Source organism: Ascaphus truei, chromosome 1, assembly GCF_040206685.1.
Source record: "Ascaphus truei isolate aAscTru1 chromosome 1, aAscTru1.hap1, whole genome shotgun sequence".
In the NCBI taxonomy this organism is placed as follows: domain Eukaryota; kingdom Metazoa; phylum Chordata; class Amphibia; order Anura; family Ascaphidae; genus Ascaphus; species Ascaphus truei.
This window is the reverse complement of record NC_134483.1, coordinates 220,023,188-220,095,276: the sequence shown is the minus strand read 5'-3', so window position 1 is coordinate 220,095,276 and position 72,089 is coordinate 220,023,188. Positions and strand designations below refer to the sequence as shown.

General features: G+C 47.5%; 1 protein-coding gene across 1 annotated transcript; it reads left to right on the top strand.

Annotated features, from left to right (window-relative positions):
• The first annotated feature begins 16,823 nt into the window (after positions 1–16,823).
• On the top strand, positions 16,824–69,623 carry AP3S1 (adaptor related protein complex 3 subunit sigma 1). Its single transcript, XM_075601286.1, has 7 exons — positions 16,824–17,114; positions 21,917–21,930; positions 22,103–22,173; positions 27,256–27,367; positions 37,542–37,613; positions 56,171–56,278; positions 68,805–69,623. The coding sequence occupies exons 1-7, from the start codon at positions 17,039–17,041 to the stop codon at positions 68,931–68,933; spliced, it is 582 nt and encodes a 193-aa protein (XP_075457401.1). The 5' UTR covers positions 16,824–17,038; the 3' UTR covers positions 68,934–69,623.
• The last annotated feature ends 2,466 nt before the right edge of the window (positions 69,624–72,089 follow it).

The following is a 72,089-nucleotide window of genomic DNA, read 5'->3' as shown; positions in this document are numbered from 1 at the left end:
GTTTTTGCAGAAACTGTGGAGCCAGACTTAACTGTGCATTTCAAGCAGGGAGAACAGAGGTTTGTGTATTTACCTCTCTCCACTATGCCTCTAACTAGGGCTTCTCTATCTCTATAGAACCGTAATGAAGACTTATTTTGGTCATCAAGTATACACTACTGTATGATCGTGAGCACTTATACAACACTCTTACAACGATCAAAGTCACTATACGAGTGTTGTCTGATTTTAATACCCAATATTTTATATCCATTTGCTGACATTAAAACTAGTTTAATTATTTCACAAATCATTATCAGTGATTGAGTGATCAGAAACTAGGTTTCCTGTTCTTGTGTATCCATGTAGTATTACCTAGTGAGCACCTCACTCATTACTTTAGCTGTTGTGGGGTTATTCTTGTATTGCTACTTACTTTCATTTTATCAAGCCACCTATGAACTTCTTACTCAGTTAACCAATTGTTTGTTAAGATAGAGGTTGTGGCTTTCTCCTGCAGCACTACTATTGCAATTGATTCTTTCCTGGTAAATAGAGAAGAAAAGAATTTAATACCTCCACTTTTTCCTTATCTCCAATTATGTGCCTGCCCATATCACACTGGAAGGGCCCTATATTTTATTTTCTATTTATTTTTCGTTATAAAAGAGAACTGTTTAGGGTTTCTTACTTTCTATTGCAATCCTCTATTCATTTTTTGCTAATCTGATTGCACTTTTGCAACTTTTGTTACATTCCTTATAATTCTGATATGCTGCCTCTGTCCCTTCTGATTTAAACAATCTAAATACCTGCCTCTTCCTTTTCATTTCCTCCCCTACCTGTTTATTTAGCCACATTGGTAATAAATATTAAAGAAACATGTCTAAACCAAAGGGTATACACTAACAAGTGTGCTTTTATATCAATGTTTTAAAGACTGCCCATTTATCTTCAACATTTGTCGCTGCAAAAACATCACCCCAATTTATTCCTTGTGGATTCCTCAGTTTATTAAAATCTGCCTAAAATATTAAGTTTTTGTTGAACTCATGTAATATGATTTTTGATAATTTATTTCAAATAAGACCATGTTATGATCAGTTTTTCAAATGTTACGGGACTTGAATATTTGTCATTACTTCTACATTGTTTGATATGACCAAATCCAGTACTGCCCCTCTCCTGGTTGGTTCCTCAATAATTTGGGTCATGTAATTGTTTTTAAGCACCCCCAAAAACTTGTTTCCTTTTGTTGTTATGTTAATCTCATTGCCCTAGGCTATTTCTGGATAATTAAAGTCACCCATTATGCAAACATGACCTAGTTTTGATGCCTTCTCAATTTGCAAAAGTATGTTGGCTTCCTCTCACACAGATATTTTGTGGTTTATAGCATATCCCTACAAACATTCTTTCTACCTTTACTTCCACTGCTAATTTATATCTACAAGGTCGCTACATTTTCATCATTCCCTCCATAAACATATAACCCTATAATAGATTTTAGATCCGGTTTAACATATAAACATACTCCACCTCCTCTTCTATTTGTTTAATCCTTCCAAAAAATGGAATAACCTTCTAAACGAACTGCCCAGTCATGAGTTTCATCCCACCATGTTTCAGTAATGCCTGTATCATCATACTGCTTCCTTGTAGCTATTAATTCAAGCTTCCCCATTTTATCTGGCAGGCTTCTTGCATTACAACAAAAGATCCACTTGGGTACCCCTGATCCGTGTGGTGAGGTCCTAGAGTGTCTGCTCTTGGACCCAGATGTCAGAAATGCATTACTGTGACTGTGTGAAAATTTTGTGACATTAAAGATTTTTTCGGTGTTTTTCTTTCCTGGGGTGCTGGGACCAGGAGATTTCTAGGCTGTAAGTTTCAGGGTGGGTTTCCCTGAGAAAGTATTCACAGAATGTGTCTATGTATTGGGGGGTTATGGGATACCCCAAAAGTTGAATCCGGTAGTTGAGTGAGATTCTCGGATACAGCCAAGCACATTGCTCCAGGCAAACTCCGACCCTGAAAACGGTCTTGCGACTCACCGCCAGGATTCCTGCTGCAACATAATCCAGACAAGGTAAACGGGCATGAACGGGTTAATGTATACCTGCAACCTACAGGGGATCCCTAGTATAAAGGGGGGGGTGCCCACAAACAGGCCCAGTTACCCTGAACCTAGTACAGGGGTTCAGGGGATGCTCAGATATATGATAAAGCTGTGAGTTGTTTGTGTGTGTAAAAAGTTTAAAAGTAATTTGTAGAGTGTGGCAAGGATGAGGCTAGTGAGTGTAGACAGTATATCCCCTTACTCCATCCGTGACACCAGAAAAGGGACTTACACATTTTTATCACAAAAGATACAGGACACAGTATATTTTATTAAAGAGTTATATTTAATAGGTATATGTAAAATGAACTGTGGGATTTCCAAGTCATGGATTCCGAGGGACCAGATGGCTACCAAGCTTGGTGCCTATGGGTCTGTTCCGAGTCCGGACTTGAAACCCTCAGGGATGCCAAGGTGTTAGAACAGGAGGGGTACTGAAGTTCTGCTTGAGTACCCACATTCTGGGCTAACCCAGGGCTATCCGGCCACCATTTGCCAGAGCCCAGACAGCGGGTGGGCTCAGTATGCAAAGAGACAGAGGTGCCAGGTTGCAGAATGAAAAAAGGTGCCCACCCGGATTTACTATACCGGCAAATCGGTGATTGGCTGGCAGGAGAATTCCCATGCTCTGATAGGCTGTAGAGGTTTGTGAATGGGACCCTGAAACCCATAAGAAACCTTGCAGCCAATAAGGAGTGCAGATTCCAAGCGCCAAATCATCAGTGTTAAATTCAAAGATGCTCTGTGCTGAATAGACGCGAGACGGCTTCAAAGATTTTGAGTGAGAACATTTTCTAAGTCCCGTTTTTTGAGAAAGTAGCGTTCGATGCTGGAATTGCATGCCGAAATCAGTTCCGGGATTTTGCGAGTACCTCCTGGTAATTGGAAAGTGCTCCTACAGAGGTCATGTTTGTGAATTTTGTTTAAAGGACAAGTTTATTTGTTAGCCCCCATCCCCGTAAGTGTGTTAACCATGCAAATTGTGTTACATTGTGTGTATGTCTTTTCCTAAAATAAATTACAATTTATTTTACCTTCTTGCTTTGCTCAGTCAGATGATCCCGGTATAAAAAGATGTTGATAAACCTGGTCTCCCGTGACAGTAATATTTCAGAAAATACTACCATGAAGGTCCTTGCCTTAAGCTTGCAGCCTAAACACCTGAAATAATTTTTTAGGACTCTCCATCTTTCTCTAACTTTGCCATTGGGCCCCACGTGTCCCATCCCCTCCCAACAATCTGTCTACCTGATCCGCATTGTGCCGAACTCGAGCCCCCGGGAGTCAGCAAACTGTTCAGTTCACGCGGTCATGACAACAGATTGAGCTACCTTCCTAATAATGGCATCCCCTCTAAACACCTTTCTTTGTCTCTGAGTATCCCGAGTCCCCTCTGTGCTGGAGGAAGTATTCGCCTGGCTGAGTTATCAATCTCCCCCAGCCTTGCCATTCCTGCCCCGAAACTCCCAATATCTTCACTGAATATGGCAAATCTATTGGGATGGGTCAGCTCATAACTGGCCTGCCTCTTCCCCCAGCTACCCTAACCATTAGCCAGCTACCAACCTGATCTTCACTCACAGCTCCACTAGTCCCAGCCAGGGCATGCTCAGTGAGCACTAAACTCAATATTTCAAGTTGCCTTTTCAGATCAGCAATCTGAAACTCCAAAGAGATCACCACCTGCTCACACTTCCCACAGCGTTATGCTCCCAGAAACAGCTGCTCTAATTGCACATAGATATGGCATGATGTGCAATGAGTGGCATTCTCAATCCTGCTCGTTGTTGTAACTATGGCGTTTTTAGCCAACAATTTACTGTACTTCTATATATTGCAGCCCCCTTTCCCTATGCCTTGGGGAAACTACTCAGGCGACTATGCGTGCGGCTATACCTGTTGCTCACAGAAGGCCTAAGCCTCTGCCACTGAGAGCCTGGGGTGAGCTCTTTCTCCTTAGTGCAGTGCCTCCACCTGTGAGGGATCCCAGCGTAGCCCTGGTGTCTTTCCCAATGTCAGTCCCACCCAAGTGTGAGGTAGCGCTATCCCTGTGGACCATTGGTGCACTTATAGATACCTCCCTGGGCACTCCTGTACCTAGGTGCAGCTGATGAACTAGAGGCTCAGTCTGGTCCCACGACGTGGGGCCTCCAATAATCTCCTCACTCCTTACGCGTCTGATCCGCCTGGTGAAGTGCGAGCTCCAGCTGGAGGGTCTCACACAATGTCTATGGTGGGCCCTGGGCCTGGTCCCAGACGGCAGGACACAGTGTGGCCGTCCGGTCACCAATGCAGTACAACTACTATGGCACTGTAATGGGGGAAGAGTCCCATGGGCCTTCCCTACAATACTCAAGCTAAAGAGGAACTCAGGGCCTACGGGGCAATACTAGGCCTAGTCCAGGGAAGCACAGCTGCCTGGACACTACCTGCTCCTTGCCTCCTCTGCTCCGACTGGCGTACGCTCTCTTCGCGCCAAACCTCTATCCCCTTCCTCTCCTGCTATCTTTTGCCCTATTGGCTGGGTGGCTGGCTTGCCCACATGGGTTCCCTCTTCTGGAGGATCCTGGGACCTGTAGTCCTGCGCAAAGCCTCCTGTAATGGCTGCCACACCTTCAGTCATCGGCGCATGTAAGACGCATGTAAGACGCATGTAAGACGCAGGCTCCGGTACCAAGCCGCTAGCTCCCCCGCACCTAGCCGGGTCCGTCGCGGAGCTCCGGCAGCTCAAAGCAGCAGCTCCCCCTCACCAAAAGTAAGGAGGGGGGGGGGGGGCTCTGCTACATCATTATATCTTGTTTCAACTCCTGGTTCTAACGCCACACTTAATACAAACAGTAATCAAGTCACATACTGTAGAGCAGGATGCTCAAGATTCATTACAAGCCTTTGTTTTAAAGAGGGAAACACACACCAACCAAGTGTGTTGAGTTAGCAATCAACTAATCACACCCACTGCAGGCTAAAATCAGGCAGGAGAGGTGAAAAAAGTTACACTTTCAATTCCCACAAAATTAAAATTAAATTAACCCACTGTACACTCCCTAAGTACAGCCATCACTGCTAGTACACATAGCACAGCACCTCCCTTCTGGTTCTAACTCCACACTTAATACAACCAGCCCTTGAAATCAAACAGTAATTCAAATCATACACATCAAGATATACAGATAGCTCGTTGGGGCAGGGACCTCCTTCCTATTATCTGTTTGTGTTAACATATACAGTATGTACTCTTTTGTCATGCAATGTTATTGTCCTCCCTCCCACATTGTACTGCACAGCGGAAAATGTTGGCACCGGACAAAGAAAAGATAATACAGACACACAAGTAGTATTACATTTCCATAACCAGCTCATTCATCCATCTCCCAGCTGTTTGGTTAGCTAAAGCTTGGGAGCTTCCACCAGTGGTAGAAAGAGGTACAGCTGGTATTGATAAGGCTGCGGCCCCGCTGGCGCTGACCGCGCTCATGCTCAAGAGCGGTGACGTCACCAGTTCTCCAAGCATGAGCACCGGGTGTCCTGTCTATTTTGCAAGCGCACGGGGATCATGTTCGGCGCGCTTCAAACACTCTTTTTTTTTTGTCTCCCCAAGCACCAAGCATGGGAGAGCGTGCGTGCCCGCGCGAGCGGGGACGGGATAATTTAAATTGCAGGAACTAAACTCGGCTCAGCACTAGCGTGGACGCAGCCTAAAGCCTGGGACATAGTGGCCTTGAAGCTCGCTGAGGCGCGCTCCTGCTCTGCCTCGCCTGCTGAAAATTATGCTTTTCCTGTCCTTGCAGGTGAGGCAGTGAGCGCGCTCAGGGGGCGGGGCAGAAGCGGGGGTGTGCCAGGAGGTGGAGCGGGAGGCGGGGCTAGTCCCCCGCTCCCATTGGATTGGAGCGGTCACGTGACCGCTCCTCCGCTTCCCCGAGCGGCAAATTTCAAAATTGCCTGTCTCGGGAAAGTTTCTCAGCCTCCGCACGCATCAGCGCGCATGCGGAGGGAGAAACTATAGCCGCGCTGATTACAGATGCAGGGGCTTTGTGTATCTGTTCAGCACGGCTCAGCCCGCCTCAGCAACGCTGGGGTTGCCACCTCTCCGGGTTTCACCCGGAGACTTCGGGTTTGGCAACCCCTTCTCCGGGCTACGGGTTTGCCCCTGAAATCTCCGGGTAGGCGGGTTGTTGCAGACAGGGCAGCATAGTAAGTGACCTCATTGCTACATCACTCACAGATCCTTTGCATTTCTCACGGGACTATCTGTGTGCAGAACTCACATCCTCCCTTCGCTGCCTACTACATCCGGGTCACAGCCCTATGCTCTACTACGCATGCTCACACGTAGGGGATCATGGGAGTTGTAGTTTTTATTAGACAAGATCGATTGACACATAAGCAACACAGTAACATTCCTAGAAACCCTGCTAGAGAACACACACCACCCCCATGTATCTTACCTTCTCTTCTCCCTCTCTTCTCCCCCCTCTCTCTCTCCTCCCCCCCTCTCTTCTCCCCCCCTCTCTCTTCTCCCCCCCTCTCTCTTCTCCCCCTCTCTCTCACTCTCTTCTCCCCCTCTCTCTCTTCTCCCCCTCTCTCTCTCTTCTCCCCTTTCTCTCTTCCCCCCTCTCTCTCTCTCCCTCCTCTCTCTCCCCCCCTCTCTCTTCTCCCCCTCTCTCTTCCCCCCTCTCTCTTCCCCCCCTCTCTTCCCCCCACTCTCTCTCTTTTATCCCCCCCTCTCTTTCTTCTCCCCCCCTCTCTCTCTCTTCTCCCCCACTCTCTCTCTTCTCCCCCTCTCTCTCTCTCTCTCTTCTCCCCCCTCTCTCGCTCTCTCTCTCTCTCCTCCCCCCTCTCTTTCTCTCTCTCCTCCCCCCTCTTTCTCTCACTCCTCCCCCCTCTCTCTCTCTCCTCCCCCCTCTCTTCTCCCCCCCTCTCTCTCTTCTCCGCCCTTTCTTTTCCCCCCTCTCTCTCTTCTCCCCCCTCCCCCTTCTCCCCCCTCTCTCTTCTCCCTCCTCTCTTCTCCCCCCTCTCTCTAACTCTCTTCCCCCCCTCACTCTCTTCTCCCCTCTCACTCTCTTCTCCCCTCTCTCTCTCTCTCTTCTCCCCCCTCTCTCTCTCCTCCCCCTCTCTCTCTCCTTCCCCCCTCTCCTTCCCCCCTCTCTCTTCTTCCCCCCTCTCTCTCTCCTTCCCCCCTCTCTTCTCCCCCCTCTCTCTCTTCTCCCCCCTCTCTCTCTCTATTCTCCCCCCCTCTCTCTTCACAGTAAAGCTGCTTCAGTTCATCCCTTTTGATAGCAATGAGATAACCTTGTCTTTATTTATTTATTTTATTTATAAAATATTTTACCAGGAAGTAATACATTGAGAGTTACCTCTTGTTTTCAAGTTTGTCCTGGGCACAGAGTAAAACAAATAATACATGGTTACAAGTACAGTTACATAAATGAACAGGGTATACATTATATACAAGACATTGCGTGCACAGTTAAAGAAAATATATATTCTGAGCGTATGAAACAGTTACAGACCAGGTTAAAATGTGAGACAGCCTTAGATTTGAAAGAACTTAAACTGGTGGTGGATGTGAGAGTCTCTGGTAGGTTGTTCCAGTTTTGGGGTGCACGGAAGGAGAAGGAGGAACGTCCGGATACTTTGTTGAGCCTTGGGACCATGAATAGTCTTTTGAAGTCTGATCTCAGGTGAAAAGTGCTGCAAGTGGTAGGGGTGAGGAGCTTGTTCAGGTAGCTGGGTAGCTTGCCCATAAAGAATTTAAAGGCAAGACAGGAAAGGTGAACTTTGCGCCTAGACTCTAATGTTGACCAATCTAGTTCTTTGAGCATTTCGCAGTGATGTGTGTTGTAGTTGCATTGGAGAACAAAACGACAAATTGAATTGTAGAGGGTGTCAAGTTTGCTAAGGTGGGTTTGAGGAGCCGAGCCATATACTATGTCTCCATAGTCAATAATTGGAATTAGCATCTGCTGTGCGATACGCTTTCTGACCAGGAGACTTAGGGTGGATTTGTTCCTGTAAAGTACCCCTAGTTTGGCATAGGTCTTGGTTGTCAGGGTATCAATGTGCATCCCGAATGTTAAGTGGGAGTCAAACCATAAGCCCAGGTATTTAAAACTAGTGACAGGTGTTAGGGTGGTGTTAACGTTGGTTCTAATCAGGAGCTCAGTCACTGGAAGCTTTACAAATTTAGTCTTGGTCCCAAATACCATTGTTACAGTCTTGTCAGTGTTTAAAAACAGTTTGTTTTGGGAAATCCAGTTTTCGAGTCTCAAAAAGTCAGACTGAAGTATGTGTTGAAGGTCAGAGAGGCTATGGCTGTGTGCATATAGGATTGTGTCATCTGCATACATGTGTATTGAGGCTTCCTTACAAGCTGTGGTAAGATCATTAATGAACACTGAGAAGAGTAGGGGCCCAGAACAGAGCCTTGCGGGACACCACAGGTGATATCCAGGGGGTTTGAGTTAGAGCCTGAGATGGACACATGTTGGGATCTTCCTGATAGGTAGGACTGAAACCAGTTTAAAGCATGTTTCCCTATTCCAGAGCTCTGGAGTTTGTTAAGCAGGTGTAAGGAATCCACTCCTGGCTTTTACTATAGCCTTGCAGACATCTGCAGTTGCAAGCTGCCTCTGGCAATCAATGGCACATGTGCTGTCTCTCATTGCAGCTTCTGCTCTGTGCCCTATCATTGGAGGAATGCTCACACACCCTCCTCCTGTGATTGGATCTCTGCCCTTTATACCCTGGGCGTTGGCACTGAAACAGTGCCGAGCATAATTCCTACCCCGGACGTTACAGTCTCTGCCACAAGCCGCTCTGGCTTGTATCCTGGTGTACTAACTTCTCTAGTTCTTATCCCTAGTTCATAGTTCCTGAGGCCGCCTGCTAGTTCCATGCGGGGGCCCGTTCCTGAGTTCTCTGCTGAAGCGTTGTTTCCTGTGGCCGCCTGCTAGTTCCATGCGGGGGCCCGTTCCTGACTTCTCTGCTGAAGCATTGTTTTCTGAGGCCGCCTGCTAGTCCCATGCGGGGGCCCGTTCCTGACTTCTGTGCTGAAGCGTTGGTTTCCCGACGCTGCCCTGCGGTGTACTTCGGCCAGCCTGCTGTCTCCTCCTGCTGAGACCGGCGTCATGGGCCGAGGCTGCTCCTCACGAAGAGGCCACTCCCGCGCTCACGCTCCTAAGCTGAAGCGGGGAACTCCTGACTACCTGTTGCCGAACTCCTGCTTGAATAACGACGATGCTGCCTTCTCCAATCCTGATCCTGCTACGTACGACTACAAACTGCGCACTCCGGATCAGTCTGCGCGGACTAAGGTCGGTGATTATATAACCCCACCTCAGCCCCGCGGTCCGGTCCCGGTTTGTGGCGAGCACAATCGTGACAGTATGCTCGGCCCCACAAAACCGGACTGCGCCGTGGCGGGGGTTGGTAAATTTTTTACTGTACCTATGTCCCAGGCTGCGGACCAGTCCCTGTTTGGAAGACCATACCTGTTTGAGAGACTGCCTCCGCCTGAGAGTGAGTTCTTATATAAAGGTTTAACCCCTCTGGAAAGACTGATTCGTAAAGAACTCCTTACTAGATCTCAGCAATTTAAAGAGGAAAGAAAGACTCAACAGGCCCTGTCCTCCCAGATGCACCTTGCTATTTCCACCCCAGATCGAAAGACTCTAGATCAGATTCTAGATGCCGCCCGTGTGTTATACCAAGATTTTGACCTAATCTTAAGTGAGCGGGACCCTCTTCTCGCTGCCTACGCACTTTCTAATCACAATTTCAATGCTGCCAGTCCTGTTACTAAACCTGTGGGGTTACCACCCTCTCCTAAGAAAGGCCAAAACATCTCCCTGTCACTCCCCGCTAAGGAAGAGGCTGCCACGGTCCCTAGTCCTGAGTTAACCTCCCTGGGTTCTGTCCCCGAGGTTATTTCTGTCTTAACCCCTGCTAGTCAGGCCTATGAGTCCCCCACTGTAAATCCCTGCATCCCCCAGGTCAGTGTGTCGTCCCTAGCACCAGAAAATGAATCCTGTTTGCCCTCTCGTTCTAAACCAGAATTTCTAAGCTCTGTTCCCGAGGTTATTTCTGTTTTAACCCCTGCTAGTCTGCTATTTGAGGTCCCCATTGTTAACCCTTGTATCCCGCAGACTAAGCTGAGGTCTCTAGGGCAAGAAGCTGAAAACCCTATGTCCCCACTCTCGGAGACTAGCGTATCATCTCCTGATTCTCAGGTACAGCCTAACTTAACCCTTGAGGTTTTTCCTATGTTAACCCCTGCAGGTCAGCCCTGTGAACCTCCCTTGGTAAATCCCTGTAGTCCGCCAGTCAAGGGCACCTCCTTAGTTTCAGAGGATGAACCCCTTATGTCCCCTGACTCAGCTAAAATTCTCGGGGCTATGCCCCCTGAACTTTCGGCAATAATACTGGCTCCAGTTAAAAGTATTCTGAACCGTTTGTTTCCCTAAGCCTGTTAGCAGAATCCCCACTCCTAGGTATGTCGCTTACCCAGTCTGTCACTCAGAGAGCTGAAATCCCTGCTTCTGAGCATAGACCCCTTTCCGTGGAATCTGTAGTCGTTTCTGATGTCCCAGACACTTTTTCCCAAATACCCACTTCAGAGACCAGCACAGTTGTGGTTGACCCCCTTGTACTGTCTGTGTTCTCCTCTTCTCAAATCCTAAGGTTAAAAGCGAACAGTACATATTATGCCCCTTTCCAAGTGACCCCTTCTGAGATCAGCGTATCTGCTGTGACTCCCTTAGTACAATTACAGTTAGGGCCCTCCTTTTTGAAGGATCAGGTTTTCAAATTTCAAACTCCCTTTTCCCCTGATTTTGTGAACCTGCAGTCCCTTCTCACTATAGTTAAAGGTTATCCAGCAGCCGCTGAGTTAAGCTCTGCCGCTGCTAAAACTTCTGTTGTAGAAGCAACCTTCCCTAGTTCATTCCTGTCCTTGACTCTAAGTCTGTCTCCTTGGGACTGGTGACAGCTATTAGCGTCCCTTCTACGGTCCCTCAGGCTATCACTTCAGAGATCAGCTTATCTGCCCCTGATCCCTTACTACGCTCTGAGTCTCCCCTTATGGCTTCTAGGGTCTCCCCAGCACTCCCTGTGTTAACCCTTGGCTTCTCTCTGACTCCTGAGGTAGAGCCTGACTGCCTGCTCTCCACCTCTGCGGTAGTCTGTGAGATGCCTATCACCTTTACTAAGATTCCTGTTTTGCAAGGTATTTCTCCTATTAAGTCTGTGATACCTGCAATTCCTTTAATTGGTTCTAAGACCCCTGTCACTGAGTCTCCTATGGAGTCTGATGCTCTCACTAGGGATTCTCAGATACCCAATTCAGAAACAAGCACAATGTTCTCTGATCTTATTACAGCAGCTAGTTCAATTCCTGCTGGTTTTCAATCACCCACTTCAGTGACAAGCAAGATGTCCCTTGTTTCTATTGGAAAGTCTACCCCAGTTCCTTTCATGGATCATGCCACAGCCTCCGGGATGATTAAAGATGACTTTAAGTCTGGGATACCCACTCCTTTAATAATACTGTTTCACGCTGATTCGCCCACAGTATTCGGGGTATCCACTACTGACTGTATGTCTACTACCACGAACTCAGGGGTATCACATTTGGAACTTTCAGTAATACCCGCTGTGTCTCTTTTTTCAAAAGACCCTGTCTTTAAAATGGACTTATATTTCCCTGTGTCTCCCACAATACTTGGGGTACTTACTATTGACTGTCCTGTTACAAAACTTGGGTTACCTCTCAGGAAGGTGCCTGGAGCCACCGATGTTAAGAACCCTATGTTTAAAACAGTAATATCTCGCATTTCTTCTCCCACAGTATCAGGCGAGACCTGGGTACCTGGGACCTCCACTCCTAAGCCAAGCTCTAGTTCTCTGTTTTCCTTCTCTTTGTTGGAGGTACCCAGTGTTAACCCCAAGACTTCTATTCCTAAGCTGGTTGCACCGCTTACCTGGATTCCTGCTTTCTCGGATAAGATCTGTTTTCTCACCTTTCAAACAGAGTCTTTACGTGCAGGTTTCTGTGTCCTTTCTGGATTGCATGTCTTCATTCTCTAGGACGAAGATACTCATGCTGGACCTGTTTGCTTTGCCTGAAGCGTCCATCCCTGTTCTTGATAGTCCCACTATGAGTTTGGACGTGCTATCCCCTACTGTCTCCATGATGCTTACTATGCCCTTCGCCAAGGCCATAACTTCGGATTTGATTCCCCCAAAATTACAGAGGCCAAAGGAGGCGGATCCTGCAACTGCATGTACCACAACCAACAATTACGTAAACACTACTACCAGCTCTCTCGAATTGCTTGGGATTACAAGCCTGGTTCGTATCAAGACAACTGCTCCAATATCTTGCAGTGAACCCGCTGCCCAATACCCTCGCTAACCACCGCCCTGAATTCCTTGGGAGCTACAGACTCTCGCAACTTCTTACATGCTGATTCCACCAAATTGTGTATAAACTTATCAAAATGTGGCGCTCAGTGTATATGGTTTAAATCAACATCAAATAAACCCACAGTGTTAAAATAGATAAGAAAATAAACAGTGATACTTGTACAACCACGTGTATTCAATGCTGCTGTGACTTGATGCAGGACTGCTCTTTCAATCCTCATAGGCAAGTGAAGGGTGAAAATCACCAAGAAGCGCAAATCATGTGGAAAATAAAGAAAGACAACAAACTTATGGTGCAGTATTGTGTGAACTTTGTGTGATAAATGGCTGTGGTTAGGTGCTCAGAATACTCACAAACGTGAGAAGTACGCAGGCATATAAAGGTATCTTTAACCCATGGGATGAGGCCAATTAGTAGGATAGGAACCGCACTGCTAATCAGGTATGCTAATTGGTGATTCCACCAAAGCCATTGTCTGCACCGAATTCCCCAATGTCATTTTTGTCCGACAATCAGTGTCCTGTGTTCCGTATTCTTGGACTATTACTATGCACCGGACACCTGGCTGCTGCCCTTCTGATGTCCCTACTCCGGAGTTCCCTGGTCCCATTGCCCGTGTACCAAAAACCGCAGTGCCACCACTGTTCTTTGCGGCACTCGCCAATGTACACCTGGATTTTGGACCTAAATCTCGCCTGAGACACTTCAGGAACAACTCAATGTCTCCCAGACCTATGAATGGTCCTGCCCACCCAGGCTTCTCACCCAGTGGTGGGAGCACTGTAAGGAATCCCAACAAACCATGGGCTTTCAACACCACCTCTCGCCTAAGGAGGTTTAGAAACAACTCCATGTCCCCCAAATCTGTGATGGACCTTGTTCGTCCGGAGGTCTCACCTAAAGGGGGGGGGGGGTACTGTAAGGAATCCACTCCTGGCTTTTACTATAGCCTTGCAGACATCTGCAGTTGCAAGCTTCCTCTGGCAATCAATGGCACATGTGCTGTCTCTCATTGCAGCTTCTGCTCTGTGCCCTATCATTGGAGGAATGCTCACACACAATCCTCCTGTGATTGGATCTCCGCCCTTTATACCCTGGGTGTTGGCACTGAAACAGTGCCGAGCATAATTCCTACCCCGGACGTTACAGTCTCTGCCACAAGCCGCTCTGGCTTGTATCCTGGTGTACTAACTTCTCTAGTTCTTATCCCTAGTTCCTGAGGCCGCCTGCTAGTTCCATGCGGAGGCCCGTTCCTGAGTTCTCTGCTGAAGCGTTGTTTCCTGTGGCCGCCTGCTAGTTCCATGCGGGGGCCCGTTCCTGACTTCTCTGCTGAAGCGTTGTTTTCTGAGGCTGCCTGCTAGTCCCATGCGGGGGCCCGTTCCTGACTTCTGTGCTGAAGCGTTGGTTTCCCGACGCTGCCCTGCGGTGTACTTCGGCCAGCCTGCTGTCTCCTCCTGCTGAGACCGGCGTCATGGGCCGAGGCCGCTCCTCACGAAGAGGCCGCTCACGCTCCTAAGCTGAAGCGGGGAACTCCTGACTACCTGTTGCCGAACTTCTGCTTGAATAACGACGATGCTGCCTTCTCCAATCCTGATCCTGCTACGTACGACTACGAACTGCGCACTCCGGATCAGTCTGTGCGGACTAAGGTCGGTGATTATATAACCCCACCTCAGCCTCGCGGTCCGGTCCCGGTTTGTGGTGAGCACAATCGTGACAGCAGGATAGCATGATCAACTGTGTCAAAAGCCTTTGCAAAATCTAGAAATACTGCACCAGTGAGTTGTCCCCGTTCCATTCCACACTGGATTTCATTGCAAACTTTTAGCAGGGTAGTTACGGTGGAGTGTTTGGGACGAAACCCAGATTGGAATTGGCTATGGAAATTTGTCTTGGTATAGAAATCGCTTAATTGGGAGTGGACACATTTTTCCATGACTTTGGATAGAATTGGGAGAAGTGAGATTGGCCTGTAGTTTGAGACAGTGTTTTTGTCCCCACTTTTGAAGATTGGGACAACTCTGGCAGTTTTCCAGGTCTTAGGGATATGGCCTGCAGACAGGATAGAGTTGACTATGGACGCAATTGGTTTGGCAATGGCTGGGGCACCAAGTCGTAGGAACCTAGATTGTAGTAAGTCGTGTCCACATTGGCTGCTTAGTTTTAGTTTGAGGAGCGCTTGTATAATCTCCTCTTCAGGTACTGGGCCAAATTGAAAATTATGGGCAGTGTTGGGAGGGGGTGGGACTGTAGGGGTACTCCCAGGATGAGATTCAGGTTTGTGGTTTGGGCTGTGTTTTGCTAATAAGTTAGTGACACACCCCACAAAGTAATCATTGAATGCATTTGCAATGTCAGTGGGGTTTGTCAGAGTAATATCCCCCTTAGTGATATTACTTGGTTGTTGATAGTTAGGAGGCTGGAATATATTGTTGATAACCTTCCAGAAGTTAGCTGGGTTTGATGTATTCTGGTGGAGATTGTCAGAGTAATATTGTGCTTTTGCATGCCTTGTTTGCCTTGTGCACATGTTCCGCAGGCATCTGTAGTGATTGAGATCCTTGGTAGTGCCAGTTACTTTGTAGCTTTTCCACAAGGCATCCCTGAACTGGTAGAGAGCTATAAGGTGAGGTGTAACCCATGGAAGGTGGCCCCCCCCGTACCCTTATTTTGCGTAGTGGAGCATGGGTATCGCAGAGTTTTAAGAACTCGGATTGGAAATAGTCGAGCGCAGAATCAGGGTCGGGAATTAAATCGATTCTGTGCCATGGGCAGTTGGTAAGGTCATCCAGAAACTCTTGTGGGTTAAAGTTTTTAAATGTTCTAGTGAGGAGAACTTTAGGGCTTGAATGGGGCGGTTTAATTTTCCTTACACAGTACACTATTGCATGGTCACTGAAAATATCAGGAAGGATGCCAGAGGATTGGATTCTGCTGGGGTTTGAGGAGAGAATCCAGTCTAGCAAGGAATGGTTATGCGATTTCAGGTTTATCCGTGTGGGTTGGGAAATGAGTTGTGATAGGTTAAGTGACCTGAGTTGTATCTGGATTTTGTGGTTTTTAGGGTCAAGCCAATTGAAGTTGAAATCCCCAAGAACTAGCAGCTCACTCTTCTCATTCAGAGAGGAAATGGAGCCAAGAAATTGGGTGATATCAGTCAGGGATTGTAGAGGGGCTTTAGGGGGGCGGTAGATGCCAGCAAGCAAGATGGGCTTAGAAAAGGGGAGGCAGATTTTGCCAACTAGAATTTCAAATTAACTCAAGTAAAGTAAACTGAGATAAACCATTGTAATAAATTAATATTGATCAGCGACGACTCCGTTTGCAACAATTGTCATCAGCGGTAGTTATAAATAATAGAAATGATGTAATATATAATTCCATATACCATTAACGCAGCAAGTGCCCGCAACAGCAGTCTCCCGCCATCTCCCCCTGCAACTACTGCCAATATGGCTGCGCTGCGTCAAATGGCGCTGCGTTGCCATGCCAACGGGAGCGTCACGTGACGTAACAGCATCACGTGATGCTCGTTGCCATGACAATGAGACGCCACATGATGTCACGACGTCATGCGGTGCCACGTTGTCATGGCAACTTGATGCCGCGTGACATTACATAGCATCCCTTTTTCATGGCAACAGTGTCATTTTAAAAAAAAAAAAAAATCTCCAGGTTGACCGTCAGTCGAAGGTGGCAACCGTGGGGATTTTACTATGTCCTAGGTCTAAGGCCTCGGCCAGGCAGGGAACGGGCGTGCTGGTGCTCATGCGCTGCGCCCTGCTCGGCCGGGCGATTCATGGCCAGCTAGGCGCGCGCTCGTCTGGTGGCACGGCCACGACGTCACGGAGCTGGTTCACCCTCATTGGGCGAACCGCTCACGTGACGCTTTTGCGAGCAGCAAATTCAAATTTGCTTTCTCGGCAAGCAACTATGCGCCGAGCAGGCGCGCCCGCTCACGTTGGCCACACACATTGTCGCAATGTGTCTAATCGTGGCGAGCGTGAGCGCGCCTGCCCGCTCAGCGCCACCCTGAACGAGGCCTTAGGGACACAGAATAAACAGGTGCAGTTGTACAGTGTGCAATATTAGCCCTGATTACTATTCACTCCTCCACCTAGCATCCTCTCTTCTTTCATAGCTCTCTGCTTGGGATTCTTCCCCATGTATCTTTCACTTTGTGGATTGTCCCTCACGTCGCTCCGTTGGGAGCGATTGAAGCCTGGTCTCGCGCTGGAGTGACGTGAGGCGCTTCCGAGGCCAGCGTCCGCCCGGCTTTGCCAGTAACACGCTCATTGGTCCGGGCGGGTCTCACGTGACCCGAGTGATCGTGGCTCAGGAAACGACAGCTGGGGAGACAGAGAGGCGAAGCATCCCTGCTTGGAACGTGGAATCCTGCAGAGACACCGGTGCGAGGACAAGGGGTTTAAGCCACGCGGGACCCGTGACCAGCATCCCGCGAGCTGCTCAAAATCATAGTTGTTGACACGTCACAATAAGGCAGCCGCGACGTCATCATGATCAAAGCCATCCTGATCTTCAATAACCACGGAAAGCCGCGGCTGTGCAAGTTCTACCAGCACTATGTGAGTGGCGTCACAATCTCCCCCGGCGTCACAGACACGTCACAATCACCCACCGCATCACAGCGTCTACACAGACAAACACTAGTGTTCTATGAGAGTGACGTCATAACCATGCACTACTATTACTATTCTTACATAATAGGTATTGGAAGGCTAGTAGAAGAAAATACGAGCGCTATTGCTAGTGAAACACTTTAATGAGAGAATTGTTAACCCCACAGAAGGGGAGTGGGGGAAGTTAGTCTTCTTCATGTCTGATGGCTTCCAATGTGAAGCAGCATCTTGATGGTGCTGATGCAGACTTTGGTCCATGTAACTAAGCGGTGCTATGCACTTGATTCTGTTGGTCCAGCATTAAGACTGGTAACCCACCACTCTGTAAAAGTGACCTTAAAAATAAAAAAATAAACAGTTGTAGGATATAAATATAGGAAAAGTGTAAATTACATTTGTGTTCGTACTTACTAGCAGTGCTATGCCATAAGACATTTTACAGCCCACTCAGTTGGTGTATTGTGGAATACTGCCCCTTAGTAAGCATGGGCCTTTAACCCTGCTGTATGATGCTTCTTCTAGCACTGTTACACCTGTCTGCCTTTCACTCTCTTTAGTCTCTGTCTCCTCTGGACATGTCGCTGCCCTAACTGGTTTAAGTTGGGACATTACTTTAAAGTCGCAACATTTGGTATCCATCCTTAACACAACTATAATGTCACAAGTGCTTTAGGAAGGATTAGGGTAAAAGGACTACTCGCCCTGCGGGCCTTTCACAGGAGGCAGCAAGTCATGGCTATGCTGTTCACTGTTATGAGTCTGGTATTTATTAGATTTTAAATTCTATTAAATGTAGCGACAAGGATTAGGAATGATACATAAACGTCTAATGTTTGTTCAGAACTGCAATCAAAATATCAGTATACCGTCCTCCACGTGCAATGTATGTAGTAGATATGCTTAAACTCGTCCTAGTGCTTTAAAAGATATAACAGTTCGCAAGATGTTCAAAATGCTTGTCCACATAATGTTGATGTGTCCACATAATATTTGTTCATCTTGTCCTATAATGCCCAGAGTGGTTTAGGAATGGCTTATAGCCTGCTTGCTGCTTTCTCACATGACACATCTCTAAGTTATTTAATGAATGAAGCCCAGTAACAAAGGAAGCATTGCATAATGGGCTGTAAGTGAATTCTTCCCAAACGATGCTATTCAGCACTATCCTAGCAGCGGAGCCTGCAATGTATTCCACAGCAAAGACCACTACACAGAAGAAACATGCTTATCTAGATAAACCGTGGGCTGAAAACAGGCATTGTCTGTAAACATTGTAATTTTAGACGAGCTAAAGTAACTGTCGTAGCTTGGGAATTGTAAGAAACCAACCTCATCCCTCCCCTTAGTCTCTCTCCCCCGCCTTAGTCTCTCTCCCCCGCCTTCGTCTCTCTCCCCCCCCTTCGTCTCTCTCCCCCCCCTTCGTCTCTCTCCCCCCCCTCGTCTCTCTCCCCCCCCTTCGTCTCTCCCCCCCTTCGTCTCTCTCCCCCCCCTTCGTCTCTCTCCCCCCCTTCGTCTCTCTCCCCCCCCTTCGTCTCTCTCCCCCCCCTTCGTCTCTCTCCCCCCCCTTTGTCTCTCTCCCCCCCCTTCGTCTCTCTCCCCCCCTTCGTCTCTCTCCCCCCCTTCGTCTCTCTCCCCCCTCCCCTTCGTCTCTCTCCCCCCTCCCCTTCGTCTCTCTCCCCCCTCCCCTTCGTCTCTCTCCCCCCCTTCGTCTCTCTCCCCCCCTTCGTCTCTCTCCCCCCCTTCGTCTCTCTCCCCCCCTTCGTCTCTCTCCCCCCCTTCGTCTCTCTCCCCCCCTTCGTCTCTCTCCCCCCCTTCGTCTCTCTCCCCCCCCCTTCGTCTCTCTCCCCCCCTTCGTCTCTCTCCCCCCCCTTCGTCTCTCTCCCCCCCCTTCGTCTCTCTCCCCCCCCTTCGTCTCTCTCCCCCCCCTTCGTCTCTCTCCCCCCCTTCGTCTCTCTCCCCCCCTTCGTCTCTCTCCCCCCCTTCGTCTCTCTCCCCCCCTTCGTCTCTCTCCCCCCCTTCGTCTCTCTCCCCCCCCCTTCGTCTCTCTCCCCCCCCTTCGTCTCTCTCCCCCCCTTCGTCTCTCTCCCCCCCTTCGTCTCTCTCCCCCCTCTTCGTCTCTCTCCCCCCTCTTCGTCTCTCTCCCCCTCTTCGTCTCTCTCCCCCCTCTTCGTCTCTCTCCCCCCTCTTCGTCTCTCTCTCCCCCCTCTTCGTCTCTCTCCCCCCTCTTCGTCTCTCTCCCCCCTCTTCGTCTCTCTCCCCCCTCTTCGTCTCTCTCTCCCCCCTCTTCGTCTCTCTCCCCCCTCTTCGTCTCTCTCCCCCCCTCTTCGTCTCTCTCCCCCCTCTTCGTCTCTCCCCCCCCTTCGTCTCTCTCCCCCCCCCTTCGTCTCTTTCCCCCCCCTTCGTCTCTCCCCCCCCCCCTTCGTCTCTCTCCCCCCCCCTTCGTCTCTCTCCCCCCCCCTTCGTCTCTCTCCCCCCCCCTTCGTCTCTCTCCCCCCCCTTCGTCTCTCTCCCCCCCCTTCGTCTCTCTCCCCCCCCTTCGTCTCTCTCCCCCCCCTTCGTCTCTCTCCCCCCCCTTCGTCTCTCTCCCCCCCCTTCGTCTCTCTCCCCCCCCTTCGTCTCTCTCCCCCCCCCTTCGTCTCTCTCCCCCCCCTTCGTCTCTCTCCCCCCCCTTCGTCTCTCCCCCCCCCCTTCGTCTCTCTCCCCCCCTTCGTCTCTCTCCCCCCCTTCGTCTCTCTCCCCCCCCCCCCTTCGTCTCTCTCCCCCCCCCTTCGTCTCTCTCCCCCCCCTTCGTCTCTCTCCCCCCCCCTTCGTCTCTCTCCCCCCCTTCGTCTCTCTCCCCCCCCCTTCGTCTCTCTCCCCCCCCTTCGTCTCTCTCCCCCCCCCTTCGTCTCTCTCCCCCCTTCGTCTCTCTCCCCCCCTTCGTCTCTCTCCCCCCCTTCGTCTCTCTCCCCCCCTTCGTCTCTCTCCCCCCTTCGTCTCTCTCCCCCCCTTCGTCTCTCTCCCTCCCCCCCCTTCGTCTCTCTCCCCCCCCCCTTCGTCTCTCTCCCACCCCCCTTTGTCTCTCTCCCCCCCCCTTCGTCTCTCTCCCCCCCCTTCGTCTCTCTCCCCCCCTTCGTCTCTCTCCCCCCCCTTCGTCTCTCTCCCCCCCCCTTCGTCTCTCCCCCCCCTTCGTCTCTCTCCCTCCCCCCCTTCGTCTCTCCCCCCCCTTCGTCTCTCTCCCTCCCCCCCTTCGTCTCTCTCCCTCCCCACCTTCGTCTCTCTCCCTCCCCCCCTTCGTCTCTCTCCCCTCCCCCCCCTTCGTCTCTCTCCCTCCCCCCCTTCGTCTCTCCCTCCCCCCCCTTCGTCTCTCCCTCCCCCCCTTCGTCTCTCTCCCTCCCCCCCCCTTCGTCTCTCTCCCTCCCCCCCTTCGTCTCTCTCCCTCCCCCCCTTCGTCTCTCTCCCTCCCCCCCATCGTCTCTCTCCCCCCCCCCCATCGTCTCCCTCCCCCCCCTTCGTCTCTCTCCCTCCCCCCCTTCGTCTCTCTCCCTCCCCCCCTTCGTCTCTCCCTCCCCCCCCTTCGTCTCTCCCTCCCCCCCTTCGTCTCTCTCCCTCCCCCCCCTTCGTCTCTCTCTCTCCCCACCCTTCGTCTCTCTCCCTCCCCCCCTTCGTCTCTCTCCCTCCCCCCCTTCGTCTCTCTCCCTCCCCCCCTTCGTCTCTCTCCCTCCCCCCCTTCGTCTCTCTCCCTCCCCCCCTTCGTCTCTCCCTCCCCCCCCCTTCGTCTCTCCCTCCCCCCCTTCGTCTCTCTCCCTCCCCCCCCTTCGTCTCTCTCCCTCCCCCCCCTTCGTCTCTCTCCCTCCCCCCCTTCGTCTCTCTCCCTCCCCCCCTTCGTCTCTCTCCCTCCCCCCCATCGTCTCTCCCCCCCCCCCATCGTCTCTCTCCCCCCTTCGTCTCTCCCCCCCCTTCGTCTCTCTCCCCCCCCCCCTTCGTCTCTCTCCCTCCCCCCCCTTCGTCTCTCTCCCTCCCCCCCTTCGTCTCTCTCCCTCCCCCCCCTTCGTCTCTCTCCCTCCCCCCCTTCGTCTCTTTCCCTCCCCCCTCCTTCGTCTCTCTCCCCCCCCCCCTTCGTCTCTCTCCCTCCCCCCCTTCGTCTCTCTCCCTCCCCCCCTTCGTCTCTCTCCCTCCCCCCCTTTGTCTCTCTCCCCCCCCCTTTGTCTCTCTACCCCCCCTTTGTCTCTCCCTCCTCCCCCCTTCGTCTCTCTCCCCCCCCCTTCGTCTCTCTCCCTCCCCCCCCCTTCGTCTCTCTCCCTCTCCCCCCTTCGTCTCTCTCCCCCCCCTTCGTCTCCCCCCCTCGTCTCTCTCCCTCCCCCCCCTTCGTCTCTCTCCCTCCCCCCTTCGTCTCTCTCCCTCCCCCCCTTCGTCTCCCTCCCCCCCCCTTCGTCTCTCTCTCCTCCCCCCCTTCGTCTCTCTCCCTCCCCCCCCCTTCGTCTCTCTCCCCCCCCCTTTGTCTCTCTCCCTCCCCCCCCTTCGTCTCTCTACCCCCCCTTTGTCTCTCTACCCCCCCTTTGTCTCTCTCCCTCCTCCCCCCTTCGTCTCTCTCCCTCCCCCCCCCTTCGTCTCTCTCCCTCCCCCCCCTTCGTCTCTCTCCCTCCCCCCCTTCGTCTCTCTCCCCCCCCCCTTCGTCTCCCCCCCTTCGTCTCTCTCCCTCCCCCCCCTTCTTCTCTCTCCCTCCCCCCCCCCTTCGTCTCTCTCCCTCTCTCTCTCACGTTACAAGATCACAAGAACAACAACAAAAAGTGAATCGGTTGCTGTTTTTGTTTCTTTTACTTCTTTGCTGAATCAGACTTTCAGTGCAAACCAGCCCTGTTCACAATGAGGACAGTTTCTCTCGCCATCATGTTACAGATCAGCCTTGGTGTTATTAGTGTTCTGTTGTCCTGCTGGCCTCACTGCACATGCTACGTTGAGATCATAAGAGAAACGTTTCACTTAGTGTCCAAAAGAGATGAGAATGTCTGCAATTTCTTAGAGGGAGGCTTGTAAGTATTTAACACGTGGTGTTGGTTGTGTGTGACATCCGGCATACCTGTGAAATGCAGTAAGTACAGATTTAGCAAGTATAAGTAGTGTCTGCGATGCTGCGGTTAAAGAAACAAGACTGCGGTGCCGGGGACAGTGTCTGCCTCCATCGTGCTGGGTGGGGGGGGGGGGAGGAGGAGGGACTCCCCGCAGCGGTAATCCACCGGAGTCACGTGACCCAGAGTGTCAGCGGCACCGAAGACAGTTAGCTTAGCTACATCTGTAAGCGACATTATAATCTAGAAAACAGGCTTGCCAGGTTCAAGTGTAATTATTGTTTCACTACTCGGAGACACAAAATGAGTTCTGGGGAGTACAAAAGTGACAAAAACCCTCCACCGAACAGTGTCACATTGTTACTCGCCATAAGTTATTTTGTGTCTGATATTAGCCACTTCCAGCATCACATTGCAAAGCCAGTAACCTCTGACCTCTCACACTGATGAGAGCCAACAGCTGTCTGTGAGTAGGGTTAGTGGCTATGCACTCCTTTAACTCCGGCTGTGCTGAAAAGCTGTGTAATGCGGCAGGCATACGCTTATAAAGGTCCATGTTAAAATGGACAAGAAGCAAAAGGTGACACTGCATTTGCCTGTCATTTCCCAGAATCCCTGGCTGCAGTGGGAGCACTGTATGCTAGGAGATAATGGAGAAAGGCAGGGTTGCAGACCTGCCTAAGACATGTGAATGTGCTCACAAGGGATATTTTTATGTGCTGTGCACTGCTCAAAAACTAAGGTGCAGTCTAACGCCAAAATGTTCACCTACCACAATTTACATCCGCAGTGGCAGTATACTCTGGTTACCTGCTCTCTGCGCAGTCTGCACTGTGCTGACGCTTCTGCGTTAGGAGATTTTCTAGCTGGTGACTTTTACAAACCCGCTACTTTCCCACTTCAGGGTTTTCCTGTATTTCCGAGGGAAGACGGCAGCTGTCACTATGTGTTTCCCAGCTGTAAGTGAGCAGCCATTGGCAGCAGGAGATCACACAACCTCAGCGCCATACCCCCAGTGATATAGCGATGTGTACAATAACGAATGGGATCCAAAACCGGGGATACCCTATATTAGATTAGAAACACAAATTGATGGCAACAATATAAAACAATATTCACAGGTGTTGTAAACCCCCTCTGTTAGGAAGTCCTGCAGCCTGGAGGTCTCAAGGATTGTCCAACTCCTTGCTGATAGTATTTGTAGGAAGTAGTGGTCCTTGGCGCTGGTCCTCAGTGATAAGTGCAACGTGCAATATGTAAAGAAAAAACAGTGTATGATATCAGACGGTATAGATAATACAATTTATCATCCATACAATATTGGCCGATTTATTATAGAAAGAATCTGTTCTTATAGACACCGTGAATAGCTGTAATAACAATAGTGGTCTAGGACAGGGGTGCAAACTTTAACCCCCGGCGCCCCCCTGCCTGCTTTCCTCCCCTACTAGCTCCCTCCTCCTTACCTTGTCTTCTGCATCAAATGAGACCGCGGGGTCACGTGATGTCACGCGACATCATGTGACATGACGCTGCGTGCCATGGCGATGTGTCGCTGAAGACAAGATAGGAGAAGTTGCAGAGGCCTCAAGCGATGCTCCCGGCATTTAATTTAAATTCCTTGGGGAAGAGCGCGGGGCCTCTGCAACTGGCGGACCCGCCCTGGAAAATCTTGTGCCCGCCCTCGGTCTAGAATATTCTTTCTGTGAAACCCTTGGTGTATGGGGGGGGGGGGGGGGATAGGTGTATATATAATGTTGGACCCCTTAAGTGAAGGCAGTACATAAATTCTGTCAAGGTATCTTGTATTATAATGAGAACTCACATTAACAATTCATCTTGATAGGAGTTAGAACTCCTTGGAGGACAGTAGGATGCATGGGATAGTAACATCATTGCATATAATGAGAGGAAAAAATAACATAGCACAGTACTGTATATAACATTTCATAAAAAACATAAAACACAGACACTAGGAGTGCCACTCACAAATGTTCCATTTTTTTGCGCTTTGTACAAGGTAAGTTTCTGTCTCTAAGGGTTCTGTGACCTGGATCTTTGATTATTTTAGCTCCTTCGGCGTCCGCGTGTCTCCAAGTGCTCTTGCCGGGTTGCTGGCCACGTCTTGGTTCTCGCTCGAGCTCCGCCTCGCGTCATGACGCACCGTGCGCTGGTTCACAGCTGACTGTCCGGGCCCCCTCTGCACTATCACTTAACATGACAAAGACAAAGCTCCTCATACTTCGTCCCAAATCTGGCCCTGCTACCTCCTTCCATATTACTGTCATACACCCAGTAGCCCAAGCACGCTGCCTAGGGGGTCACATTCGACTCCTCTCTCACATTCAAAAGGTATCTAAAAGCTGTCACTTTTTCCTCCGCAATATAACAAAGATACGCCCTTTCCTCTGTTGCTCGACTGCTAAAACTCTGACTCAGGCCCTCATTCTTTCCCTTCTCAATTACTGTAACCTCCTGCTGTCCGGCCTCCCTGCCTCTCACCTGTCTCCCCTACAATCTATCCTAAACGCTGCTGCCAGAATCACTCTACTCTTTCCTAAATCTGTCTCGGCATCTCCCCTCATGAAATCCCTCTCCTGGCTTCTTATCAAATCCCGCATTTCGCACTCAATTCTCCTCCTCACTTTTAAAGCTTTACACTCTTCTGCCCCTCCATACATCTCAGCCCTAATTTCTCGCTATGCACCATCCAGACTCTTGCGTTCTGCTTAAGAATGTCTTCTCTCTACCCCCTTTGTATCTAAAGCCCTCTCCCATCTTAACCTTTTCTCACTGACTGCTCCACACCTCTGGAATGCCCTTCCCCTCAATATCCGACTAGCACCCTCTCTATCCACCTTTAAGACCCACCTTAAGATACCTGCTTAAGGAAGCATATGAGTAGTATCGTGGCTGATTCTATATACATGATACATAAAGCTTGGCCCCCTGCAGACACACTTACCAGAACTCCCTCCTACTGTCTCTGTACGTTCATCCTACCTACCAATTTGATTGTAAACACTTCGGGGCAGGGACTCCTTTTCCTAAATGTTAATTTTTAAGTCTCAAGCACTTATTCCCATGGTCTTTTATTTGTATTATTTGTTATTATATGATTGTCACTTGTATTACTACTGTAAAGTGCTATGTACATTAATGGCGCTATATAAATAAAGACATACATACATACATACACATCACATGCTGCCCCGCAGTTGGCTCTCCCAGCGTTCTCCCTAGTCATTGACTTGGATATTTTGTACCTAAATGCAAAATGGGACATGTCCGAGTTTTTACTTAAAAATAAAATAATAGTACTAATCAAGGGGGGGGGGGGCGTCATCCTGCTGTTTTAACTTTTAACTGCTGGAGGGTTGAGAAGCAGTGATGGTTACATAGTAAGAGTACAGGTCAGTGATGGTTACATAGTAAGAGTACAGGTCAGTGATGGTTACATAGTGAGAGTACAGGCCTGTGATGGTTACATAGTAAGAGTACAGGCCTGTGATGGTTACATAGTGAGAGTACAGGTCAGTGATGGTTACATAGTAAGAGTACAGGCCTATGATGGTTACATAGTGAGAGTACAGGCCTGTGATGGTTACATAGTGAGAGTACAGGTCAGTGATGGTTACATAGTAAGAGTACAGGTCAGTGATGGTTACATAGTGAGAGTACAGGCCTGTGATGGTTACATAGTGAGAGTACAGGCCTGTGATGGTTACATAGTGAGAGTACAGGTCAGTGATGGTTACATAGTAAGAGTACAGGTCAGTGATGGTTACATAGTGAGAGTACAGGCCTGTGATGGTTACATAGTGAGAGTACAGGCCTGTGATGGTTACATAGTAAGAGTACAGGTCAGTGATGGTTACATAGTGAGAGTACAGGCCTGTGATGGTTACATAGTGAGAGTACAGGCCTGTGATGGTTACATAGTGAGAGTACAGGTCAGTGATGGTTACATAGTAAGAGTACAGGTCAGTGATGGTTACATAGTGAGAGTACAGGCCTGTGATGGTTACATAGTGAGAGTACAGGTCAGTGATGGTTACATAGTAAGAGTACAGGTCAGTGATGGTTACATAGTAAGAGTACAGGTCAGTGATGGTTACATAGTGAGAGTACAGGCCTGTGATGGTTACATAGTGAGAGTACAGGCCTGTGATGGTTACACCTTTCCCTGGCAGGTAGGGGGTTCTGGAATTAATTGTATTAAGCATGTTATAGGGAGGAACAAACCCCACAGCTCCATGTAATAGATGTTATTTTGTACAAAGGACCACAAATACTTATAGAGAGTGCTGAGGACTGCGAATTCATATAGATGATGTATGCAATTTGCCATCTAGGAAGCATAGCAAATACATTTTCATGCTTACCTTCCTGTTGCTGCTTTGCATCTCCAATCTGGACCACCTGAAAATACCACACTCCACAATTCCGAAGTCAGATGTTGAGTATAATATATTGCATGCTTGTATGTATGTATATCTTTATATAGCGCCCACAGCTGTACTAGGCGCTTTACAGCAGACAATACAGGGAATTATAATACCATACAGTAAGTGCAACAAATAAGGTCAGACCATAGGATAGGCAGTGTTTGGCCATAGTGCTTTGTAGGAATGATTGGATGTGGGACAGTAACCATGAGTCCGAGCTATTGAAACCATGCATGTGAAGAAAAGTATTTTATAGCCTCGGTCCCACTTAGACTAGGCCTTCTCACATGCTTCACTGTCATTGAATAGGAGTTTTTAATCTTGCACAAGTGTGAGATTATTTGTTGTCTGACTGCTATATACAAATTTGTATACACGTGTGTGTGTGTTTCTGAATTTATAAATAAGCACTATAATTAATATTAAGCGTTTAACTTTGTACTGTTAAAAATGAAGATAAAGACAATGTCATAACTGATTGTTTTTTTCCAAGTCAGTATTTATACATATGAGAAATTCACATGCACTTTTCTGTACTTATTAGAAATTCACATGCACTTTTCTGTACTTGACCTGTACGTATGATATTGTTTTACAGGCTAATAGGCGGATCTGACAACAAACTCATATACCGGCATTATGCAACTTTATACTTTGTCTTTTGCGTGGATTCCTCAGAAAGTGAACTTGGCATTTTAGATCTCATACAAGTAAGTGTCGCCGGTTTTAAATATGCTCTTGGGGTTAAAAAAAGACAAAGGGCCTAGTTAGAGGTTCACAGTGGGGATGATATTACCAAATGCTATGAAATGTCCAGCATGGTATTTGCTGGTGCAGAAGGCTCAGCGTATTTTAGGGCAGCTTTGGCAGAGCCCAGATTCAACACTACACTCTGTTGTCAGAGCCCCTATTCCATATGATGTGAAGCAAACTTTAATCCCCATCTCAAATGCATGGGCCTCAAATCTTCCCAAGCAGAGACAAGACCTCAGCACAGAACATTGAATAGGGGTCATGGGTCTTTCCTCACATACAGTTTATTTAGTGTTCCCAGTCACTGCTATGAGGTATTGAGCCACGTCAGCACGTGGCTTGTTCTTGCACTTTGCCACGCACCCGCTTCCATGACACTGTCTTTTACAGGTTTAGCTCGTTTGTAATACCATTTTTCACCACTTATTGTTTGGTTGTATATATTTTATGGTGCATTTTGCAGGGTAGTCTGTTTATTTTGGGGGAGGCAAATCCTGCATAGTATCTGCCTGGCTGCACGATATTATTTTAGTGGGAAGTAAATGCTTTAATAAAACACCACCCGCATGTCGTTTAATCCTCTAGTTTTCTCTTGGTGGAAGGGCGGCAATGTCTTTCCTTAATGTAATCTCCCTATGTTTAAACTATGCACCTCATGTCCTACTCATACCTGGGGCGGCAAACACCAGTCCTCAAGGGCCACCAACAGGTCCGGTTTTAAGGATTATCCCTGCTTCAGCACAGGTGGCTCAGTCTTCTGAAATCCTGACCTGCTGAGGGCCCTTGAGGACAGGAGTGGGTCACCCCTGGTTTAGAGGCTCTTTACCCCAAATGACATTATTTTTCTTTCTCCTTGCACGGTAAGATTTAGGCTCAATTTTACGTGAATGGAGCTTAAAACTTCCCAAGCAAGGAAAAGACGCCAGTAACCTGCTGTGGAGGAACCATTGGTGTCAGGCAATAGGAGCAAGCACCACACACTTTTGATAGCAGATCTAACACGGTTGTGTTATTTTATCCCTTTAGCAGCCACACGGGCTACTGGCTTGTGTTGCCAGCCCCAATGGCAGCAAAAGGGTTAAGATATACAATGAAGCTTTTATTCTCTTGCAAACATGCAATGCCGACTTAAGGTTAAGTTGGATGCTTTCTGGTTTAATTCAGTTGAAGGCATGGTATTCACTAGGCAGCTATTGATCCTGACTTGTCCTATCGCCTTACTTGATACTGTTGAAATATTTATAGAATAATAGACGGCTCACATGAAATATTCATGCTGGGCTGACCTAGATCTTTATATATTCTGACTGATCATGCACCATGCCAGGGGGGCTCAACTCCAGTCCTCAAGCCCCCCCCAACAGGTCAGGTTTTCAGGATATCTCTGCTTCCGCACAGGTGGCTCAATCAGTCTCTGCTTCAGTACAGGTGGCTCAATCAGATGCTCAGTCTTTGACCATCCTACTGAAGCTGGGATAGCCTGAAAACCTGAGCTGTTATGGGGGCTTGAGGACAGAAGCTGAGCCCCCCTGCAACATGCATCGGGACCTTTAAATAGCATGACGGGTTTGATGGGTTCGATAGGTTTACTTCTTGTGGAAGTTTAAAAAAATAAAAAAAATAATGGTGCCATGTTTAAGCCTTCTTACTAAGGGTGAGTCTAAGGCATTTTAGGGGGGGGCTCAGTTCCCGCTGGCGCTGACTGCGCTATGCGCTTGGTGCGCTTACCTCTATACAAGTGAATCCTCCCGTCCACATTCAGCGCGCGGGCACGCACGCTCTCCCAAGCTTGGGGCTTGGCGAGGCAAAAGAGTTTCTTTGGAGCGGAGAGCAGGGTCACATGACCCTGCTCTGACCAATGGGGAGAGAGAGGCAGAATAGGCTGAGTGGAGAGAGGGGGGGGTGCGGAGAGAGGTTTTTTTTATTTTTCTTTGCACAATTTTTATTTATTTTATTTTTCTTTGCACAATTTTTATTTATTTTATTTTTCTTTGCACAATTAATTGCCATTTTTGGAAGGGGGAGGGAGAGAATGGGGACACACACACACACACACAGCCCCGATCCAGCCAATGACACGCTCCCTCCCTTCATAGCCACGCCCCCCCGCTCCTGCTCTAACATTTTTGCAGGACAGCAGAACGCTCATGCTTGAAGAGTTGGTGACGTCACCATTCACAAGCATGAGCGCGGTCAGCGCCAGCGGGGGGACCCAGCCCAGTGTAACACATGTAAATTGCAGCCATCGTAATTTTCAGTCCTAAAATGGTGATGTTATATAGTGCCCGTCCTGCAGCTATTTTGTTGCAGGCCCCTGTGGCAGCAAACCGGTGAGACTAATACAATTGTTAGACGAAGTGTTACACGCCGAGGAACTTTCACTTCATTGCCGATCGGTTCTGTGCTCCTGAAGGCTTCTGGGGCTTTAGCACACATGCTGTTCCCATAAGCGTAGTGCACTGACACCTGCTGCTACCTGCTTGATTTGCAATCAGATGGAAATTATTTATACTTCCGATCTTGACCAGGGAATAACATTTCTCCATTGTGGACAGTAGGTGGTGCCAAAAAACCTCTGTAAAATGTTCTGCTGCGCTGTGGATGAAGCCAGGTATCACAGGGAAACACCACTTCCCAAGTTCTGAGTACACGTACCCATGAAATGGAGTTACTATCAAGGTTAACGTGAGGGGATACAAAGTGCCACTACTATTATTATTTCCAAAAACACACCATTACACTTTCATGTTAAATAAAATCGGATTTTGTTTTTGAAAACGTACCCCTCTTTCTATTTATACTACATGAATACAGTTTAAAGCAGCAATCCAGATTTTTTCATCTAGCGTTGTATGCTTTGTATGGCACTATCTAATGTGCTTTTTATTCAATTAATATAAATCTTTTATATACTACTTCTATATATCATGTGATTTTTGCGCTGGTGTTTTCCCTAAACGTTACTGAAGAGCAGCAATCCGCAATTACTGGGACCTCTTCTCTTTTCTCTGTACACACTCTCTAGGTGACCTAATAACATCTCTTGGGTTTAATTATCACCTCTACGCTGACGACACACAAATGTACTTTTCCACCCCCGACCTTACTCCTGCTGTACAAACCAAAGTTTCTGAATGTCTCTCTGCTATATCATCCTGGATGGCCCTCCGACGCCTTAAACTCAACATGGCTAAAACAGAGCTCCTCATACTTCCTCCCAAACCTGGCCGTACTACCTCCTTCCACATTACTTTTGGAACTACAATCATTCACCCAGTAGCCCAAGCACGCTGCCTTGGGTCACACTCGACTCCTCTCTCACATTCGCCCCTCACATTCAAAACATTTCTAAAACTTGTCACTTTTTCCTCCGCAATATAACTAAGATACGCCCTTTCCTCTGTTGCTCGACTGCTAAAACTCTGACTCAGGCCCTTATTCTCTCCCGTCTTGATTACTGTAACCTCCTGCTGTCCGGCCTTCCTGCCTCTCACCTGTCTCCCCTACAATCTATCCTAAATGCTGCTGCCAGTCACGCTACTCTTTCCTAGATCTGTCTCAGCATCTCCCCTCATGAAATCCCTCTCCTGGCTTCCGATCAAATCCCGCATCTCACACTCCATTCTTCTCCTCACTTTTAAAGCTTTATACTCTTCTGCCCCTCCTTACATCTCAGCCCTAATTTCTCGCTATGCACCATCCCGACTCTTGCGTTCTGCTCAAGGATGTCTTCTTTCTACCCCCTTTGTATCTAAAGCCCTCTCCCGCCTTAAACCTTTTTCACTGACTGCCCCACACCTCTGGAATGCCCTTCCCCTCAGTACCCGACTAGCACCCTCTCTATCCACCTTTAAGACCCAACTTAAGACACATTTGCTTAAAGAAGCATACGAATAGCACTGTGGATATTCTGAACACATGATCCATAAAGCTTGGCCCCCTGCAGACGCACTTACCAGAACTCCCTCCTACTGTCTCTGTACGTTCTCCCTACCTACCAATTAGACTGTAAGCTCCTCGGGGCAGGGACTCCTCTTCCTTAATGTTACGTTTATGTCTAAAGCACTTATTCCCATGATCTGTTATTTATATTATCTGTTATTTATTTGATTACCACATGTATTACTACTGTGAAGCGCTATGTACATTAATGGCGCTATCTAAATAAAGACATACAATACAATACAATAACAGAAAGTGGATATACCACGCCAAAATGCAAATACGTGCATATACTGTATGCACAAAAACAATGATGTTCTAGGTAAAAAAAATAAATAAAAAAAAAAACACAAAGTGAAGGGACATAGGGATCAAGAAAGTAAATGGTCATCTGGAGAAATACTTATCAGTTAAAAAAAAAAAAAAAAGAAGAGGCATCGGTACTTCCCTTTCTCCTGTTTTATGAGCGGTGGGAGACTCGAGCGAATAACCGATCATCAGTCCACAGAGTTAAAGTCAGGTGGTTTCCGTTCCAAACGCTAAGCTGGTAGTAGTTGAGACGCCTGCAGGAGGAGGTGTCAGACTTCATTTAAGTACCGCAGCGAGGATGCCTACGTCACTGCCTCCTTTTTTTATTTTTCTTTGGGAACGGGCCTGAGGTTGGGGTTCATTGCCCGAAACGTATTTCTCCATATGACCATTTGCTTTCTTGACCCTTTGACCCTTTACTTTTTGAGTGTTTTTTGACCTAGAACACCACTAATTTTGGACGTATTAGCATTTCGGGATTGTGTATCCACTTTTTGTGTGAAGCTGATTGCTGTTCTTCAGTAAAGTTTTCTTCTTGGCAAACAGATGGCTTATTCTTAACTTATTTTCTCTGAGTGCCAAGACGTGTGTGTGTGTCATTTTAAAGAGGATAGGGCCTCTTTTTTTTTTTTTCTTCCTAACTGCAGCACCATATATTATCTATTGCTAATAATCTACATTGCTAAGAGTAGTGCTGTCTGACACACATCTTTCTAAAAGCAAAAATATTGCTTTTAATCTCCTTTTACAGCAATCATAGGGACACGATTTGTACTGAAAGAGAAAATATAAAGACGGCAAGTCTGAAATATTTATATCAAGGGGGTTACTAAAGTCTCCCTGGCCATACAGCGGGGACAGAACCAGCGTAGGATAATTGAGCCAGATTTAGCAAAGGAAAAACTGCAATGTCTTTCAATGGAATAGCTTTTCTTAAATATGGTGCTGTTTTTTTTATACTCGTTCTGTAACCAGTATAACCAGTTTTATACTGGTTCTTAGTAAATAGATCTGAAAGTGCATGGAACTCAGCCCCCCAGTTTGTTAGACCCCCCCGGGAAGACTTGTCCCCCATGAAATCATGTTACTCACTGATTGAAAATATTAGGCTTAACAACCGGTTGCTGAGCTCATGATTAACATTCAAGTGATTGCCCTGCAGTTAAAAATATAAGTGTATTAGACATATTTTCTAGAGTCTTAATTTTCTGGAACATGAGGTGGCATTTGGGTAGCTATAAAATATTCATCTTAAGTGAGAGCATCTGACCCTGGGATTTAATTCAAGGCACAAAATGCAGGGAGAGCGAAAGAAAATGGGAAGACTATATTTTAAAGACACAACAACAAAAAGATTTTGGGTGATTCATATGATAAAGCAACTGTACTTTGCATCTCTTAAGTCAGTGGTGCCTAACTCAAGACCCCCCAACAGGTCAGGTGTTGAGGATATCCCACCATCAGCACAGGTGGCTCAATCAGTCCCTGCTTCGCCTCGTGCCATCAGCTCCTCCTCCCAGGGCATTAATGGCCAGTTAATGCCCGGTCCTTCTGGGATTATGACTTAAATATATAGCTGCTAAACGGGCACTAAAACAAGATGGCATGCCTATTATATGATGTCAACATGAGTGGTCTAGGCTCTGAAATCCCTCTCTGAAAAGGATAAGCTGCCGCAAATAGCAATTTATACTATAGTGGGGTATTTATCAGATCTCCGCTAGGCAGCAGAATCTGGGTTTTAATGGATCCTTTTGAAAGTGCAGAGCAATTCTCCTTAGTTCCAGCATGCATGTGTGTTGTTCTATGTTTGTTTGGATGCATGAATGACATTCAGGGGTAACTCGACTAAAGACTTATTATGAGCCATACAGTATTTATTAGGGAGTGCTACTCCCTAAGACACTTTCCATACTGACGGCACCTTACAGCTCATTCATTTTCTTTAGTGGGCTTTTAAAGGGCCATAGTTACAAAGCTGTGGTGGAAGGAGTCTTATGGTGTACTATAGAACGGTTTGGTAAACATGCCCCCATAGCCTTTAAATAAATGTATGTACCTTGCTAAGGATATTGTGGCAACAATGAGAATAACTATACATATAAATATTAATGGCTGTATGAAAGGAACACAAATTATAACTACAAACTTGCCAATTCAATCTGAGTTTTGGTAGGAATATACTACATATCAAAAGTAATGCTTAGTTACAGGACAATATATTCACAGCTATGACCATTTTTGCTAGATCGGAAGATTAAGTACAGTGCATTATGCATGTACGGTAGACTGTAAGATTGTAAAACCTTACCTTGTAAAACCTTATTCTTCTGATAAGATTGTATATGTAAAACATACAGGACACCTGCAAGCTCATATTGAACCCCCAAAATAACCACAACATATATACAAGCATATAGGTGTCACAGAGGAGTGCTACTGAGCATGGCAATATATATTTAAAACCAGAGACAGAACATGAAACACAGACAGAGCTCAGTGCACATCCAGTGAAACCTATACACGGTACAGTGCCTAAATATATATGTATAGATATCTATTAAATAAAATGGTCTTTTAGTTTAACATTTTGGCCAAAGTGTTGTAAGCCCCTGAGCCAACTGCACGGCAAACCACATCTCAAGGGTCCCTAACACTAATATAAATTCTTAATAACCTGTGTATTACCAGGAAGAATGATTTAGATATGGTCTGCCGTGTAGTGGCTCAGGTACAGCCCAGTAGGATTCACACGGCGAGAGTCCCATTCAGACGGAGGGATCCCCGCTGTGTTAATCCCGATGGACCATTAAGTCTCCGTACTTGCACTACGTGGGCACAGTTAGAAAAAAAACGGAGCAGAAGTGGATTTCGTGATGGCATTGCGACTGACCCAAGGACTACATTGGCAGCTCCTGAGATTGACTGCAGGTGCTAGCTCTGTCTTAATTAGTTGTCTGTCTTTTGATAAGAGGAATTTTCAGCAGTCTGGTAGCATGCCTGACAAGCCTTTGTTTGTTAGTGATGGGTCTGTAAACCCCATCACAGTGCCCCAAAACACATTCACATGTTCTATTCAGTGAGCATCAGGATTATAAATACATATTAGAACAGGTTGTTAAGTTTCTCAACATAATGAATAGACCTCTCCGCTCTTATCAGAAAATGATGGCTCTGACCTTTATCTTTTATAGATCCGTGTTCCATTTCGCAATTTAGATTCTAAAAGTACAGAGCAGAAATCATGTAATCATTTCTAGTGCTCTGTACTAATTCCCAAATGATGGGCCCTATTCAATATGCTGTGTAGCCGTCTTCTCGGCTGAAGAGACCACGTCACAGCATATTGATTAGGGGTTTACGTCATTGATCATGCTGTTCACTGCGTTATGCTACTGGGCTCAAGCTTGTTTAATGCCCACTGTTGTCCCCTAATCAAAGGTATATGCGATTTATCTATGTATTATTCACAATATGTATGGCTGGGTAATTGAACACAATGTTATGTTTCTGAAGAAATAAAAAGCCCCATTGATACTGGGACCAGTGTGGCACTGAGAGAATTGAACAACGCTTTGTAATATGCTACGGATGAGTTAAACAGATCCATGATCCACACTTAATAAAAAATAACTTCTTTTTTTTTTAATTAAAAAAAACCAAAGCAAGGCGTAGTTGTATAAAATATTGTGCTGGAGCTCTGTAGTTGGTCATTATCATTTCTTTGTGCTGGGGAGAACCAGCAAATTATTAATATATCTTCCTGAGTATGGTTGCATTGGTTTGTAAGATCTTTTCTCCCTTTTATTTTGCTTCTGTTTTGAATTTGATCTAATTAGTTTGTATTTTTGTCTATGCAGATAGGGTTCATTTTTTTAGGTTCATCGGAACGTCGGCAGTAATTGATATCGCAGTTGTGTTTAGAGAATGTTGGCCTAGGCCAGTGTTTTTTTCATTGCCCGAGTGTGATATTACAATCCTTGGAGATGGTGAACAAAATGTTTTGAGAAGAGAATCATTTTGTAATCAATCCTGGCATAAGCACTTATTTCTTACTGCAGAATCCTATTAAACTGAACATAAGAGGGTTCACTTCTACCTATTTACCCCTCAAATATTTTGACACGTTGACGCTTTTATTGACACTTTTATCCTGATAATGTACTTGATTGTGAAACGTGATTTTTTTTGTGTGTGTGTTTTGGTGAAATATTTCCCACAAAACCTTTTTTCTGTGATCATATAGGTGGATCACACACACTCACACTCACACTCACACTCACACACACACACGTAATTGTGCTATTTTCGGTTCTAATTGTTGATATCCACTTTCACTGTACAGGCATACCCCGGTTTAAGGACACTCACTTTAAGTACACTTGCGAGTAAGGATATATTTTCAGCAGCACCATACCCATGTGTCCGTGCGCTCGCTTCGCGATTACGGACAATTAATCTGTCCTACAGACCGCCGTAGTAATGACGCGCTGATTCCCCCTCGCTCAAAAGGGAAACGGCAGCTCGCGCATGCGCCTGTCAGCATGTCCCGAACAGCAATACCGGCTCCCTACTAGTACCCAAGCATCGATAAGTAGGAAAAAGGTAGTGCTTCACTTTTTGTAAGTGCATTTTCGCTTTACATACATGCTCTGGACCCATTGCGTACGTTAATGCGGGGTATGCCTGTACATGGTAACGCCAGGGCCCACCTCAGGACATTAATGGGTGTAAATAATAAGTAGGCCTTCTCAAAATGGCAGGGTGTAATTTTTCTTCTCTGTATTGAGCCCATTGGCTCACCAGTCTAAAATAATAATAATAATACATGTGGTAAATGTAATATGTAACATCTTTCACCAATAATACCCTATAATCACATTACAATTTGCTTGGCTCTGAGAAGCCTCTGGTGTTGCTGGAGCACCACTGGGAGATTTAGCATGCTGGTTATGGAGCACTGCCATGCTCCAGGCTGATTCTGCTCCGATCCAAAAGGCCACCGTTGCTACGCTGCTTCTCATGTCGCCGCCGGCCACTTCGCCAATAAGGTGCCTCCTTATGTTTAATCCTTACCTTCAAACTCTACCCTAAACCGCTAAAAACCCCTTTAATTAGCCCCTACCCTAACTAAAAGTAAAACTTACCTTAGATGCGGCCGACAGTGGAGGGTCCTGGCCGGCTGTGTCCCAACGCCGGCGGCCATTGTGGTGATGGCGAAACTGCCGTGACCAAATGTCCCATTTCGTTCTGCTCTGTTTTCCCTGGTATGTGCGACTATTTCTCAGCGGAGAAACCTTTGACAAGCTATTAAACATACGCGACATTGTGAGAGCGATACGCTAAGATAGCAGCGAAGAGCATTCAACACTTCTGTGTTTCTATATGTTACATTTTGTTACGCATCTTGCGCCTCTGAACTGGTGCTCCTGTCAATTCAACCTTTTAACGAGCTTGCTTTTTCTAGTAATTATTCATGCTTTCTATATGTTATAATACGTAAATAAAAAGCACAGTGTGGGAGCAGAGCATATAGGTAGCACATGGTGGATTAGGGAAATAATAGTACCACACACACTTATAAATGTGGAGGTGTTCTTCTTCACATATAGTTTGTTTCTTTTTATGAATCTGCAGCAATGGTGGCACTGCAGCCTTAATCTGTTTTTAATGCTCCTTTCCTAATGAGAAGAAGCTGTAGATGGTTACACATGTTTAATCATATAAAAGTAGTGCATTGTATAATTTTTGTGGGGCGGGTTCCTGCTCGAGGACGAATGCCTGGAGTGCTGGCCGGGTTGCTCTTGTTTGACTCTTGCCACCAGGTTGACACTTTGAAATGATGCCATCTCATTGGTTCTCCTGGTCTTCTTTCAACAGGTATTTGTGGAAACCCTGGACAAGTGCTTCGAAAATGTCTGTGAACTGGATTTAATTTTCCATGTAGACAAGGTACTGTGGTGACATGTAATATCAGCTGAGTGTGTGGCGAAGGTTAACAGCTATGCCCTTTTGGTGAAAGAAATGTGTCTGTTGCAGAAACACATTTGTTAAAAATGAGTTACAATTGACATGGTAGCATGATCACGTGTGAAATAAGAATATGTTTTGTACTGTTACCTTGTGTGATTTCTGTTAGCTCTTCAAGAAGCTGATGCTGTTCTACTTTAATGGAGCAATCCAAGCAATATCCTACATGTGTGTTTTTTTTTTAAATTCCATTTTTAATGTCATTTGTAATGAGTTTTAATATACTGAGCAGCCTTTGATTTCTATAGCAGGCTTTTGCACATTTTTTTGCATTGCAAGATCTTTGCAGCACTTTCCTGATTTGTGATCATTTGTTGCCAATATTCCCAGGAGGTTGAGTAGCAAACTGTACCATTAGATAATGTTACCATAGTTATATAAGAATACATTGTAGCTGCTGAGTTACACTGACTGCAGGATTGATTTGAAACTGAAAGGCAGCTATTTGGTGAGCCCGCGGAAGCAGGATCTTTGCTGATCGATCACGGGAGAACTAATAAATTGGCACTTTAGGTAATTAATTTGCAATACATGTAATCAAAGGCTGCACATATTAAAACAAATAAAAAAAGATTGATTTTTTTTTGTTAAGTGGCTTGAATTGCCTCTTTAACATTCATTTATAGAACGAATGTTCACGAGTGGGAACTTTGTACGTTTGATCCTGCTGATTGAGGGGACTTGTATGAAGATGGCTGGTGGACAACCTCCTGCTCCACTAACCAATAAGTGATGGGAATAGCATTGGTCCGTGTTGCAGCCCTGGCCCAAAAGAATAGACGTTCAAATTCTGTGAAAATAATACCAATAGAATAAGAAAGTAAAGCCAGTTGGTAGTTTTAAGAAACTAGAGGAAACGTTTGGTCAGGTTTTGTGGCTCAAAGTCCCACTAAAGACTTTCTGAAACACCACGGTGGTTTTATCCAACTGTGGTATGATTGCTAAGGCCGTGATAATACAAAAAAAAACGCAGTGACGCCGCGCGGCTCAAAAACAAAATGCACAAATCCAATATAGGTAAACATACCTTGAGCGACGTGCGCGCCACCTGAAACTGCAGACTGGAGAGCAGACAGAGGAATTTGTTCTTGGCAGGCGACGGTCATGTCATGTGAGCAGTTCAGCCAATGAGGGCGAACCGCTCACGGCCACGCCTCCTCCACGCCTATTTGCCTCCTCTCCTGTCTCCTCTGCTTGATCAGATGCCGCTTGGCAGCATCGTGAGGATGACATCACCAGATGGCGCTGCCGCCCAGCGGCATCTGGTATGATCACAGCTAAGTGTGGAAACCTCTGTGATTTAAAAAAAAAAAAAAAAGTTATTTTCTTTCCATTTCCCTTTGTCTCATCCTGTAGCCTCCTGCCCTTCCTGCAGCCTGTCTCCCCCCGCCCGCAGCCTCCCACTCCCGCCCTTCCTGCAGCCTGTCTCCCCCCGCCCGCAGCCTCCCACTCCCGCCCTTCCTGCAGCCTGTCTCCCCCCGCCCGCAGCCTCCCACCCCCGCCCTTCCTGCAGCCTCCCACTCCCGCCCTTCCTGCAGCCTGTCTCCCCCCGCCCGCAGCCTCCCACTCCCGCCCTTCCTGCAGCCTGTCTCCCCCCGCCCGCAGCCTCCCACTCCCGCCCTTCCTGCAGCCTGTCTCCCCCCGCCCGCAGCCTCCCACCCCCGCCCTTCCTGCAGCCTCCCACTCCCGCCCTTCCTGCAGCCTGTCTTCCCCCGCCCTTCCTGCAGCCTGTCTCCCCCCGCCCGCAGCCTCCCACTCCCGCCCTTCCTGCAGCCTCCTACTCCCGCCCTTCCTGCAGCATGTCTCCCCCCCGCCCGCAGCCTCCCACCCCGCCCTTCCTGCAGCCTATCTCCCCCCGCCCGCAGCCTCCCACTCCCGCCCTTCCTGCAGCCTCCCACTCCCGCCCTTCCTGCAGCCTGTCTCCCCCCGCCCGCAGCCTCCCACCCCCGCCCTTCCTGCAGCCTCCCACTCCCGCCCTTCCTACAGCCTGTCTCCCCCCGCCCGCAGCCTCCCACCCCCGCCCTTCCTGCAGCCTCCCACTCCCGCCCTTCCTGCAGCCTGTCTCCCCCCGCCCGCAGCCTCCCACCCCCGCCCTTCCTGCAGCCTCCCACTCCTGCCCTTCCTGCAGCCTGTCTCCCCCCGCCCGCAGCCTCCCACTCCCGCCCTTCCTGCAGCCTGTCTCCCCCCGCCCGCAGCCTCCCACTCCCGCCCTTCCTGCAGCCTGTCTCCCCCCGCCCGCAGCCTCCCACCCCCGCCCTTCCTGCAGCCTCCCACTCCCGCCCTTCCTGCAGCCTGTCTTCCCCCGCCCTTCCTGCAGCCTGTCTCCCCCCGCCCGCAGCCTCCCACTCCCGCCCTTCCTGCAGCCTCCTACTCCCGCCCTTCCTGCAGCATGTCTCCCCCCCGCCCGCAGCCTCCCACCCCGCCCTTCCTGCAGCCTATCTCCCCCCGCCCGCAGCCTCCCACTCCCGCCCTTCCTGCAGCCTCCCACTCCCGCCCTTCCTGCAGCCTGTCTCCCCCCGCCCGCAGCCTCCCACCCCCGCCCTTCCTGCAGCCTCCCACTCCCGCCCTTCCTACAGCCTGTCTCCCCCCGCCCGCAGCCTCCCACCCCCGCCCTTCCTGCAGCCTCCCACTCCCGCCCTTCCTGCAGCCTGTCTCCCCCCGCCCGCAGCCTCCCACCCCCGCCCTTCCTGCAGCCTCCCACTCCCGCCCTTCCTGCAGCATGTCTCCCCCCCACCCGCAGCCTCCCACCCCCGCCCTTCCTGCAGCCTACCACCCCCGCCCTTCCTGCAGCCTGTCTCCCCCTGCCCGCAGACTCCCACCCCGCCCTTCCTGCAGCCTCCCACCCCGCCCTTCCTGCAGCCTCCCACCTCCGCCCTTCCTGCAGCCTCCCACCTCCGCCCTTCCTGCAGCCTCCCACCTCCGCCCTTCCTGCAGCCTCCCACCTCCGCCCTTCCTGCAGCCTCCCGACCTTCCTGCAGCCTCCCGCCCTTCCTGCAGCCTCCCGCCCTTCCTGCAGCCTCCCGCCCTTCCTGCAGCCTCCCGCCCTTCCTGCAGCCTCCCGTACTTCCTGCAGCCTCCCGCCCTTCCTGCAGCCTATCTCCCCCCGCCCGCAGCCTCCCACTCCCGCCCTTCCTGCAGCCTCCCACTCCCGCCCTTCCTGCAGCCTGTCTCCCCCCGCCCGCAGCCTCCCACCCCCGCCCTTCCTGCAGCCTCCCACTCCCGCCCTTCCTACAGCCTGTCTCCCCCCGCCCGCAGCCTCCCACCCCCGCCCTTCCTGCAGCCTCCCACTCCCGCCCTTCCTGCAGCCTGTCTCCCCCCGCCCGCAGCCTCCCACCCCCGCCCTTCCTGCAGCCTCCCACTCCCGCCCTTCCTGCAGCATGTCTCCCCCCCACCCGCAGCCTCCCACCCCCGCCCTTCCTGCAGCCTACCACCCCCGCCCTTCCTGCAGCCTGTCTCCCCCTGCCCGCAGACTCCCACCCCGCCCTTCCTGCAGCCTCCCACCCCGCCCTTCCTGCAGCCTCCCACCTCCGCCCTTCCTGCAGCCTCCCACCTCCGCCCTTCCTGCAGCCTCCCACCTCCGCCCTTCCTGCAGCCTCCCACCTCCGCCCTTCCTGCAGCCTCCCGACCTTCCTGCAGCCTCCCGCCCTTCCTGCAGCCTCCCGCCCTTCCTGCAGCCTCCCGCCCTTCCTGCAGCCTCCCGCCCTTCCTGCAGCCTCCCGTACTTCCTGCAGCCTCCCGCCCTTCCTGCAGCCTCCCACCCCCGCCCTTCCTGCAGCCTGTCTCCCCCTGCCCGCAGACTCCCACCCCCGCCCTTCCTGCAGCCCCCCGCCCTTCCTGCAGCCTCCCGCCCTTCCTGCAGCCTCCCGCCCTTCCTGCAGCCTCCCGCCCTTCCTGCAGCCTCCCGCCCTTCCTGCAGCCTCCGCCCTTCCTGCAGCCTCCCGCCCTTCCTGCAGCCTCCCACCCCCTCCGTTCCAGCAGCCTCCCGCCCTGCCCTTCCTGCAGCCTCCCGCCCCCGCCCTTCCTGCAGCCTCCCGCCCCCGCCCTTCCTGCAGCCTCCCGCCCCCGCCCTTCCTGCAGCCTCCCGCCCCCACCCTTCCTGCAGCCTCCCGCCCCCGCCCTTCCTGCAGCCTCCCGCCCCCGCCCTTCCTGCAGCCTCCCGCCCCCGCCTTCCTGCAGCCTCCCGCCCCCGCCCTTCCTGCAGCCTCCCGCCCCCGCCCTTACTGCTGCCTCTCCCCCCAGCCCTTCCTGCAGCCTCTCCCCCCCAGCCCTTCCTGCAGCCTCTCCCCCCAGCCCTTCCTGCAGCCTCCACCCCTGCCCCGCCCTTCCTACAGCCTCCACCTCTGCCCCGCCCTTCCTGCAGCCTCCACCCCTGCCTCGCCCTTCCTGCAGCCTCCACCCCTGCCCCGCCCTTCCTGCTGCCTCTCCACCCAGCCCTTCCTGCTGCCTCTCCACCCAGCCCTTCCTGCTGCCTCTCCCCCCAGCCCTTCCTGCACCCTCTCCCCCAGCCCTTCCTGCAGCCTCTCCCCCCCAGCCCTTCCTGCAGCCTCTCCCCCCCCAGCCCTTCCTGCAGCCTCTCCCCCCCAGCCCTTCCTGCAGCCTCCACCCCTGCCCCGCCCTTCCTGCAGCCTCCACCCCTGCCCCGCCCTTCCTGCAGCCTCTCCCCCTCCCTTCAGCCTCCCCCAATACATAGATGAGAAATACAGTTTCCACCAAGACTTAACCAGTTATTGAATGTAAAACAGGTGCGAGAGAGCTGTATTTAAAAAGGATGCATAGAAATGCACTATTACACTTCTGTTCATTTGTTTGATAGTTTTGTTTGTTCCTGGGTGAATTCAGGCATTACATTTCCCACCTCATGCAGTCTCTAAGCAGAACTCTGGGCTCCAAGCTCCAAACTCAAGAGACTGCCACATACCTGCTAGTTTCACCTTTTTTGTTAATTTGCAACTACAACAGAAAAGGGAGCAAGTGACCAAAAAACGTGTATATGATTAAACATATTTTACATCTGATAGTACTATAGATAGAAGGATTAATAGATGCCTGCTTACCATTCTAGGCGTCATATTATCTAAGACCATCTCTAGTTATTTAAGTAATAATCACAGAAGAACAGGGCATTACTGGCCAATAATGCCCTGTTCTGAGGGGATTATTACTATTATAGGCTAAATGTAGGCTTTTTCATAAATAATAGATACTTTTGTATAGTTATATAGATTTTTTTATTAAAATAAAATGGTAAATACATTAAAGCACATCTATATACCTTTACACTGCAGCTATCTATATCCACACACTGCCGCCCCCCCTGTGTACGTACACACACACACACACACACACACACAGACACAGACTGCAGCTCCACACACACAATACAGCAGGTCTACACACACATACAAACTGCTGCTATACGCAAACTCTGCTGCTGCTGCTGCTGCTGCTGCTGCTGCTGCTGCTGCTACACCCATAAAACACAACAGCACACAAAACACACACATAAACAAACGCTGCTACTGACACACACGCACTGCAGCTCCACACACACACACATCAGCTCCACACATGCACAGCAGCTCTACACACAACACAGCAGGTCTACACAAAACAAACTGCTGCTGCATAAAAACTGCTGCACACACATACAACACAACAGCACACCACACACACACACACACACACACACACAAACACACAAGCGCTGCTGCTTCTGACACACTCACACTGCTTCTGACACATACAAACACACAAACACTGCTACTGCTGCTGACACACTGACACAAACACACAAACGCTGCTGCTGACACACTGACACACAGACGCTGCTGCTGCTGACACACTGACACATACAAACACACAAATGCTGCTGCTGCTGACACACTGACACAAACACACAATGCTGCTGCCACAGTGACACACACACACAAACGCTGCTGCTGACACACTGACACACAGACGCTGCTGCTGCTGACACACTGACACATACAAACACACAAATGCTGCTGACACACTGACACAAACACACAATGCTGCTGCCACAGTGACACACACACACAAACGCTGCTACTGACACACTCTCAAACGCTGCTGCTGCTGCTGACACACACACTGCTGCAGACACACTGACTGACACACACACACAAACTGTAGCCACAACCAAACTGCAGAGAACCACTCACTTGCTTTGCAACTACAGTACACACTCTCTATCTCCCTCCTCACTGAATCTGTCGGCTCTGTTCCGGAGGGAGAGGGAGGAGTCACTGCCTGCTGCTTTCTACGGACCAATCCCCTGCCCTGTCTCTTGACAAAGAAAAGCTGATTGGCTGGAAATGAACAGCTTGAGATAAACACATTTCAAGCTGCACAAATTCCTGGCATTACTGAATGAATAATGCCCGGAATTTTAACCAATCAGAGAGCAGGGATTTCAGTAATGCCCGGAATTTTGCAGCTTTAGCCTATAATAAGTATTAATGATTAAAAAGTAAAGTCTCAGAATACTATTGTACAAATACTTATCCAGGTGTAAAATGGGTGTCACAGAAAAGGGTGAAACGCTGTACAAGCAGTGAGCATCCCTTTCCCAAACCTTACTCCATGTTTCTCTTGCTTAAAAACAAGCAATGATGAGGTAAGCTTCAACAGACTCGCAGGAAAAGACGTAGCCCGAGGCATTATAGCACAGCCCAGTGGGATAAAAAGGCACACCGCGGGTAATTCTATATACTCTAGCTACAGCTCATCTAAAAGAAGTGCAACGGAGAAACACTCATAAATGTATTGCTTTTAATAAAGGAATGTAAACTAGATAAAGGACACGAAAGAAAACAGCATAAAACGAAAATCACAGAATAACAATGCAAAAACAGCAACAACTAAAAAAAACAGACACATGCTTATTATCTGTAGGAATATGCTTACGGTAAGCAATAAGATCCCAGGGGCGTTGAAACTCAGGCTGGGAACCGGTGGTGAGCAGGACTGGGGATAAAGTTCAAATGCCTCTGAAACAGAAGACACCCGCTTGGCACTGCCTCCGGTGCAGCAAAGCCTTGTACCAGGGGAAAGGCTCCCTCTATGGAGTGCAGGGGAGTGATAGTGGGGTCTGCTCCCTCTATGGAGTGCAGGGGAGTGATAGTGGGGTCTGCTCCCTCTATGGAGTGCAGGGGAGTGATAGTGGGGTCTGCTCCCTCTATAGAGTGCAGGGGATTGATAGTGGGGTCTGCAAAAGATCTGCGTCGCTGCCACACAAAATTGATAGTGTGGAGACACGGAGAGTCCTCTGTTACACCACAGGTGGAATCTTTGTAGTGCGAAGCTAAAAATGTCTATTCATTAGACATTGTTAGCTTCTGTCTCTCCCCTGCACTCAAAAGAGGGAGCCTGTCCCCTGGTAAAAGGCTTTGCAGCACCGGAGGCAGTGCCAAGAGGGTGTCTTCTGTTTCAGAAGCATTTGAACTTTATCCCCAGTCCTGCTCACCACCGGTTCCCAGCCTTTAATAAGTTTCAACGCCCCTGGGATCTTCTTGCTTACCGTAAGCATATTCCTACAGATAATAAGCATTTGTTCTTTACTGTTTTTGCATTGTTATTCTGTACTTTTGTTTTTAAGCTGTTTTCTTTTGTCATTTATCAAGTTTACATTCCTTTATTAAATGCAATACATTTGAGTGTTTCTCTGTTGCACTTTTAAGTGTGTGTGTGTGTGTGTGTGTGTGTGTGTGTGTGTGTGTGTGTGTGTGTGTGTGTGTGTGTGTGTGTGTGTGTTAAAATACAAAGCAATATTTCACTATATTCTGTCTCTTGATTTGCAGACATCATCACGAAAGAAAATACTATAACTTCTATGAGTCATTACTCAATTTATGCTATCACTTTCATGCTAAGTTGATATTGTACACACACACTTTCAGTATTTCCCTATATTCTGGTTGCACTTATGGTCTTGGTGTGTGTGTATTAGTAACAGGAGACTAGCGCAAGAAAAAGCCAATAGTGTGATAATGTTTGTATACAGTATTTGCTTATAAAACTCATAACACGGTAAGTGTCACACTCACATGGTATAAAATGTAAAAAGGCATTTGAACAGTATATTCTGTATGGTCTCACTCATCCTGATGGGGTTCCGATCCTCCTGTCTAGCTGCTTCCGCAATGCAGGGGGAAGCCGCTGTGCCGCTGACATTGCTCCCCCTGCTTTGTTCCCCCAATGCTTAGCGTCCATAGACTACGGATATCCGAAGATTCCAACTAGGACCACAATCCTCCAAAAGCTAGCCCTACGCGTTTCGTGGGTATACCACTTCCTCAGGGAAAATATCTAGTGGTAGTACATCCTCTCCCTTAAATAGCAGTGCTGCCATCACATGACTGATCAAAATCAAATATTTACCTAATTATTATCCAACAGGTGCATGTAAATGGACCCAGCACTAAATGATCAACAATTTATACCTTTAATAAGTTATATCACTAAACAAATGTATTCTAACAATATATACAACAATTGATCTAAGAAACAATATAAAAAATAATTAGTATAAAAAAAATTACACATACACCCTATGAGCTGAGGTCCCCAATATAGGGTATACACAATGCTCACACTGCATACCCTATATTGGGGACATCTGCTCCCATGGTGTCCGATTGTGAGTTGATCAATGCTTGGTAGCACGTATGTGCATTTTTAATAATTGAGATGAGTTGTTTATAAGCCAATATACAAACAATATCTCACTGTTGGCTTTATCTTGCGCTTGTCTCCTGTTGCTAATACATTTTTAGAAAGTGGGAGTGGAGAAATCTTACAACAACGAGCTGCAGATGAGAGGCCTTGATACCAACTGCACAACCATTGCACATTGAAGTGCTTTCTCAAGTTTTTTTAAATGTTATAACACAGTAATTTGATGTTGAGTGTCATTATTTTCTTAACTTGGACGCACTGTTATCTTAATTGCACCATATATTTTCACCCGCTTCGTAAGACTGTAGTCTATTGAGGACTTTATAATATTAAGGAGTGGGTTTCACGTTTGATACTAATTATCGCACTTTGTCCACTTTATTATATATACACATACATATATACACACACACACACACACACACACACACACACACACACACACACACACACACACACACACACACACACACACACACACACACAATGAATGGAAACAGCTTTAAAAAATAAATAACTAGACATTGGATGAAAATCCCCTCATGCTGTAAAAGAAAGACCCAGGAATGCTCAAAAAGAGGAGTTGCTGGAAGACATATCTAGGTGCGCATCAAACCAGGTAGTGCCGTCCGTCCTCAAGTAGTACAATATAAAACAAAAACGGTCCACAGTACTGGTATATTCAAAAGTAGCAAAGAAAACTCACATTTATTCTGTCAGATAGGCCGTAGGAAACATAATGTAACACAAGCGACATTTCAGGTCACAATGACCTTTTTATCACGATATACTGCTGCGGCACAGTTTATTCGAGCATTTGCCCGTTCTGTGCCGCAGCAGTAGCCTGGCGCGCGCCCGAGAGTGACGGGCGCGCGCCGAAGCAGCGGAAGAGCGCCCTCCGATCGGGGCGCTCTCCCTACCGCTGCCGGGTCTGCCGGGTCCCCCGGAACCCCCTGCCGCTGTCCCGCGATCGCGGGACACCAGGGCTCCCTCGGGGAGCCCCTGGACGCGCGTGCAGGGGGCGCACGCTCCCGAAGACGCGTGACCGCGCGTCTATGACGCGCGGCACGCCGAGGGGCGGCCACTAGCAAGCCGGGAAATCTCCCGGCTTGCGGATCTGGCCGCAGTGTAATAAACTGTGTCGCCAGTGTATATATATATTACCTAGTCTAATCTCAAACCTGCTTAGCCATTAAGACCAACCTCACACTGATGATACCCATCAAGGTTGAAACATGTATGTGAGTAGGTCTAATGGCTTTGCATCTCATCCCAGCCTCTGTCTAAAAGCTGTGTTTAAAACAGCATGCATTGGCTTGAGGATTGGCTTGTGTAATACGAGCTTGAGACAAAAGGTGGCACTGAGTGCTCATTTGCATGTCATTTCCCAGAATCCCTTGCTGCAGTGGAAGTGCTGTATGCTGGGTGACAATGGGGAAAGACAGGGTTGCAGACCTGTTTAAGACATGCAAATGAACATACAGTAATATTTACAGTTGCTATATATCTATATAAAAAATTATTATTATTTTTTATGGGGTGTTTTAACTCCGCCTATATTATTTACATGTGCAGAATCTTGGTGTTGTCCTTGACTTTGACTGGACCCTTAAACACCAGGTGTCAGTTGTAATCAAAACTTCATTCTTCCACCTAAAGAACATAGCCAGGATTAAGCACTTGATCTCTTCCCCCTCCCCCCAGAGGATGTTACAGCACATGTCCATGCCTTTGTGTCCTCACGCTTGGACTACCGCAATGCACTCTACTTGGGTCTTCTGGAAAAGGAGCTGCGTCACCTGCAGCTGATGCATAATGCTGTAGTCATGTTGTTAACTAACCAGATCCGTTCCTGCCACATGGCACCTGTTCTCTGTTATCTGCACTGGCTGCCTGTAAAATGGGGAATTTATTTCAAGATTGGCTTGTTGACATTCAAAGCACTACATGACCAAAGTCCCATCTATCTGAAAGAGCTTCTAGTTCCCTACACACCCGTTCGCTCACTTCGATCTGCAGATGAAGGACTCCTAACAGTTCCCAGAATCTCCTTGGCTTCCTTTGGGGCCTGAGCTTTTAGCCGCGGCTCCCACTCCCTGGAACAGTCTGCCTCACACAGTTTGAGAGGCCCCCTCACTGGAAATCTCTAAAAACAGGCTCAAGAGATACCTGTTTACCCAGGTATGTAATTATTGAATTGCAACCTGTCTGGCATATAATAGCTACAGTACTGTCCCATCCTGTTTTGTGTCTTTCCTTTGTATTTGGTTTCTTTTATAACCTTAAATGTTTTCTTAGTTTTCCCTTTTTGTAACTGTGAAGTGCTTTGAGTCCCATAGGGATAAAAGCACTATATAAATAACGTTATTATTATTTATTATTTAGAATATCGTGGATCTAAAAATAAAACAATTCAATAAAATAAATGTAAACAGCAAGGCTGCAATTGTACTATGTATGTATGTCTTGTGTAAAAGGGGTTCTGTTACAGGGCTACCCGGGGGTTCTGGACTATGTGTGTGTGTGTGTGTGTGTGTGTGTGTGTGTATTGTATGTATTGTATGTATGTATGTATGGTATGTATTGTATGTCTTTATTTATATAGCGCCATTAATGTACATAGCGCTTTACAGTGGTAATACCCGTGACAATCATATAAATAACAAATAATACAAATAACCGATCATGGGAATAAGTGCTTCAGGCATAAGAGTAACATTAAGGAAGAGGAGTCCCTGCTCCGAAGAGCTTACAATCTAATTGGTAGGTAGGGAGAACGTACAGAGACAGTAGGAGGGTGTTCTGGTAAGTGTGTCTGTAGGGGTTCAAGCTTTATTTTTCGTGTATATCAGGGGAGCACAAACTTTTAGTGCTGCGCCCCCCTGTGTCTCTCCCCCAAGCTCTCGCGCCCCCCGCCTACCTTCATCCACGTCAGATGACGCTGCGGGTCACGTCACATGGCACCGCGACGTTAGATGATGCCGCGTTGCCATTGCGACACGTCACAGAGAGTCTGAATCACGGTAAGTAAACAGTTGCAAAGGCCTCACGCGATCCCCCGGCATTTAATTTAGATGCCTGGGGGAAGAGCGTGGGGCCTGTGCAACTGCCCGCGCCCCCCCAGCAAAATCTCCCACCCCCCCTGGGGGTCGCACCCCCCACTTTGCACACCGCTGGTGTATATTATTAGCCAAGGTGCTACTCATGCTTCTTTAAGCAAGTGTGTCTTAAGGTGAGTCTTAAAGGTGGATAGAGAGGGTGCTAGTCGGGTATTGAGGGGAAGAGCATTCCAGAGGTGTGGGGCAGTCAGTGAGAAAGGTTTAAGGCGGGAGAGGGCTTTAGATACAAAGGGGGTAGAAAGAAGACATCCTTGAGCAGAACGCAAAAGTCTGGATGGTGTATAGCGAGAAATTAGGGCCGAGATGTAAGGAGGGGCAGAATAGTGTAAAGCTTTAAAAGTGAGGAGGAGAATTGCGTGCAAGATGCGGAATTTGATAGTGGAGAGTAATTTCAGCAGTGGAGACGCTGAGACAGATTTAGGAAAGAGTAGAGTGATTCTGGCAGCAGCGTTTAGAATAGATTGGAGGGGAGACAGGTAAGAGGCAGGTAGGCCGGACAGCAGGAGGTTACAGTAATCGAGACGGGAGAGAATGAGGGCCTGAGTCAGAGTTTTAGCAGTCGAGAAACAGAGGAAAGGGCGTATCTCCTGGGACCAATGTCGGTAATAAGGGTTAGGTATTTCAGGGGGGGGGGAATGGGCTGGAATCCTCCACTACTTGGTATTTTTATATATTTTTGTTATAACATCCAATATGAAAGCTGGAAGTGTTTTTGCATTGCTTTGTATCCCATTTTTGTTTGATGCCTCTGTATTGGGGAGGATCTTACTCCCACAAAGTGTCCTGCCTTCTTCCTCTGACACGGAGAAAGTGGACCAAGGCAGGAGGAGACATTTGTTGGTTGTTCCATCAGCATTTCCGAACTTCTGTTGAAAATAAAAAGCAACAAAAAGTCAAATGTTTTCCTTCAGGTTTAATTACATCACTGAGTTGTTTCCAAAATTGTAAGCTTAGTGGCCCACCTTCAGTATGCGCTGAAGCCATCTTCCCCATGCTGAAGAAGAGTTCAGCTTCATTCAAGTGAATAGAGCGCGGTGGGGAAATGACTTCAGAGCATATTGAGTGAGGACTTGAGGGCAGAGGTGATTTTTAGCTGACAAAGACTTGTAGTTAGCCAGCTCATGCTTGTTGAACTGCAGCTGCAGCAGCACGATTACTTAAACAAGTCACAAGTATGCCTTGATGTCTGCTTTCTTACATGACCCCCAGTTTGTGCTCGGTAATTGAGACTAAGTAGAGTTTATTTATATAATTGCAAAGAGGTCACTTTTTAGATCCCCCTCAAAGAAAGCACATTTTCCATGCCTTTTATTTTACTCTGCAGATGATGCAAGTCCGTGTATCCATTGTACTATAAGGACATATGCAAAGTGAAAGTGGCCTGCTAAAACATTAAAGCCTTTATGCAATATACTGTGAAGCCACTTCCCAGCACGGTAGAAGATTTTAGCTACACATTTGAATGGAGGCGATTTGTTCTCTAGTAGAGGAACAGCCTTCACAGCATTGATTGAGGGCCTATGTTGGTTAAAAATGGGGTTGGCTGCATATTCCTCTCCCACTGAAAAATAAAGGCTGTGGCATCCCTACTCAGATTCAACATTTATACTTTTATGTGGCAACATTTATTAAGATGTTTCATGCTTTCCACAATGATTCTGTGCTGCAGCATTCTAGTCTAGACTCTAGAGGGCTGTCTTCTTAAAGGTGTGTGTGCTGTGACGACTCTTAAAATGGCTGCTGTTGTGTGCCATGCAAGAGAGAGAGAGCTTTAATTTAAAAATGCTATGTTTGTAAGTGTAACATTGTTTCCCCCACCCAATCGCAGATAGGGGCCATTACAGGATGTGTGATGCATGATACCTGCTGGCAACAGGAGGGCTGGGTCGTCCGCCGATGTTAGTGGGGACACAGGATCAGACTTCTGGGGTTCATACCCCACATATCTCTTTAGCAGTGCAGCGCCTCCATCTGCCGTAGGCTCCAGGAACTGAAGGTGATCTCCCATGGTAGAACGTATTACCTCTCCCCCCAGTAAGGTCACACACCAGGCAGGAGGTATATTGCAAACAGGAACGGGTTTATTACTATACTCTGCAGTAACAGGAACAAGGCAAGATCTGCCCTTATACAGTCTTTCAGGATTCACCGGATGATGGCCCCTGGACCGTCACTACAGGCCAAGGGCACCGGCAGCCGTCCTAGTTCTTCCCCACCTCCCTAGCGGAGGCAGAGGTATTGTCCATACTCACTCTCCCCCGGATGGCAGAGCACATGGGAAGGCCCCAATCTCAGGCTTCCAGTTGTGGGACCTGCCTTCCTCAGAGTGGGAAGGAACACTACTACTTTAAGGCGGTCCTGCCCTTAAGTTCAGCCAGGAGGCGGGCACCCCTTTTGTCCCAGCTACAACAGGATGTACCACCATCTGCTGTCACTCAAGTGCAGTACCAAAAGGAAGGGGGGAAACCCCATACCAACTACTGGCAACCTGATAGTACCAGGGTTTACTGCCAGCCCAAGGGCAGAATTGTAGTCATCAGGTGACCTGGCTACATAAGAATGTTTTTGATTTTTCTGTTTCCTTCAACATTTTGAGGAGTGGCTGCACTTTTAATTATTTTGATGTCACAATGTCCATTGCTGCAGAGTACTTTTCCTTTTGCGACAGAAACAGATCTGCGTACAAGAACAGAGACATTCAGATTTATTGGAAACCAATCTTATTAGGGGAAGAATAGTTATTCTGCAGACGGAAAAATAAAATGATGAATTGAAAAACCATGTACATCGGTCTTTAGTAAAATAGAAGATGTCGGCAGAATGAAAGTGGCCCCTCCTGTGGTGGTGAGGATGTCTATTTTCACACCGCGTCTATTCTTCTGAAGACTGTGTGTAAGAAAGAGTGTGGACAGACTTAGCTGGTTTTTGAATGTCAGTAGCACCATAGACATCATGGCCCTTAGGTCAAAATAGCTACTGCAGCAACCATGATCCTCTTCCCCTCTCCCTTCCACCAGGAGCTGAAGAGGAAGTCCTCTGACTCTGTGCTGATTGCAGACGAGGCTCTCAGAAAGCTGCAGTTGCACCCATTCCCAGACTTTGATTCCTCTTCATAAACTCCCTGCAAATGTCCACGGAAGTGCTGTTTTTTCTTTCTAGTGCTTGGAGAAGCCACAAAATAGATTTATTGAAGTGAAACTTCCTTAGTGGCGCCTCATTCGTGATGGGGCAAAAAAGAATTGTGGAGACAGAAATGAAACGGATGTGACGTCAGTGCTGGCAGTTGAGGCCGGGCTGTGTTCTGGCTCAGCCCGACCCCAACACTGACATCACACCCGCTCCACAAATCAGATGCGGCGGCGGCGGCGATAGCCGCCGGCGCCGCTCCTAATCACCCCCCACACCCCACCCAGCCCCACACCCCCCACACACCATGACATATGCGGCGGCGATAGCCGCCGCTCCTAACGGCCGCTGACATGCTGCGCAGCCTCTCTCCTCCCTACCTCCGCTTTCCTGCGTCCCGCTGACTCAGCGCCGCCGGGGTCGAGGAGAGGAGCCCAGGGATCATGGAGGGTATCCGCCGCCGCAGCTCATAACGAGCTCTGCTCCCCCCACCCGCTGACATGCGGCGGCGGCAGCCCTCAAAATGTAATTGCCGCCACTCCTGCTGACCTCTTTCGGCCGAGGCATGGAACGGGGGGGGGGGGGGGTAGAGTGAGCTGCGTTCCCCACAGCACCAAGCCAGCTCCCGCTGACGATGACACGCTGCCCCCCTTCCCCGCCGACACTGCCTCTACCCACGCAGCACTTCCGGAGGGGGGGGCCTTTATTAGGTATCTGCCCGGTGCCCGGTGCGGCCGCATCTCGCCGGGGGGTGGGGGTGGGGGGGGGGCGAGGACTCAGGCAGAGCCGCCGCGGGTGCGCAGCTCTGCCTGTCTGTGAGGGGAGTAGGAGTCTCAGGCAGAGCCGCCGCGGGTCCGCAGCTCTGCCTGTCTGTGAGGGGGGAGGAGAGTCTCAGGCAGAGCCGCCGCGGGTCCGCAGCTCTGCCTGTCTGTGAGGGGGGGGGGGGGAGGGAGGAGAGTCTCAGGCAGAGCCGCCGCGGGTCCGCAGCTCTGCCTGTCTGTGAGGGGGGGGGGGGGGGAGAGGAGAGTCTCAGGCAGAGCCGCCGCGGGTCCGCAGCTCTGCCTGTCTGTGAGGGGGGGGGGGGGGAGGGAGGAGAGTCTCAGGCAGAGCCGCCGCGGGTCCGCAGCTCTGCCTGTCTGTGAGGGGGGGGGGGAGGGAGGAGAGAGGGGGCAGGACACAGAAAGAGAGATACACATACAGTGACAGACACACACACATACATATATACACACACAGACACACACACTGACTGACACACATACACACACACACACTGACTGACACACATACACACACACTGACTGACACACATGCACACACACTGACACATACACACACACTGACTGACACACATGCACACACACTGACACATACACACACACTGACTGACATACACACACACTGACTGACATACACACACTGACTGTGAATAGGTTAGGGGGATGTGTGAGGTGCAGGGGGGCTGCGCATACGTCACATGGTCACACGCACGCACACGGTCACACACACACGCACATGGTCACGCACACACACACAGTCACACGCACACACACACAGTCACACGCACAGTCAGTCGCGCGCACAGTCAGTCGCGTGCACACGCACTGTCACGTGCACTGTCACGTGCACTGTCACGCGCACAGTCACACACAGTCACACAGTAACACGCACAGTCACACGCATAGTCGCACAGTCACACGCACAGTCGCACAGTCACACGCACAGTCGCACAGTCACACGCACACACACAGTCACACGCACACACACACAGTCACGCACACACACACAGTCACGCACACACGAGGAATTCACGCTTAGTGCAAATACAAGGGATGTGTACGCATGTTCTAAGTCAAATTTATTTGCGTTTTGTCAATGATATTGTATTTTGATTTTTAATTAAAACATCACCAATACAAATACAATTTCTGTGACAAAAGTCAAAGAAGTTTCACTTACTATGCGCGTGCACAGCACACACAGCTTTTTTTTATGTTAAAATGAGGATAAATGTACTTTTGCTCCATGGTGCATAATTTTCTTTAAATGATTATTCAGAAGTTTCCTCAAGTTTAATTAAGCACATGAGATATTTTTTTTAATTGTTATTCTTTTTCATTTGAATGGTGCCAACATATTCTGCAGCGCAGTACAATGTGGGAGGACAATAATATTGTGCAACAAAAAGATGACATAAGTTCAGACACTAGGAAGAAGGTCCCTGCTGCGAGGAGTTTCCAATCCAAAAAGGTTGTGCAGTATAAGCTGGTTAAAACTGTGCATCATACTGTCTATTTGAATGATGCTAATATGCACAGGTCGGAGAGAAATGGTACCACTACTTTATTTACATTCATGCCGTCCAAGAAAGAAAAGGGATTTATTTTAGAAAGATGTAACATTCCTGCATTTATAACATATATATATTTATACCATTTGTAAAAAAAAAAAATAAATAAATATAGGATTCAAGGACTTTTCACCCTAATATTTATATCATTTAGCATTTCTTAAAATCAATCTCCGCACTGCTACATTTGAAGCCACTTCAGACTGCATACATGTTGTAAATATTATAGCTGGCATCTCTCTTACTTTCACTGTATCTGTAACTTCATGATCACACCAAAATAGACGTAGAAAGTGTAAATATTTAGTTTGAAACTTCTTTGTTGCCCGTTTAGCCACATGAAGGCAATTAATGACATCCATATTGTATTTACCATTGATGAGAGGGAGAGCGTTCCTACTGAGTGAGAAGCATACCAGTGTCTCACCCCTACTCATATCACCATCACCAGTTCTATATCCCTATCAGAGACGTTCCCATAGTTGTGTGAGCTGGTGGAACACCTGTACACTGTTCTGTGCATGGGAACGTCTGGCACGTACTGGAGTCAGAATACAACAGATTTAAGTAGGGATATCCATTCTGTTGAAAGTTACCATATTTTTACATTAACTTCTGTACTAAATGCCTTATTGTACTGTACAAATACACATTTTATCATTTTCTCCGTTAAATTAACATGCGTGAAGCTACAATTTTTCAAGAATATTTCTGTTTTATGGCAATAAAATTGTGCTTGATTTGCCATCCGATTTATAAAGCAGATAAATTAGCTTATGGTTCCTTAAAGCAGCTCCCTCCTTTTTTAACTCCTATAATGTTAGTATCTTGCCCACCCAAGCTTTTCTTAATCTCTAACTTCTGCGATACGATGGCAACCTTGAGGCTACTCTGGGGAGAGCTCAATTTAACCTCCTGGACACTTTATTTCAAATGCTTATATCTCCTGAATGGAGAATCAGATTTTAAAACAGCAGTACAAAGGGAAGGACAAGATGCAAAAGTCGTTCATTATCATCAATCAAGTACTTTCTTCTTGAAAGTCCACATAGAATATTTTACATTATTATTCTATAGCAGTGTGAAAACGTGACTTTAACATAGTGCTTTTTTGGGGGGGAAAAAACATGTTTCTATTCTGCACAGCCGAAAGATAACATATTTTGTTTGTTCTGTTTTGCTACCAGGTCCACAATATCCTTGCGGAAATGGTAATGGGAGGTATGGTTCTAGAGACCAACATGAATGAAATTGTCATTCAGATTGACGCTCAAACCAAACTGGAAAAGTCTGAGGTAAGAACGTATGGAACAAAATGAGAGGCCTCTGATCGCCTATGTGGCTAAATAACATTTATTGCTCACAACATTGAAAATGTTCAACCTGTACTTCAGAAATCATTGTCTTTTTCTCTTTGGTGCAAACATCAAATACTTTTTCAGCAGCAGACAATGGCTTTGACTCATTTTATGTGAACACCTATCAAAGTGTTTATTTCTCTATACCAGGAGTGCGCAAAGTTTCTGTGCTGCGCCCCCCTGCCTGCCAGCGCTCGCGCCCCCCCCCTTTCCTGTAATACGGCATCAAATGACGTGACATCACGTCATGTGACCCCGCAGCGTCATTTGACACGTGCTATGTCGACGTGTCCAGAAGCCGTCTGAATCCCAGTAAGTTGAGGTTGCAGAGGCCTTGAGCGCCCCCGGCATGTAATTTAAATGCCTCAGGAAAGAGCGCGGGGCCTTTCAACCGCCGCGCCCCCCTGTTTGCGCACCCCTGCTCTATACTACCCATGGTATATAGTAATGCAATCTTCTTTAAGGAGAAGCATCCATCAAGCCGCGATGGGCGGTATTTACTTGAACGGTCGTTACTCCCGCATTGCGGCTCGATGAATCCTGGCCTGTTCTTTCTTTTCTTTTTTTTTTTTCCCCCTCTGAAAACAATGAACACAAACCCTTTTGGAGAGTGTTGGAGTTGGGCTTTATATTTGCACCATCTTGGTTTGACTTCTAAACTCGGAGTGTTTTTGTTGAACCCTTTGGATGCCACAGTACCTAGTCACTTAGGCTGGGGTCCCAGTGACTGCCACAGCACACGGCGTGCGCTGTGCGTATAAGTACCGCCCCCCAATGGGGCTGGGCCCAGTACTCACCTTCCCGCTGAAGGTGCAGCCATGCCGTACTGGCAATTTTTTAAAACTCGATGATATTGAGGGTAGAACTTGTGACGGAGGCGTGGCCACGCCCCCACCGGCGGTTCACCCAATGAGGGCGAACCAGCCGCGTGAGGTCATGGCCACGCCCCCGCAAACACACGACCACGCCCCCTCCCGTCGCAATCTCCCTCTCTCCCCTCAGATCGCGGTTAGCGCTGCGCACGCGCCGCCCCCCTCCCCCGCCGGGCGCCCGTGCCACAGTCATGACTGGGACCTCACCCTAAGTCATGGGGTCTGGCCGGGTGACGTTGTGGCCATGTCACGCCCTTTTTGGGCTACTGTCGTTTTTCCGAGGTGATCGCTTTCCGAGGATGCGATCTGCAACTCGGAGAAATGAATCAGGAGGACAAGTCTTCCATTTCCGGATGAAGTTATACCGCGATCATGTGGTTACTCTTAGAAGCGGTCGTGATTTGCCGAAGAGCCCCATAGCACATTGGAGCTGTGGCTTCTCTAGCAACCAAAGGGTTAATTGTTCTTATTCTAATAATAATAATAAACCAACAAGAAATATCCCTGCATCTTCCTAGATCTTTTAACCCAAAACTGAAATCCTTTTAAAGTGGGGGACAGAAGTTAAGTGATAACAGGGACGTGTAGATTATATTTAGTAATGCCTAATTTGGCAGGGTAATGATTGATGGCTTTTTATTTAATTAACCCTTAACAGTTAGAACCCCAGATGCAGCCAGAATTTGGAATGTAGCTATGAATGGAGTTCCAGCAATTCTGTGCTGAGCGATGGTGCCACTGACAGCGCTCATGAGCACAGATTCTGGTGTAACAAAACAATGCTAATAATATGGCTTAAATATAATTAGAAGATGTGAAACTCTGATGTATGCAATACATTGCGTGACAATAAAATTACTTATTTTTTCATTTATTTTTTTAATTAACTGGATTGCACCTTTTTAACACTTAATAATTTGAGGTAAGATAATTATTTAAGGAGGGAGGGAAAAAATTATTTTTGTGTTGTCAAATTGTACGTGGTTGAAGAGAATTCTTCCCCAAAGACAAAGTCATACAGTGCTGGTTTCTTGATTATTTTTTGGTGGGTTGCCCGTTTTTTTTTAAATCGGACATTGTATTGTAAATTTTTCTTCAATTTATGTACAAACAGGAAGGGCTGGGTTTTTTTGTTGTTTATTTATAATGGCTAGGCTGTAACAGGGCATATTTTTTCAAGAAGCCAGATTGTGGGAAAACGGATATGCGAATTTGTAATCTAAAGATGACCTTTTTGTGCATAGCAGCCTCTCCCAGCAAATAAGGTCATACCTCCGTATAAAGACATATCTGTGAGGTGATGGCACTCAATGCTTCTAAAACCTAAAGCTTTACCTTCTCGAATAATCCCCTTAGTTTTCAATGTCAAGTCAATTTCAGGTAATGCCCATACAGGTGCGTTAACCCACAATGGACCTTAGTGAATCTGTCCCTAAATATGAAAAGTTTCATTTGAAACACTCCCAACATTTCCAGCTATTTGCCTTTTTAAAACAGCTGGTAGGGTTAGAATTGTGTAACAATACTATGTACTACTGAGCCCACCATTAAATTGGTCTCGAGGACTTCCAGTACACCAAAATAAATGAATTGCAACTTTAAAGCATATTGATAAAGGCTCAGTTGCTCCTGACCTTTGAAATCTTGACATTTTGAGGCAGTAACGTAATGGCGCTGTTATACTATGAAAAATGTGAATCAAATCTGTTGAAATAATGAAGAAAACTTTGTAGAGATTTCTCCTTGATGGTAAAAACAGTCCCGAGCATCGGTGCTGAGGCAGCTTTAGCTGTTGTGTCCTGCTGCTCCCTAGGCAGGATACCTGTAAAGCCTGTTATTGGCAGCACACATTGCACTTTGGCATTAAAGCTCGCGGGATTAATTCCTGCGATTTGCACTTTCAGGAGTTCTTTTTAAGGGAGATCGTTAAGTACACGGATCAAGTGAAGTTCAAGTTTTTTTTTATTGTGTGCCAAAAGTCCATGCTTCGGCAGCTGCTGAGAGGGTAGCAATGTTTGTTTGAAGTGGCTGTGCCATCTACAATTTTGACAAAACTACCTGTACTTTGTTTTTCTGGTCTTAATCCTTTTCATGAGGGTGAAATTCCAGCAGCAGCAGTCAGGAGGAGAAAAAAATGGGTTGAATAACATCGCTGTTCGTTAAGGATGTCCACGTCCGTGAACATTTTCAAAGCTGCTTTATAATTATGCCCTCATCTTTGTGTTCTAGGAATCCCTGCAGTATTACTTCTCAAGTTTGCGTTTGGTAAAAGCAGAATATATGCATCTCCCCTGGTATTTGTCATTCTATTGCTGGTAGTAATGACCGCCTGTCTTTTGAATTTAAATGTAAAAATGTTTTGATCTGAACAGAGAGCTTAGAAGTAATTTGATATGCATATATTCCACATACAACAAAGCCATCACCTCGTTGGAACAAATGGCAGATATGTTGTATATTTCGGAACAACCCACGCAATACAACAGATCTACCTGGACCAGTGGAGAATAAAACATAAGGATCTTCTTTGGCTGCGTCCAGGGTGAGGAGACACACACACGTGCGCGCTCACGCTCGGCGCGTTTAAATACCTTTTAATTGATGCAAGCGTCCAAAGTGCCGCTTGGTGCATGCACATGTGCTCGGGCCAGAGCAGTGCTCAGAGAGACGATGAAATGTGTTTTCCCTGCGCCATGGCGCGTCACGTAACCAGGTAAGAGCCAATGATAGCACAGCAGTCTCAAAAAACAATCAGATGGAGTTGACGATGTGACGTCACGCCCCACTCCAGTCTGACACGCCCCCCTTCCGTCTGTGGCCCTCGCTAGAGCACGCAGTGAGCAGGACAGCGAATCACTCCTGCTTGGGCAGGCGCTGACGTCACGCCTCGTGAGCGCGCGTCTCCCCACCCTGGCCACAGCCTAATGTAGCCCTAGCAAATGTGATTTTCTAAATAGAATTTCATGGATTAAAACTTATTAACATGGCAAATGGCGCACTATGTCTTTCACATGCTTTCCGTTAATCCGTGTTACTATATTTACAATGAATAAGTAACGATGCCTGTGCGCATCATTATTTTGTACTCCCTATTTCAGGGGGAATTAGTCACTAAAGTTGAAACCCTTAAACACTCCACTGCCATTGGTTAACTGTGTATCCTATGAGGACTGCACCTTTAGATAGCATGTTACACAATTGAAGTTTAAAAGTTCCATGTATCCTTGTACAGGGGACATAAGAAAGAACCTAAGCGCAACCCATCTTCAAAGTAGACCATAAAATAATGAGATATGTGGGAATAATCCCAATATAGCGAAAAGAATACATACTGTATTCACACAAGTGCATACAGACATACCCCGGTTTAAGGACACTCACTTTAAGTACACTCGCGAGTAAGGACATATCGCCCAATAGGCAAACGGCAGCTCGCGCATGCGCCTGTCAGCACGTCCTGAACAGCAATACCGGCTCCCTACCTGTACCGAAGCTGTGCGCAAGCGGGGAGACTATAGAGCCTGTTACAAATGCGTTATTTACATCAGTTATGCACGTATATGACGATTGCAGTACAGTACATGCATTGATAAGTGGAAAAAGGAAGTGCTTCACTTTACATTTTTGCTTTACATACATGCTCTGGACCCATTGCGTACGTTAATGCGGGGTATGCCTGTATGTGTTTGGAAAACGAATGAGAATATAATACCCCTAATGTATGAGGTGCTACCCCTTCATAAAGACCTTCCACTTGCTCTTTCTGGATCAAGAACCCCATCCTTTTACAGGAGTATGGCTCAGTCAACTTTTTGGATTGAAAGAAGGGTTCCTAAATATGCAGTAGCTGTACTGATTGCTTAATAACGTGGTGTGTAATGGGCATGTTTTATTTGTATGTAACCATGTAACTTTATTTACTGCATGTTTTAAAATGTATATTTTAACCGGTGGGAAAAACATTTGATCACTAGTTGCTAGCTAAAAGGACATGAAATTATTTGCCTTCATTCTTGTTCTAAAAATGTACATTCTCCATTTAGAGATCATAAATCTATCCCACAAGCGCGCATCTCATGAATCATTTGTGCGAATGTGGACTCTCCCTTTGCTATTCCCAGGACATCACTTGAAGTCCTTTCTGACCAAATGTTCTCGTTTTAATGCCAAAATGTAAACGATCACCAAGATTTTAACTCCGAAAAATCATTTACGAATAAATCTTTATAAACTCATCTAAACATACACTTATCATTTGGAAGTAAAGTAAACACCAGACTTTTTGTAAACTCGCTAACAGATTTAGGAGGTGGGAATAGTGATTTTGCACATAAAATAGCCACAGTTTGTTTATAAAGTATGGCAAGTCATGTGGGATATCGGGTGAGAAGAGCAGACACGTTGTGCACTCTTTCAAAAGCTGCAAAAGTCTCTGCCTGAGACATGTAAACACAATTGCTGTCCCTTTTGGTTTGCCACCTAATGGAACCTCCATAAACTGGGTGAACTCCAATTGTTACATAGTACACAGCGAGCAGACTTATGAAATAAAAAAATAAATAGTTGTTGTACTGGTGGTGAGCAATATAGACTAATAGGCTGCGATATTGTGAAGAGCCTATAAGAGAGTTCTTCACAAATGTTACAGGGAAGCCTCTGAATCCTGACCGCGGCATCATCCGCAGCTGAAGATCTCCCCATGCTCTCCTCCCCCCCCACCCCCGCAGGCAGCCGCAGCTTTTTCTGTTCCAGAGCCGCGCCATTTTGCTTTTCTTCCTGCGACTCTTGGGTCAGTAAGTCTGGCTACACCTGTATATTGTGTACAGAGCTTTTGAAACACCACGGGTCTCTTATCTTCCAAAAAGCATCCAGCCAAGTCCGGCAAGGTTAATAAAACTGTCCACTATTAAAGCAGCCATTCGTGCGGCAGATTTCTTTGTATTTTTTTTTTTACAATACTTGACCCAGGGGGCTGGGGGGATCCCTGGGTGACAATCTGCGGTCCCCGACTTCCTGCTTCCCAAGGCATAAATTGTTTCCCCACTGGGCAAAAATACTTGCTCTGTGTACATAATGAATCGGTCTAGCTCTGGTGGCTAATCCATCGCTTCAACATCAGGAGATGAGCTTGTGACTTTCTGTTGGTGGTCTTATGGCCATATTTGTCGGGGGGAGTTTTTTGTGTGTGTGGGTGTCTTTCACTCACTAGCACAAAAAAAAAGACAAATATCTCTGGAAACAGAGGGGTCCCCATAGGTCCCAGATATTCCCTGGTTTTGGTACATAAACAAAATGTTACAAAGTGGGCATTGCTGCTTTAAATCCAATAATAGATATCGCACTCTACAGCAAATTGTGTAAAAATTGTGACATGAGCATAGGGCAAAGCACTTCTGATCTGCAAATTAGAGGTTAAAATTAATTGGACATTGGTGGGAAAAAACATTTCTGTGTGTGTGTGTGTGTGTGTGTGTGTGTGTGTGTGCGCGCGCCCCGTTGCATGTTATTTTCCCCATAAGATCTGCACAGCCATTTGTCCGTGCAGTGAGCTGTGCACAAGTCCCCTATTGTTTAGATAAACAATCATACTTTCATGCAAAAACTTTTACTGCCTGCCCGCAATGCTTTATAGATCTCTTCTTACCCTCAAACATTAACAAAGATAAATCACTGATGTGTGGTGAAGGTTGATTATTTTTTTTATGTGGGTTTAAAGAACAATATGTACGGACATCACACACCACAAACTCAGTATATACTTGGGGAGATACTTTGAAATGAATACGCTGCACTGCATGATACATTTTCAAAGCAAGAAAGGGGATGTCCTCCAGAACTTGAAAAGCTGCTTTATATCTCAGCACGTTTGTGAAGTTTTAGATGCAGGGGAAAAAAATTCCAAAGTTGCACCCCGGCACTTCTAAACCTTCCTATTTTACGGAGGCCTCTGTCAATGAAGATCTCCGACTGTCTTTCCATGTCGTGTGGTTTGCATCTAAAGCGGATGTTTCTATGCATCTCCTCAAAGATAACACATTGATGTTTTGTGGTGATTACTAAATCTCAGTGTCGAGGTACTCTGATGAGGCCCAATACTGGTGACTTTAACACTGGTGCCTTGAAAGGAATGCTGATGAACTCATTTCTACAACAATCTTTGTAAGCATATTGACATGGTGTTGGACTTCTAGTGACTTATTGATTACAGTTGAAAATCTATATTTTCCTGAAGTGGGCTTTAATATTTATTCATGTACAATGCATTTTTTTTTGTATTAAACCTTCTGAATCATCTCGGCTGCTGAGGCTTTGAATGTATAAATCCCTTGGATTTCATAATTTTCCTTGTTTCTTATTGGGCTCTTTTTCTTCTTCTGTAATTGACCCTGAGGAAGGGCTTAAAATATGTTAAAATAAAATCTCTTTAGCTCTTTCCATTCTTCTCTCTTACAGAATTTTATCTTTCAGTCTCCCAGGCAGGACAGGTAGACAAAGGTACTGCTGACAAAATGTACTTGATGTACTGTTAAGAAAAGGAAAGCAAAATGATGTCAATGACATTATATTCTTTAGGCCAGACGTTCAAGATTGATTCTAAACATATATATATATATATACATGCCAGCTACACAGCCTTTGTTTAGTGCTAATTTTATTCTTGTTTTAACTTCTTTTTATTAACAAGCGCTTTACTAGATTTCACAGCATTTCATACTTTTTTTTTTTATTATTCATTTACAGTATGTAAAGTAGCTTTTTATTGTATTTGTTTTGTAACCCAGTATCATAACCTAGCAGTTTGCCGATTTGTGGACAAATTGAAATGAGGATTTCTACGAAAGCGGATTAGTAACGTGTAGTTTTATGTTCAAGAGTGAACTCTGAATCGGCTTCACAGCTGCCTGGGCCCCAGACCTGATTTATGATGTGAGCACATGCACACTTTTTCACCCCTATTCCAGTGGTGTGTCCAGCATCACATTTGTTAAATAAATCCCAAGATCTCTGATACTCACCCAGTGACTTGGTAACCGTTTAATTGTTTAACGTTCATTTAATCCACAGAATCCTTAATGGAAAAGATCAAGAACAGAAGTGACATTTCCCTCCTTGCTCATAAAAAGTATTCTGAAAGAAATGTGCATGGCTGCAGGAGATATCTGTGCCAACCTTATTTTGTCCATTTCTGGCACGACCCCCCCCCCCTTCCAAAACTCGCAGGGCATCTGTGATTGCGATGATCGAAGCTCTGTCGCACAGAGAAACTCCCATTGATGTCAATAGGAGCCTGGTGCAATAGTGCCCCGATCGGTACTGATCGCAGTTTAATGAATAAACCCCCGTAATCTATTTTCTCTTGGGAAAACATTACAGAAAAAAGTCCCAGCACACCGAACATTTCTGGATCTGTCATGTAGCTTTGGATCTTACATTCGCCCACCATTCCCCACGGAAATGACCACGGGCGGGGCGTAGAAATCGAACGTTCATTAGAACCAATACCATTTCCAGTGAGGTCCTACTCCAGGAGAAAAATAAAATATGTAGATTTACTAATGCAGGGGTGGCCAACTCCAGCACGCAAGGGCCACCAACAGGTCAGGTTTTAAGGCTATCCCGGCCTCGACACAGGTGGCTCAATCAACAACTGAGCCACTGATTGTGCCACCTGTGCTGAAGCAGGGACAGCCTTAAAATGCACATTTTCTGAGGCTTTAAACGTTTGACTGATTAACAAAGATTTTTCTAATGTGTCCTGAAAGAGACTCTAATTATTAATGTTCTGGTCACAATTTCCTGTTAAATCGTGTAAGCAGATGGTAACGTTGCTGCTTCCAAATTTGGCAAAGGAAAATAGAACATGGTCCATTTAGCCCAGCAGGTAACCAATTGGATTTAAAATCCAGCAACACAATAGCAAAAAAAATATTTAAGGAGGCGTTTGTATCAGATTAACATTCTCTCACATAACCTGTTGCCATCACATCTGGAATAGCTCGCTTCACTTCCTCTCTCCTGAGCAACAGCCTGCAAAAATACTGTACACTGCCAGATAGTGTGTAAAAACAAAGGCCATCAAATAAAGCACAACCCTTTCCTTCATCTACCTGGTGAAATACATGGTACTGTACGTCTGTAGTATTTTATTCTTAGATTGAAAAGATGGCGTGCCTATGCATGTGTTTACATGTCTTCCACAGGTCCCCAAACCTGTGTCATTCACCCCATTGTCACGTCATACAGTACGTTAAACTGCAGACAAGGGTAGTGACATACAAATGAGCATTCGAAACTCTTTAAAACAAACAAATGTTTCATTGTCTTATGCTTTAAAAAAAAAAAAAAAAAAGCAACCTCTTGCAGTGCGCAGAAGGAAGGGAAAGCGGTCATTTTCATAACAATGTGCCTTTTCGAATCGCTGGTAAAGGGCATCAGGGCAGAGGTTCCCTGATGCACTTTTGTGTGGTTATCACCTAGGTGCCTTTTAATATTATGCATCAAACATGGCAAGCCAGTATAAAGTATGGTATCGACTATGTCATTGCACTCTGCATGATATTCATTCAATTCCATCGTATTAATAATTAGCATATCTAAAACTTTTGACTAGTTTTTAATACCAATATTTAAAAAAAAAAAGGCCGTTTGGTACTACAAGCAATGAGTAATTTAAGATAATCACTATAAGCTTTTCTGCTTAAGTTTTCAGTGTAATATACGGCTAATGTGCAGTCATAAAACATTACAATTATTTGTATCCCACATAAGTTAATTTAACCAGTACTGACCTTTTCCTGAAGGGCATTTTAATGTAGTTCACAGTTGACATAAAAATGAAGTGCCACAGGCCAGCTGTATATCATAAAACAATATAATGCAGAATGATAAAACTGATGGGGAATGTCATTTTATTTTATTACTGATCTTCCATTTCACAACAATAACTATACAAAGCATGTGATCAGCATCGTTTAAAGTTTTATTTCGGTCGTAACCTTACTTTTTGAGTTATGCTTGTAGTTACGCTTTTTTTATTTTGTTTATTAGTTTCATATTATTATTTTTGTGGGTCTGGCAAATGAATTCAATCAAATATATAATCATCTCCTCGCATTGCTCTCCTTGCGATTCCACTGCTTGAAATGAAACAAATGTCTGTACAAGTCTCCTACCCGTTTGGCCTCATTTTTATATACTTGCAGACTTCATTTTGTTTTCTTTCTCTGATTCTTTTCATTTGTTTAACCTCTTTGAGGTAAAGCTATCATACGATATGCTCGGTGGTTCACCTTCATCCAGGTTCATGAACCCAGCTGCTGTTCAGCCCATGTGTGTTGTGTGGAAAAGGAAACGTATTTGACCGTGGTTTCTAATCCATTCAGTGTTTCACAAAGTATTTCAAAACGTGGGTGTCAAATGAAACTAGAAGATACTAGTGTTTGCAGCCAGCGTGTCACAAACCAGCTTGACCATTCAGCGTCCAGGTTCACGTCCTGATTTCCCCATGCTTTTTCTATCGCTTCATTGTAACAACAATGCCATATATTCCCCTCCGACTCTAGAAAGATGACATTTACTGTACGTCAACCCTTCCATGTAAGGGGCTCTGACAGGCTATGCTGTAATCAAACACATACTTCATGTTCTGAGGAATATCCATAACTTCATTTTCTTAAGGATGTAGCTGCTGCAGTAATATTATACACTGTATAAACGTCAATATGGTGATAAGCAGCACTGCTCCCTGTGTGTGATGAGGTGGTATGCTAATTCGGTGCAAAAACAATGTGTTGCAGGTAGGTACAGTGTTGGACCTTTTGTCTTTTTCTCTTCTAGTAGGCAGCACTTTTGCTTTCATGTGGGAAAGGTTTTCATCAATTCCACTGTAAATGATATATCATTTTGTGTTTTTTCACCTTCTGCTTTGATTTACATTCCTGGCACCGTGATTTTGGATTCTGGCGAAACATGAGGCATATTTCCAAAGTTGCTTCGCACATCATCGGATGCTGGCTCACTATTCTCAAGCTTTGGGGATAAAAGGCTGTTAGAGCATTTTTTTGGGAGCAATTGCTAGGAGGCAATTGGCAAGCCGGCCACAATGTTTCAGTCTTGCATAGGCTGTACGTTCTGGGTCTTCATTTCTTCTGCACAAAGGTTTAGATGTAACTAGCAAATGTAGGCATAACTTAAATAAAAAGAAAGGATCAAGGGATGTCTATTTGGTTAAAGTAATAGATACACAAGACCAGTAAGAAGTAGATTCAGCTTTAGCTCCTGGTACCATTTTTTATGTGTGCATAGTCATTGTTCTTGCAGACCTCTTTCAAGTAATTAAAATATAATGGTCAATGCTTCACATAAATCGGATTTACTGTTATACCTCCATGTAGTGTACTCCTGGTTGCAGTTGCCTTATTTTCCTGCTGAAGAATTCCACAATTCCTTTCTGTCCCACCCAGGAGTGCGGGGATTAAAGTACTGAACCATTATCCAACCAAACATTTAATTATGTAGTGTGTGTGGTAAGGCAGTTTTATTTCAGCAAAACCTTAAAGCGGCAATCCAAGGCAGTTTTTTTTTTAACATAGGATTCAAGCATGGAGTCTCCTGAGCTGAACCTCATTAATTTCAGCTCTGGGGACCCCCTGCATCCTGAGATACCTCTGTAGGGGGTGCTGGTAGCCGCTCTGGCAGGAGGTCCTATAATGGCGTCTTCAAAGCTCCAATGACACGGAGGCCATGACGTCATCCAGTGTGGCTTCCGATTGGCCCGAGTGACCAGGAACTTTAAACAGGAGAGATACCAGCACCCTGTACGGGAGGGAAGTACCTAGGGAAGCAGGGGGTCCCCGGAGCTGAAATGAGTGGGGCCCCGCTCCGGAGACCCTCCGCTTCAATCCTATGTTAGCAGCGCTTGGATTGCTCCTTTTAAGCAATGATAATACACTTCAGGGTGTGAAATAGCAGCCTGCCAGCTGACAATGACAGGCCGACCATACTCACCTTGCAGACTAATCTGACCTGCCACCTCCCACTGATATCCAACCACAAGGCTTTAAAAAATAAGTACCTGAAAACGAAGAGAAATATACAGCATTTGGGAGATGAAAAGGTGGTGCTGGGCGGTGAAAATGTAAACTGGCATGACATACCTGGCAGGCAATTTGAAAAAAAGTGTATTTTACGCCCTGCTTCCTCATGAGTATCCTAATTGTGTAGATATTCAAGTCGGCATTTCATGTGTGTGTCTGTTCCTGTGAACGTTCTCACCCAGGGGTAGCCAACCTTGGTCCTCAAGGGCTAGCTTTTCAGGATATCCCTGCACAGGTGGTTAAGACTTTGATTGAGCCACCTGTGCTGAAGCAGGGTTATCCTGACCTGTTGGTAGACCTCGAGGACTGGAGTTGGTCAATCCTAACCCCTAATCCATAATAACCCATTCCATGCAAACCATGAGGCACCATGCAGTCTTTGTGACCTTTACGATTTAGTTTATCTCTCAAAAGGGTAATAAACCGTGATAATAATCGTAATAATTTTTTGTCTTTTGTTTTTTGTTTGTCTTTTTCCCCCGATTCTGTACACAGGCTGGTTTAGCAGGCGCTCCAGCTCGGGCCGTGTCTGCCGTAAAGAACATGAACCTCCCCGAGATGCCAAGAAACATTAACATTGGTGACATCAGTATAAAAGTGCCAAACCTGCCCTCTTTTAAATGAACAGACTGCGCTCAGTAGTTGAAAAATAATCATTGTTGGTATATGTTTAGCCCCAAGATTGTTAACCAAATAAAAGTAAAAAAAGACCCATTTTGTTTCTTCTATCCAGTAAAAAGTGAAGGAATTGTATAGACTTTGTACAAATCTGAAATGTTGAATGTAAGTGTTGCTATCGCTTGACTCGACAACACTTAATGCTTAGGAAATTTGCTAGCTCAGGTGTGATGGCTAAATGACATTCCTATGCCCTTTTATGACGTGTCACTGTCTTGGTTGCTGCAGTATTCAGAAAGTATTTACAGTAATATGTCATTTCTTTGTATAACCTACGGTGCTGAGTTCTCTCTTGTATCTACGCCATTCTATAATTAGTCCAACACTGAGCATTCCTTAATGTTTCCTTAATGTTGATTATTTAAGAACATATCCTGTAATGCATGAAAACATCCAAAACTAGATTTCTTTAGCAACATTTCAAATTAAATTAACTGGAATTTGAATGCGTTTGTGTCTGAAATACTATTTTGTACAACGGTAATAATAAAAGTTTTTTTTTTTTTTTTTTAACACTTTTGGCTTAAGGGGGAAAAATAAGATATAATTATATTTTAACACTGTTCTAAACCTGCTACGGTTAAATATGTTGGTGTCGTGTTAGATGTTCTGTAAAATAAATATTTTATGAATGTAGCACTTGTTTTAATTTTGCACAAAGGTTAAGGCGGTGCAGTAGTGGGGTAGGGAAACAAGAAGTGGTTAGCGCACAGCATAAACTTCATGCTTTCCCCACAACGTATTTTAATTTTAAAACAATGTAATATACTTTTTTTTCCCTAGAGATGTTGGAAGGCACGTCAGAAGAACGCGACATGTGAGAGGCTTGTTAAAGCAACATATTTTTATTCTACAAAAACAGGTCTCCCATTCTCCTCATGCCGTTTTTTCTCCAGACCAGTGGTCGAAGTGCAGTTATTCGAACACTTCACGCGTCATTTACATCGGAATCCCGATTTGAAACCGCGGGATGAATTCCAGCCTTCCCGCACTAAGATGCGAGTGCAAAAAAAACGAATTTTAGTGTTCTGGCTTTTAAAAACATGAAATTGACACAGTAGCACAGTAGCACAGTACTGTACACATTACAATTCATCCATTTTATTGCAAACGAAGAAACAGAATCCATGAAATTAAACAAAACATCCGCGATAAGCGCGGGTGCCTGGGGCGATTTGCCGCATTCATGCTGCGTGGGGAACAGCAGAGAACTCAAAATCGGCGCCGAGATGTGTTTGAATAACGGCCGCTTCATCAGTAACTACACTGCTTTTTGAAGTGAAACTTCCTTAGTGGCACCTCATTCGTGATGGGGCAAAAAAGAATTGTGGAGACAGAAATGAAACGGATGTGACGTCAGTGCTGGCAGTTGAGGCCGGGCTGTGTTCTGGCTCAGCCCGACCCCAACACTGACATCACACCCGCTCCACAAATCAGATGCGGCGGCGGCGGCGATAGCCGCCGGCGCCGCTCCTAATGGACCGGGCTCCCCCCACATGGCTGATAACATGCGGCGGCGGCGGCGATAGCCGCCGGCGCCGCTCCTAACGCCGCCATTCCCCCCGCACATCCGCTGCCAAGCCGCGCATGCTCAGTAATGATGGGGACTGGAGGAAAGCCACGCATGCGCAGAAGCGGTTGGCAGCGGCGCCGTTCCCCGCCCGCTGCCACGGCTGTTAACATGTGTCCCCGTCTGCTGCCCGGGACAGCAGAGACCGCCCGACCGGGACAGCCCCCCACCCACCCTTTCCTTACCCGAATGGGACCTCCCTCCCAGCCCACACATGGACCCGCCTAACTTCCACTACCGCTGCCATGCCGCGCATGCGCAGAAGCGGCTGGCAGCGGCGCCATTCAGCCCTCCAGTGACGCGGGCGTTTGCGGGCCCCCCAGGAAGCGGTGGTAAAAAAACCCGGGCGCAACCCGCGCGGACCCCCTCCCGGACCCCCCACACACTGACGGACCCCCCCGGACCCCCCACACACTGACGGACCCCCCCACACACTGACTGACCCCCCCACACACTGACTGACCCCCCCCCCGGACCCCCACACACACTGACAGACCCCCCCCAGACCCCACACACACTGACTGACCCCCCCCAGACCCCCACACACACTGACTGACCCCCCCAGACCCCCACACATACTGACTGACCACCCCAGACCCCCACACACACTGACTGACCCCCCAGAGACCCACACACACTGACTGACCCCCCCAGACCCCCACACACACTGACTGACCCCCCCAGACCCCCACACACACTGACTGACCCCCCCAGACCCCCAAACACACTGACTGACCCCCCAGACCCCCACACACACTGACTGACCACCCCAGACCCCCACACACACTGACTGAACCCCCCAGACCCCCACACACACTGACTGAACCCCCCAGACCCCCACACACACTGACTGAACCCCCCAGACCCCCACACACACTGACAGACCCCCACACACACTGCCTGACCCCCCCAGACCCCCACACACACTGCCTGACCCCCCCAGACCCCTACACACACTGCCTGACCCCCCCAGACCCCCACACACACTCACAGTCACACGCACACTCAGTCACACTCACACGCACACTCAGTCACACGTACACTCAGTCACACGCACACGCAGTCACACTCAGTCAGACGCACACGCAGTCACACTCACAGTCAGACGCACGCTCAGTCACGCGCACACGCTCAGTCACGCGCACACTCTCAGTCACGCGCACACTCTCAGTCACGCGCACACTCTCAGTCACGCGCACACTCTCAGTCACGCGCACACTCTCAGTCACGCGCACACTCTCAGTCACGCGCACACTCTCAGTCACGCGCACACTCTCAGTCACGCGCACACTCTCAGTCACGCGCACACTCTCAGTCACGCGCACACTCTCAGTCACACGCACACTCTCAGTCACACGCACACTATCAGTCACACGCACACTCTCACGCACACTCTGTCACACGCACACTCTCAGTCACACGCACACTGTCACACGCGGAATTCACACTGCCTGACCCCCCCAGACCCCCCCAGGTCTCACTGACCCCCCCAGAGCCCCACACACTCTGACTGACCCCCCCAGACCCCCACA

Excerpts from the sequence above, each read along its gene's own strand:
- AP3S1 (XM_075601286.1), top strand. The coding sequence starts at position 17,039 with ATGATCAAAGCCATCCTGATCTTCAATAACCACGGAAAGCCGCGGCTG. Across the intron at positions 22,174-27,255 it reads AATTTCTTAGAGGGAGGCTT|GCTAATAGGCGGATCTGACA; the intron begins GTAAGTATTTAA and ends ATTGTTTTACAG. Across the intron at positions 27,368-37,541 it reads GCATTTTAGATCTCATACAA|GTATTTGTGGAAACCCTGGA; the intron begins GTAAGTGTCGCC and ends TTCTTTCAACAG.